Here is a 72,089-nt window from a genome sequence, read left to right on the forward strand (position 1 = left end):
GTACTCTTCCAAACATACTTGCATTTCAGATAAAATTTGAAATTTCAGAGGAAGTTTAATTAATTCCAATGTAATTTTCAGATACTATCAAAATTGAATATTCATTTGTACTGGTTATTTCAGAATGAAGCAACACTTCCACTGCTGATAATGAAGTTCAGCGATCGTTTCCGTGATCTCAAGCACAGTACTGTTAACTAAATGGCGGGAAAACAATACATTTGTGTCTTTACTAGTTTTTGTTACGTCTTCCAAGCAGGTTAATACTTTCACTCAGGTTTGCACTTGGACAAATCTCTGCACCCGGCTCTTTGAAGTCTGGTCTTAAAACCTACCTGTTTCCAGAATAGCCCCTTCATCCTTCCGTATTTATGATTTTGTTTCCTCTTTCATTCCAGTTTTGGTTCAGAATGATGCATGCGTATGAAAGTTGTGTGAAAGGGCTTTGACGTATACCCGCACATGATTCAGCGCTATTATGGCGCTTTTTATTATATGCATTACTTGATTTTTTTTTTTTTAGACAACTGTTCGGCAACGCGCTCTTCTGGGTGCCCGTTTATTATATAGGTTTGGTTTGCTTTTTTTTTTCGTAGGTGTGGAAAGGTGGAAATTCGGAATGGTAGGGGTGAAGGAGTGGAGGTTTGGGATGGTGGGGTGTGTGGTGGATTGGAGGATTGGTATGGTGGGTGTGAGAAGGTGGAGGTCTGTGATAGTGAGGTTTAGGAGTCGGGGGGTTAGATCACTAATATGAGGATGAAGCGAGCAATGAACGATATTGCTTTCTTTGATGTTGTGTTGTAAAGATCTGGATCTTTTTTCTTCTCTGTTTTTTTATCATCTCGAACATACAGCAGCAGAAACACCATGCAATGACAGCTCTGCATAAACCTGTCTCCGTATTTTATCAAATGTGGATACGTGTGTGACATGAATGTGTATGTGTGTATGTGTGAGCGCGCGCGCGTAGTTACAATGCGTGTAGGTGTGCATGTACGTGCGTGTGTGTATTTGTGTGTGTGTGCGCGCAAAAATTGTCAGTTCTCCCTAAATCAATCTCATACATTTCATGCCATGTCCCTGTGAAAGCTTAAAGACGACGATAGCTCTGTGTGCAATTAAAACGACAGGATTCGACACGCACGCACTCACAGGTCACACACACATAACACACATACAAAGAAATAGAACAGGTGAGCTGCTTTCCGAACGATAAACTTTATTCCACTGGCCTGACACATGAAGACGTACGAAGGTTAGTACGTCCCCATCTTCCAGTCACAAAGGTGCAGCCCTGGACGGATCAGACAATGACTGTAGCAATGAAGGTGATATAGTGGTGCAGCACACGCTTTCATCTACGTACGTGCGTACACGATGTGAAGCTTTAAAACTCTTTTGATTGTTCTGGTGCACTCACACAAAACGTGTTCCGTTTGGTTCTCTTTGTGGTTTTTTTCTGTGTGTGTGGGAGGGGGTGGGTGGTTCTTTGTGTGGGTGTGGGTGAGAGGTGGGGATGAGGGTTTGGGGGTGAGTGTAGTGCGGTGGTATTGGTGTGTGTGTGTTGGGAGTTGTGTGTTTGTGTGTGTACGTGTGTGTGTTGTGTGCTGTGGTGTGGTATGTTTGTCAATGTGCGTGTGTGTTGGTGGTATGGTGTTTTGTGTGTATGTGTGTGCATGCGTTGCAGGTATGTGTAGTGTGCGTGTGTCTGTACGTGCATGTGTGTGAGAGCGTGTGGGGGTGGTGCTGGGTTTATATGAGAAAGACAAGTGAGGGACTGAAAGAGACTGTGTGCGAATGCACACGCGAGTATGTGCTAGTGTTTGTGTCTGTCTATCTGTGTATGTGTGTCGATGTCTACATGTGTGCACTAGCATATATATACACACACACACACATGTGAATATATAAGTGTGTGTGTGTGAATATACATTTTCAACAACACAGATATTGCTCATAAAACATGGACATCTTCCAACTGAAAAATCTGTTAATAAGTTCATTTTGTTTCTTCTAACATCACATACATTGCTTGTAATGTAAAGAAAGTATACATTTTCCAACTGAAAATTTTATGAATGTGTTCAGATATGTTAAAGTATTATACAAGCCTTCAAGCCACTGATAACAGGTGCATGACACACACACACATTCATGTGCACACACATAAGTTTAGCATCTGTAAAACAATAAAGCAAAATAATAATGAGTTTCACAGAATATCACCATTAAGATAAATTATACTGTGAATACATAGCAACACAAAGACCACTGGCATCAATCTGAAAGCTGATATTCATGATACAATAATGTATATAATCATTCTGCTGAAGAATATATTTATATGTATATATTCTGATTCAAATCCAGTGGCTTACACAAAGGTATATGATTAAACTAACTCATACCCAGTGACCATTCTTTTCTTGGTCATTTAGTTCACTTCTCCCTTCGAGTGGTGCACACTTTAAGAATCTCAGTTTCCAGATGTCTAAATCTTATATAGGATAAAATACAAATGAGGCCAGGAGCATTAGAAATACAAAATAATAAAGAAAGAAAGTAACTTTTGCTTATTTATGGTCTTCGTCTTATTCAGAAAGGCAGGAAATGATGCCGTACTTGTTCACTGTTCAAATACGCATAAAATGCAAGATTTGTCACCACACGCATGAAAAAATCAAGTCATGCACTGTGTTTTCATTCACCGCATCACACCAACATGCATCTGTATTTCTGAATCATGCATAGTACCTTGAGGTCAAACAGCCAATATTCAAAAGGCTATGTACTAAAGATTGTGTCAGTCTGTGTGAGTTATCGTTGGAACCACACTCATTGACATGTCAAGCAGTCATAAACCCTATAGATAGCTTTCTTCCTGAATTGCACTTAAAATTCTTAACTGAAGTTTTCACTTGAGTAAAACTAATGAAATACACATACAAAATTTATGAACATTCACAAATAAAAAGCTGGACTTTAAGGAAAAATACTGCTTTTCACACACCTAGCCGATTACATACCATACATTAATCATAGAGTCATTGTTGGCAAGAAAGACTGAAATCTGTCTGGAATATACTCAACCTCATTACTGTATCCTTCCTCAAAGAAGCAAAACTGCTTTATATCTGTCCTTTACATATCAACATATCAATAAAAATTAAATAAATTTCATAAATCATTCACTGTTAAATCACAAAGAAAAAACGTTTGGTAACATGGACACTATTCATTATGCATAGTGAAACAAAACAACACACAAGAAAATAAACAAGTAAATTATTTAGCATAATGAAATAGAAAAAAAACCCAGCAACATAAAAGTAAACCAATAGATAATTCAATATTAAAAGAAAAACATCAAAATACAATAAAATGAAAAAACAAAAAACAAACATATTAAACAAACGCATCACTATTAAACTAACAGAAAAGATCCCTAAATACTAAAACAACATAATCCAGTGATACTTACAAACAACATAATCCAGTGATACTCACACTGCTTTTTTCCCCCCAGATGGATAAGATTAAGAAGCAGAAGAAAACCACATCTTAAGAAGTTGTAAGCCAGAGAGACATATTACTCCACAGTTCTCAAAAAGAAGAAAGACTGTTAATATTAGTTTACTCCAGCATAGGGATCAACACTTTTGTACAGAAAAAAAAAAGACACAAAAAGAAAGAATCACAGATGGTGCATTTCCATTCAAAGAATGTAAATAATACAGATAATGAGTAGGGAGCAACGAATCACCTTTTTCTTTTAATAAATAAAAAAAAGAAAAATGCACAGCTGTTGAAGACCAAATACAAAGGCCGCAGAATGCATGCGTTCATCCATGTATCAATATTACGTCTGCAAGGGAGTAACAAAGTGACAGTAAGAAAGAGACGCCGAGAGGGGGAAAAAAAAGCAAAAAAATATTCAGATCACAGAATCATATTATGTCATCACAAAACAAATGCCTTGAACAGACATTTGTAAAACTTAAAACTGTTTATGATTATCAGGCTTAGAGACCTTGAAGAAAAAAACAAAAAAAACGACTACCAAATATACAGAAATAGGACGTCTGAAAACATGTTGCAGCACAATAAGGAGACCAACTCTTAGGAAAACTTGCTGTAAAAAAAAAACACACTCACACACAAAAGAAATCCCCAAAACCAGCCTCAGTGAAAAGAAAATTCAAAACTGCACTGTACATGGTCAACTATAACACAGACAGCCAACATGTGAATGTTTTACAGTGCTTCACATACATCTTGGTATCCTGGTAATCACAGCGACTACTTCACTGTGAAGCAACATCATTTGGTGAATTGACACAGCTCCTACAATGTTACACTGCATTAAGTGCATTCTCTCGTATTTTTGTGACTTCTGACTTTGAATTGCAGGAAATGTACTGTTTACGAAATACTTATTTATTGCGAACTGCATTGTTTTCTTTCCTTCTGGCAAGTCACAGGAAGTTTTCATCATCAACTGAAGTCATGCACAGTCAACTCTTTATTATGAAACATAGGAAAAATGTCAACTTTACAATATAATGAACATTAGTCATAAAACCAATTGCTCAATGAACAGAAAGAATCAGCATGTAGTCTGTGGCGTGTGATGATGGAATCTTTGCTATATCTAGCAAGACGCTAACATTCGGTTTTTAGTCCACACAGTACATAGCTAGAAAATGGCAGACAACACAAATCCTTAAGTAAAACAAAACAAAATGAACACAATTTGCCTGTCACAAAACTCAACCCACTCTACTCCAAACTCAAACCCAAACAAACTAACTGCCACACAGACACACACACACATACACACACTATGCAAACATGTCAAAGATGAAAAACAAAGATCCAACAGTAAAATGAGTAAAAAGACAAAAAAGATTCACTTTTGGTATAATGAAAACATGAACTCTTTAATACCAACTGAGAGAATGCGAGAGATGCACACTTAATGATGCCACACTCAAGTAAAATGCCGACACTCTTGCTAAAGTCTTCTGAATTGACAAATGTGTGACCAGGTTCTCAAGCCTTGACGAAGAAGATGATTTCATTGTGGTCATAACCAGTGAGGCAGAGAGCACGGCCCTGAGGATCCACAAACTTCCCTCCCACCAGCTGTAGGTCAGTCACATTCTCTGAGTGCTGGTACTCCAGCTGCAACACACACACACACACACACAAATGCATACACACACACACACACACACACAACACACACATACATGCACACACAAAAATTCACGCCAACACACACACACACATTCATGTACACACACAAACACACACACACACATTCAGGCACAAACACTTACACAAGCATTTGTGCACACACAGAGACAGACACATATAGAACACATTAGATTTCATAGTCTACCTTTGCTGACGAGACTGAGCGGGACAGAGTGTCACAACACAAGGGAAACAATTCGATTTTAAGCCCTCAGAATACTTTGACAACATTTATTGCCCTTAGACATTTTTGTTGCAAAAAGAACAAGCTTTTTGATTCACTTCTTGTAAAACAAACCAAGGAATAAAAGCTAATACAAATGAAATCCTGACTATCTACAAATGAAATCCTGACTATCTTATGCACTTGGGCCAATACAACTGACCTAAACATTGAACAGAGAGAATGTGTGTACCTTAAATTTCAAACATAACCAGAGTCAACAGATGATAACTATTCTGCCAATTCATGTCAGGAACTAAATATTAATCATCATATCTAAATCCTAGAATATTGACATCTTCATTTCATTTCATAAACATTCCTTGTCAAAAAGGGCTGCCAACTTAAACAAACAATAACAACAACAAAAGTGAGATGACATTTAAACATGTCAATTGCAGACTGTTCTTGTAAGGGAAATAACTCCATCAAGATCAGTTCAACACGAGGAATTATGGAAATAAATACAGCTGATCATTCTGAATGAACCAGTCCTTACCATCCTGATACCAGGCAGACATTCAACTTCTGAGATACTGTAAAGTTCTGGGATGTACACAGAAAGAATGAAATAAATGGAAAAAAAAGAAAAAGAAAAACACTTCAACTGAAGGATGTGACTGGATAAAGTCATGTTAATTTTCTATCAGTGTGATGAAACAAAATCAAAGTCTGGAACATATCAAACACTTAATACTACTATCTTTCAACTCACTTGAGGAACGTTTCCTGGGGTGACTTTCCAAACTCTCATGAAGGAATCGTCACTGATGCTCAGAACCTGAAAATAATCAGTCTGGGTTAGTGCTCACTGCTAACCACCCATACTTTTCCACAAAAGAAACCAAAAGACAAAATTGAGGACGGCTAATCCCAGTATTGCGTAACTACCACTAAGGTATATGTATCCACTTATCATTATGCACTGAAGGGGATCAGTACCATTCATTGACAGTTTATCCGTACACAGAGATCTAAGACCTGGGCAGCAATCTGTTCACACAATCATGATGTACAAGTGGTTAATCTAATGATCGTGTCACATACTTAAAAGTTTTATAAATTTCACTAGGCTCTAGCAAAACCATGTATGTATTGTTACCATAAACCTGTTAATCGTAATAAAACTTTTATCAAACCCATATGACATGAAAATTATGATTATGTTTTGTGCAGTCCCTCCTGCAAAACACCTGTTATTATTCACCTACATCAGGATGGAAAGGAAAAGTCCATCCACACATGCAAAAATATCAATGACATACATAAAACATATCCACTAACAGAAGAGATCAGTGACTGGATACCATCTGTGTACATACATAAAAAGATCACTGGAAGTCCCCATTTTCATTTATGGTGATGTGATAACTAGACATATGACCCATACCTGGCTTTGAAAAATCTCCCAGTAATAAACACCCACATACACATAGTGAATATAAACAATTTTATAAATTTCTCAAAGACAAGCAAACATACACAAACACATACACACAAAATATAATGATAATCATAATAATGATAATAATAACATATATTCATATGGTGCTATGTGTATTTAACAAGCATGTATGAATAAGTATGAATATATAAATATGAATAGTATGAATAAGACACAGGAATACAATAAAAAAAAAAAAAAGAAAGATAAAAACTGGCTAAATATACTATTCAAAAACAATGTAACATCACTCACAACTCACATGCCCCTCTCACCTCGCCCCTACCCCACACAGGCACACATCATCGATATACACATATGCACAAACTCGTGGGGTGAAGGATTATAGTTTAAAATATTGTTTGAACAAATGTGTTTCAAGATTAGATTTTAAAGTTTTAAAATTAGAGCAGTGTCTGACATTTTGTGGTAGAGATTTTCAAAACCAAGGTCTGTGTCATGTACAAATGTTCAGAAATCAAGGCACTTGCGTTTTAACTCAGGATTTTAAATGTGTGTGGTGGAGTGGTCTGCAAATCTTTACTAGGTCAGAAAGATACAAGGGTGCTAAGGTGAACAACCTCACCAAGCCTTTTTCAGGAGCCACATCCACAGCATTGATGGAGCGAGCATGTGCTGTCACCTCTGCCCCAATTTTCCCAGAAACTGCGTTGAACACACGTAAATGACCCGAGCCATAGCCAGCCACCACCGTTCCTTTCCACAGTCGTACACTGTTACATGGAGACCTGAACGAAACATGCATATTTAGCAGCTAAAGTAAACATAGAGACAGTGAATGACCACTGTGTTTATTTGAGGTAGTAGATTTACATTTTCAAGTGTGTATGATCAGTCTGCTTCAGCTGAGATCATACAACAATGTGTAATCATTAAAAGAAAAAGAAATTATATGAAATGATTTTCAAGACATTTCATTTATGTATGTTTTGATGAAGTAAAACCAAACAGCATTAATGGAATAAGAAATCAAACTTACTTGTAAGACCATGCCTACATAGACCCTCAAAGTACTGATGCGCTTATCTGTAAATGCAAGAACAAAATATAATGCACATACACACACACACACATTCTAACTGCCACATAAACATGGGTTTACAAGCAAATGATCAATGTAAACAAAGGGCTGCAGAAACAGGCAACTGCTTTGAAACCAATTTTGCAATTTTGAAATGAACATATTGCACACATGAAAGATGCACACATACTCTCATATGTGTTTGTACAAAAGTATGCACACATACATGCATGTGTACAAGAACACACACACACACACACACACACACACACAGATACATACATACAAATGGACACAAACATACTTCTATATACTGATTCAGTCATGCACAATCATACACATGTACACACAACACACACACAATACCCTGAGCCTGCTATGGAGACCATCTGCTTGGCGTCACTCCCAGAGAAGTTCCAGATGAGGATGTTTCCACTGTTGTCACTGCTGGCCATCACATTACCCTCCACAGACAGGTCACAAATGGGACTGCTGTGACCTGTCAGGAACCAACAACATCAATGTTCTGCTTGTTGTTGCGGTAACTTCTTCTGTGTTTGAGGGCTTCTACGCACACCTTCAGTCGTATACATGCACCAGTGCTATGACCTGTTATGAATAAATATCATTAATAATGGTGCTGCTGTTGTTTTTATAGCTTCTTCATCTGTGTTTGTGGGCTGCTGATCCCATGTTCACTCAAGTGTACTGTTGCATTTTTATGTGTATGATCATTCCTGCCCCATCCCCCTTATGTAGGCAGCCATATTCCATTTTCAGGGGAGTGCATGCTGGGTATGTTCTTGTTCCCATAACCCAAACACTGACATGGATTATGGAATCTTTAGAATGTGTATGTGACCTTCTGCATGTGTATACAAACGCAGGGGGTTAAACCACAAGTAGGTCTACACATTTGTTGACCTGGGAGACTGGAAAAAACAACTCCACCCTTTACCCACTGGATGTGTGTCTTTCGGAAACATCTTTGTGCATGCTCACGTAAAACACTGTGAGCTCTAGGTGAGGAAGGATGCTGTATGAAATGTGCGTTATTACCATATTGTTATCAGTGATGACATTTTCAAAACCTTTAAAAATACACATGACCAAATCTTATCCATCCTTTGTACAATGTTTTTACTGATGACAGTTTACCTTTCAAAGTGTTCTTCAGCGTCACATTTGTCCCTTTCGGGGGAATCCCAAAGACTAGAATTTTGCCGCTCTCCGTACCTGTAAGGGGGAAAAATTTTTTTTTAAAAATCTTCTACTAATAAATACATAGATATATATGAGGCAATCACTTAAAACAAAAATAAAGAGCATTTTTTAGCCAAGTAAACCAAACACAATGCTGACTACAAACGAAGAACACAGCTGACTGGTTTTTGGTTATCATTATTCAAATTTCAAAATGTATCGAAGTATAGTGTGCTATCATTGTTGAATTATTTCAAAGTTCATTTAAATCTGATTTATTAATGTTGACTTCTGGTTGGAAGAGTATTTTTGGTAGCCATTATTCAAAGTCCAAACTATATCAGTATAATGCATTTTCATTATTAAATATTCAAAGTTTGTTTAAAAATCTGATTTCTATTATGTTTACTTGTGGTTGGAAGTGAAAATTTTACCATCAGTCAACAAATCAGCAAGTAACCAGTTTCAGTTTCAATTTCTCAAGGAGGTGTCACAGCGTTTGAACAAATCCATATGGGCTACACCACATCTGCTCGGCAGATGCTTGTCAGCTGCATAACCCAATGCGCTTGTCAGGCCTTGAGTGCATGCTTATATATTTGTGTACCTATGTGTGTGGAGTTCTTTTTCAATAATTTTGCCAGAGGACAACACTCTCATTGCCATGGGTTCTTTTTCAAAGCGCCAAGTGCATGCTGCACACGGGACTTTGGTTTATTGTCTCATCCTAAAAGACTAGAGGCTCAGTTTGATTTTCCAATCAAACATGGGAGAAAGGGTGAGAGTGAGATTTGAACCCACACCCTCACGGACTCTCTGTATTGGCAGCTGAGCATCTTAACCATTCTGCCACACTCCTCCTGACAGTAAGTAACCAATACACACATATACATGGGAACTCACATAATCATGCTCTCACTCTTCTCAAACACACAATCAATCTCTCTCTCTCAGACACACATATACACAAACACAATACACACACACACACATACATACACACACACAGAGACACACAGAACTGATCATAAATTCAATCTAAATCCACTTACCAATACAAACACAGTCTCCTACAGCAACAACTCCCCTGGCAAAGTTACTGCTGGAATTGTCTGTAAAAAGGAACAAAAAGGCAATCAGTTCTCTCACTGTGTCACACTGTGACATACAAACACACACATAGTGACACAGACGAAAGTCATGTCTAATATCACTCAAAGTGAAAAAACATTAAATCAAAGAAAGAACACACAAACCTTTATACACATTAAATTGCATCCACACATGCACACGTAATACAAACACATACTACAGTCACTCATTCACTAACTCACTCACTTGCATACAATCACCCACAGTTTAATGAACCAAAACAACTACCTACACTCACTCACTCACACACACACACATACTCACTCATTCACTCTCTCACATACACGCACACACACACACACATGCATACAGTTTACTGAACCTAAACACATACACATTCAACTACACACACACACACACACACACACACACACATACACTCTACCACTCAAAACAAATCTAATTTTTCACCAGACTGACATCACTGAAAGTCAAACAACTTCACAAAAAGCAAGTCATACCAAAGGATCTCACCTGACCCATCATTCAAGCCATGCCAGTAAATCATTGCTGACCCATCCTGTTCAAACATCTGAAAAACAAGAAGATCCGCTATGCAACAATGATTATGGTTTTTTCTTTCATGAGAGAAAGAATTATCAAAAAAATCAAAAATCAAAATAAAAAAGGAAAAAAGAGAAAAAAGAAAAAGGTTTTCAGGCAATCAAGACAAAGCTACAGTTTCCTACTGAATTGGTCAATGTGTGCATAATTATAACAACACAACAATAACAACAATAATGGTAAAAGTAGTAATAATAAATAATGATAATAATAATAATAAACACTTTTTTTTTAAAGTCATATGAAGCTCAAAGCACTTAACATACAAACAGAAATATTTAAACTGCAAATCACATAGTAAATGTAATCAATTAATTCACATACCATTTGCAAACAAACATCAAGACACCATTCATCAGCCTCACTTGCATCTCTCTTTCACTCCCACCTCCCCCTCTCTCTCTCTCTCACACACATATAGTATACCTAAAATGTCTCACACACATGCGCACAAAACATTCAATTCATGACATGGATTTAAAACAGTTGGGAACTGTGGGGGACAAAGAGATGGTGCTGTTTGAAAAAGTGCCCAGTGTGCAGTGGGTACAGCTGAGCAGACAGGGAAGAGTCATATGCATATCACACATGCATACTTTCAGAAAAAAACAACTTATGTAGAAAAATTGCCATTTAACTTAACATATAAACTATATAAGCAATTTCTACATTCAACATCTCTACAATGAAGGTAAAAAAGCTACCACATTATCACTCAACACCTGTTACCTGAATGCCTCTCTGTGTAGTCAAAACCATGATGCACCTTGAAGCTGCTTGCACCCACTTGGCCTGTGTAAAAGTAATACAGACTATGTTAAATATTTCAGAATTTTCACATCTTTCACCCAATATTAATATCAATCTCAATATACTAATTACTAAATTTACATCAATGCACAGTCTCATTATATAATATTCCATCAAACAACACAAAAAAGACTCTTGTTTCTCTTTCTCTCTCTTTCTGCGCATGTACACACACACACACACACTTTTATGTCAATAAATTTTACTACTACTATTTCTGTATAACTATAATACTGCACACATACATGCAAATTTGCTTTACTAAGATGATATCACCATACCTAAGTGAAAATTAGAATATTCAATCAATATCAGTCGGTCACACTGACAATCACTTTTACTTGACGACTGAGATGATTCCAACTCTTCAACTATCAATCAGTCTGGTAATTGTACTGGCCATAGGTCATGCAACAGTGGACATCCTGGTAGTACCCCTATTGATTACAAATATCAGAGATGAAGATTAGATTAGATCAGAAGCCATCCACTTCAAGTGTACCAAGCCTGGGCCGCCAACAACACATGCTGCCATGATTTCCTTGAAATAATGGTTATCCGGAAGAAACTGTAATTCATGTAAGTTTGTTTTCCTGGAAATTGACACATAGTTTGAGAAAAACAATAAACAAGCCTGCTTGTTATACTGAGTAATGCGATTTGATATTTCGGGCTGGTACGTCGACTTTTCCCGACAAATCTAATCCGACATGTATGCTGTTCCAGTATGGATGTTGTACGTTACAAACACTACTCATGTTTCGGTATCTGTTTGGCATCTGCCTGGTAATTCTGGTTAGTTGTTTAATCTGTTTTTAAGAGACCACCTAACCAAACAGACACAGACAACAAGGCAGACGCACCTCCATAAGAAAGGGGTTGCCCAGTGACGCTGATGGCTCTTTGCAGACCACCTGCCGTGCTGTCACGCTGCTCCCGTCTGTCGAGGCAGTGACCACGTTCACGGCGTATTTATGCACCACGGCATAGCTGATCTGCCGTTTGTCTGCCATTACCAGAACTGCCAGGTTGTTACACAAGGAAGACGAGCTTCCTTTCAGAATGATGGGTTTTTCACGTCGGTACATGATTCTGAACACACAGAGCTACGGTCGTGCACACCCGTCCCTGGATTCTTGTTGCCGAGAACGCTTCTTCGACGCATGCGCTGTCATCAGATCCGCTTTTACCTTTTCTCTTTCCGAAACCAAAGAGCATTTAACCGAAAAAAAAAGAAAAAAACAATACAGAAAAAGAAAAACAAAACAAACAAACAAACAAAAAACACTCACCAATGTGTTGAAAACGTATAAAAGGTATAAAAGAAATGCATTCTTTTCCCATGCAAAGGCTCGGTCTTGCGCGCATTCCACACAAATAAACAAAATGTATTCTCCATGCAGTTTTGTCCCTTTGAGCAAAAGTCAGTCTCCAAATACGGGGTCAGCCCGATACTCCCCCGTGTCGATACTCCCCCGTGTCGATACGATACTCCCCCGTGTCGATACTCCTGGTTCAATAGTCCCTCTCACAAATACCATGTATTACCAGAAATCGGTTGTTTTCCGTTTCTGTGGATTATTTTGGTCCTGTGGGATAAGTCTTAACAGTTGATGTTGTGTTATGAGATTGTTTGAAGATAATAATCCTACCGTTTTCGCTAGATTAAAAAAAAAAGAAAACGAAAGAAAAAAAAAGAATACATTATAGCTCGCCATAGCTGGCAGATTCCGGCGTTTGAAGTTTTGCGAAGAACCGAGGGGGGGGCGGGGGGGGGGGGTGCATTTGCAAAATCCGACGGGTTTTCATTATATTATGATAAGCATTCTTTAAAGTGCTAACCATAAAAAAATAGGCATATACAGAAATATATACATTTTTTTCAGTGACCATAAGAAGCTGCACCATGCTCATTTCATCAGATACGAAACTGTGGTCATTTCTTCTCCTTTCGCCCGTGTTGTTGAATTGCCAATGATGTGTTCGCGATGGTTTAGAATTTACGTGTGAATGATCGTAAGTTCGGACTTGTTAAGTCCTGTTGCCTGCAGATATGATAACGGGCATCTGTACGCATGTGCCGCGAATAACTGATTGTTCAGATGGATGGCACAGGTAATTTGATTTGTCTGTTGTTATTGTTTTGGTAAGACTAAGCGACACGCATATGAATCGACTGCGCGTTCGTCACTAACTTCCTTCTATTGGGAGACAATAATAAACAAGTCTGTTGGTGTAATGACAGAGTTGTTTTCGCGCACATATGACTGAACATTTACCATTGTGATATTGTTCGTTTTCATCGTTTGGCGGTGGATGCATAATGCCTATTTGTGTACCTGGCAGAAACACCCAATGCCAGAATGAGAATTAGTGTATTGCGTGCATTCTCAACTGTGGATTGCTAGTTTTAGTACTTCTGTTACTACTACAACCTTTACTACTGACGTAACTGCCGTTACCATAGCACCGTGTCAGAAATATAGATGTATTCTGACTATTCCATGTCATGTGATCAGCATAGTATTTCAAGAAGTAACCCTCTGTATGGAACTGCAAGGGCCTGCATTATATTTATAATATGAACATTGACGGGGCACACAGGGGCGAGGGTGTAGGGGGGGCGGGGGGGGGGGGTGGGGGGGGGGGGCATATTGAGTTAAGTCTTCTGTCAGTTCTGATCAATCCATTTTATATTAATCCATCAGGGAAATTAGGCAAGTGCATTCACAGCTTCTTGTGTTAAATGAAAATTCTCAGGGATAAAACTAAACATGGAACTGAAAAAGATGCTTGGGTTATAGTGCAGATTGGATAATATATATATTTGTATTTCTCATTTTTTGTCAGAACAGATTTCTCTGTGTAAAATTCTGGCTGCTCTCCCTGGGGAGAGCGCATAGCTACACTGAGAGCATCACCCATTTTTTTGTATTTTTTTGTGCATGCATTTTCATTTGTTTTTCCTATCGAAGTGGATTTTTCTACAGAATTTTGCCAGGAACAACCATTTTGTTGCCATGGGTTCTTTTACTTGTGCTAAGTACATGCTACCTATGGGACCTCGCTTTATCATCTCATCTGAATAACAAGCACCCAGACCACCACTCAAGGTATAGTGGAGGGGGAGAAAATATCGTCGGCTGAGCTGTGATACGAACTTGCATGCTCAGATTTTCTCGCTTTCTAGGCGGATGTGTTAGCTCTAGGCCATCACTTCACTTAACTGTCATAATATGTCAAAATAATGAGTAATAGATTGTCTCAGTGTTTTGCACTTGCAAAATGTTTTCAATGGTTATGATTTACTGGGGGAAAAATGATTATGGTACTGTACCTTTTTTGATTTTTTTAATATCATTTTTGCTTGTAAATTTTGATTTGCTAATATAACAGAACAAATATATATTTTGTTTTGCACAGTATCAGTCAGCAGAAAGTCGCAAGGTTTACTATGGCTAAAAAATTTTAAAATGAATGCTAGTTCAATGAATGAATGACTAAGGAGAAGTACACATACCGTAATCTTGTGATGATGCTCATAGATCATGAAAACGTAAAAAGATGATCACAATGATCTCAGTGATGGGAATGGCATGGGGAGGGGGTATGTGGAAAGGAAGTCAGGAAGACTGGTGAGAGTGAGCAACATAAACAATGAAAACTTCTGAGCAAACCTGAACATCAGTAGGAACCACCAACTTGACTGTGACAGTGCATGTATGATAAAATTTAATGTGTACATGTCGTGAATTATAGTAATGAAAAGGAGAAAAATGCTTTCAATGTGGGGCCAGTGAACTGCCAAAGTTGACATCATTTTCAATCTTCAGTGTGGGGCCAGTGAACTGCCAAAGTTGACATCATTTTCTCATGAAAAGACTGATAGCATCTAAGTGGACTTTTAATTATATCCAAGTTTGGGACCCTGTGACATTCACTGGGGATATTCTTTAGAATATAATAGAAACTGAGACTGAAAGAGGACTTTATTTTTATTTTCATTTTGTTTTATTTTAGATAACAGCCTGTTTTTGTTTTGTTTTTTAAATTCAGTTAAGCAGAAGAAGTTTATTCGTCCTTATTTATTTATTTTTACTCATTTCATGAAAATCAATTTACTACTTTGTGTGTGACTAGCTGTGTCAGAAGACTGCCCTAACGGCGGTCCTGTACTTCTGGTTGGTGTCTGCCTGCTTTCTGATGGCACTGGAGAGCTGTTGTCCTCCCTTGGTGCTGTGGTGGTGTCCCATGGAAGCCCTGACAAACTGTCTGTGTCCAAACTAAGGCAGATCATTGTGGACCAGATACAGTCCTGTCCACCCAACTTCAGGTTTTACACACCTCAGAGGTACATCTGTCATGTTACTAAATTTATATGTGTATATATATATATGTGTGTGTGTGTGTGTGTGTGCATATAAATATGTACACCTGTCATGTTGCTGCATTCAGGAATAAAGCATGTTTTCGAAATCAGGCAAAATGATTAACTGAACATTTTTTCAGTCAGTATTGGAAGGTGCAGTTATGTTTTAGAAAAAAATTCAACTCAGACGTCAGTGTTTATGACATTGAAATACTCTATTTTTAGGTGTGTTTTTTTTTTTTAACTTATAAATATGCAACAGTGATGTAGTGGAAGCATTACAACCACCTCTGACAGCTTATGAGAAATTGTTGTTGGATTTATTTACCAGTGTGATTATCAGTAGTATCAGAGATAGTGGTGAGTTATTTTTGGGATCAAAAACTATTAAAACCACTTGCCTGCATAAACAGCAATACATGTACATACAATGCATTATGCATGCACATTTTGTTTACATGCATCCACATCTCTCTTTCCTTCTATCTTTCACACACACGCACACACACACTCACTGAGTGGCACACTCGTTTATAACTCCATGAACAAACACATTCATATTTATATATATATATATATTTACATATGATATACACATGTCCTTGTCATTATCTAGGCTGTTGATAATGCGCAAAAAAGAAGAAGAAATGCAGGTCTATTTGCTGAGGAATACACATGTCCTTGTCATTATCTAGGCTGTTGATAATGTGCAAAAAAGAAGTAGAAATGCAGGTCTGTTTGCTGAAGAATACACATGTCCTTGTCATTATCTAGGCTGTTGATAATGCGCAAAACAGAAGAAGAAATGCAGGTCTGTTTGCTGAGGAAGAGTGAGTTTGAGATAAAAAAATAAAAATAAAAAAAATGTCACATATTGCAGCACATGAGAATTAACATTGCATGCCCCATGAATTATTTGCTAATCTTGCCCCTTGGCCGTGTTCAGCTGTGAACACAAGACTTGATTAAGCATTTTTATGCTGCAGTTAACCCTTTGTCTGATGAGTTGTCAGTATGCCATTAGTTTGCTGTTTTTAACTTTCTCAGTTCGCTAGTTTTAGCATCCCCATGATTGTTGATATTATCAGTATAAATCTTAATGAAGTATAGTAACAGGAATTGTTTTTTTCCTTGGGCCTTTTTTTTATTAAAGGGCCGCCATCCTCCTTTTTCCCACTTTTTAAAAGATTTTATTTGTGACAGGAGTAAGTTTTACTGTAGTGTAAACCTTGACCACATGCAATCATTGTTTATTCGACTTGCAGATGGATATGGGAGATATTTCTTCATATCATAGATGTAGTGACTAGTATTTCTTTTTTTTTTTTTTTTTTGCTGCCCCATCATGTGTGCCAGTTCTGTGGCACTGCTCCCACGCAACTCATACAGCCATGCCCCATATAGATTCTCTGATAGGACTGGAATCGGCGTAATCCCAGTCCTCGGTCCATGACATCTACCACTTTGCGATGATGACAGGTGTAGTGACCAGTATTAATGATTAGGCAAAAACAATTTGTAATGAAAAGAGCAGAATAGAGGATTTCTCACTTTTGAAACTTTTAGTGGTTTTTGTTGTCATACTCATCCTGTGACAGCAAGGATTGTTATTTTCATCAGATGGCCAATTTCAAGCGAACAGGAAAACTGCCTGACCCTGCAAACTCTCATGACTGCTGATGGAACTGTCTGCATTCAGCAAGTTCATGGTAATGAAAATATATGCAAGAGAAATGTTGCAAATCAGTTCACTGAACAGGTAGCGATTCAGTTTTGTGTTGTTGGTTTGTATATTGTTTTTATGGCAGAATCTTATGGTTATACATATATATATGTATATTAATTTTGGATTAACTTTTTTTGCTGATATATTTTTAATTGAAATAATTCTATATAAGTTACCTGTTACTCTAAGTTGAATATTAGCATGGGTTTTTTTCTGGAAAAAATTCCAGATATGTAAAACTTATTGTGAATGTAAACTTTGATCTAGGAACAAAATTGTAAACACCAAGACATATATAATATCTTTTTTCATGACCCTGCATAGAGATGATCACTTTATCTCATACTGTGTATTGTTTTTTGTTGTTTTGGTTTTAAAACAATTCAAAGAACATAGATGGATAGTTCAGAGGGTTTTTTTTACCCTTGTATAATGATTTTGTATTGATGAAATTTATTTAAAAAAAAATGAGCAGTTTGTGTTTTGCAAGTACCTTCACATGAAACAGATCTTTCTTTGTACATGGAAATTTTCATTTTCTTTCATGCTGGTGTGTGGACAGATATGGAAATGATCACAATAAGAATTGTGGACTGTTCTGGTAGACAGACAGACACTTGGAGACTGATAGACTTATTTAAGGAATGTTGGAAAATGGAAATATTCTTTTTGATCATTGTAAAATGACCATGTCACACATCCATCTTCCATTATAGTTGAAGAAGCCTGTAAAAACCACTGATGTTGCAGAACATGTATGAAAACAAACACCACGATCAGTGACTACTTCAGTGCATTTATATGTAAATTTTAGATTCTAATGTTAATTTTAGATTTTTTTGTTTGTTTTTTTTGGTTGAGTTATGATTCCAGTGCTCAGATTATTTTTGCGAGATTTGTTATCATTTTCTATGTTTTTGCCTCCAGTTTTAGCTCCATTTATCAGTTTTCCTCCAGATAATGTTTTGGTTGTCTGATCACCTTGTAGAACATTAACAACAAAACATATATTTTTTTGCAGAGAGGCCAAAAATTGGTATCAAGGCAAAAACTGGAGTTCCTCTGGGATTTGTGTTTACTGACTCAGGAAAAAATTTGGCTGACTTCAGAGCTCTAATCAATGCAGAAGTAAGAGGCTCTTTGTTTTTACTCAGTAACGTTCCCCTTTATTCATTTGACTGTTTTAGGAAGCGAATACCAGTGTTAGATATAATGGTTGATAAGTTTTTTTATGTTTGATTCCTGTTCAGGATAGCAAAAATAGACATGTGACAAAATACTTTTATCATTGTTAATCAAGAAGAGAAGTATCAAGAACAGAATGCAAGACATTATATACAAACCTTTCCTGAGATAATAATTAATCCTTTGTTACGGGTGCTTTTAATGTAAATATATCACTGTGCTGAAAATAAAGTGTCAGAACTTTGTAGTACTAGTAATAACATGATAACTAACTGGAACATTTAGAGAATCAGCTGTAAGGAACAAATATAGTTCTCCATATCAATCATGTTAACTACCCCCCAAAAACAAGAGTATGGCGGTCTATATGGTGGTGTCAACAACAAAAAAATGTCATACAGTTAAAAACCAACAGTTCATAAGTGGAAGTTTTAACCCATCAACATCAAAGAAAAAGAAGTTGTGTTGACTGTACCTTTTTCCTTTGGCAGGTATCCTTTTTCCAAGGCATACAAGACACGTACCAGTTCCTGGATGGCAATGGGTGGCCAGTGTCCAAACAGTTTGAGAAGGACACCAGAGTCAGGGAGGCCATGGTCAGCTCCTGTGTTGTGGTGTGCACAGACCTCTGCAGCAAGAGCAAGGAGGCAGAGGATGAGGTGGATGGCAGCAAGTGTTCCCCTCCGGCTGCCGAGCCACCCAGGAAAAGGCTGAAAGGGTTGGTGTGCTGTTCCTCTGCCACAGGTCTTCTTCTTTATTTGGAATGTGTTTATCTATTTATTCATTATGTGTTATTCATTTATTCATTTTTGTTTTATTTTGTTTTTGCACTATCTTCCCCTGTTGTTTATTATTCTATTTTAGATGTGTTTTGTTTTTGCTGTGTCTCTTCACATCCTGACTACTGGTGTTCCATGCACTACTTATCACTTTTTGTGTGTGTGCTTTGGACTTTGGGTTTCAAAGGCACATGTGTCCACTGATGGTGTCTGTTGATGATGGCACAAGGCATTGTCATCCTCGGTTCGTGAAAGACAACCATGACATGACGTTAGGTGCATACATTGTTTTCATTGTACACTTATAAGCATGTTTGAGGTTTGTTTGTTTTATATGATGTCTCATGGGTTACTTGTGGTAGAGATGATAAGCAAAAAGATTATTAAAAAAAGGAAACAAAAAAATACATGTCTTGAAGTAGAATGCAAAAGTTGTGTAGCCTGGTTTTATAGCTTGAATTTTGTGCCAGAAATTTCCTGTTTGGTACACCTCTTTTTGTTTTAGCCTTCTTTCTTATGCCATTTCTCCCTTTCTTATTTTGTGCTTTATCAGTCCATATTTGTTCATGTTTATATGTGCCTGTTTGGTCAGATGGCAGAAGACAGTATGAACAAGAAATGCTTTGGTTGGGGAACTACTCAGTATTATGTTTTGGACAGTTAACAACAGACTGTAGACTGTATGTATGTTTTCAGATTGAAGCAGCTGTCCTTCAGAAGTGGCAAGGACATTGATCGTCAGAGGAACTCTGGATCAACACTGTCCACTGCTGGTAGCGTCGTCAGCACTACTTGTGCTCCCACCACCACTGCCAGTGACCAGAACAGTGCGCAGAAGGACAGAAAACAGTTGTTGATCAGCTATGTACGAGCTGAAGCAGCTGATTACGCACTTCAGCTGAAAATTAAACTTGCAGAATTGGGATACAGTGTTTATTTGGTAAGTTTATGTGATTGGAGATTGTGTTGAATTGTTATTAAATCAAAAGTTTGATCAGCAGCAGCAATATGAAAAAAAAAGAGAAAAAAGGAAAGAAATCTTGAGGCTGGACTTTTTATGAGTGGAACATGTTTACTTTTTAAGATTTTCTGTTTGTCATATTTCAGACTTACTAAGAAATCTTGTGACTGGTCCAGTATATATATGTTCACAAATGTTGTTATTGCTAGATTCATGTTTGTTTTTATCATGTTTTTATGTTTGTGATTCTATATTGCATATGTGTGTATGCATTAATTCATACACACATGTATGTTAATATATCAAAATAATAAAAATAGTATAAAAAGTAGATTATGCAAAGGTCATTAGATCACATGATATCATGCATACTACATATTGGTGTCAAGCAGTCAATGATGCTTTTGTTAGTATTGATATTTAAAAAAAAAAAGAAACAAAATTGTATTAATATGTTGTGTGGCTGCGGATGATATATTTGTGCTGTTGTGGTAACAGCTGCTCTTAAAATCTGATGTTGTTTTTCTTGAAGGATGTGCATGAGATCAGTGTTGGGGTGGACTGGCAAGACTCCCTGAACTTTGCCGTCAGTAACTGTGAGGTGTTTATACCCCTGGTCACGGCCAGGTATGGAGAGACCCTTTGGACAAATCGTGAGGTGAGCACTTGAACACCTGTTGACTTCATCAATCATTTTTGGTGTACTGCTTTATGGGAGTTTCCTGCAGTTGTCTCATTCATGTGTCTTTGAACATTTTTATCCTCCTTTTCAAAAGTGACACACTGACATCATTCAATGACAGTGCTTGAAGAAATAAGAATAGTTGCAGAGTGCTTGGGTGTAGGGGGCGTTCAGGCTGCGATAACTTAAGATAAGTGTTCTGAAACTGAAATCAAATCTGATTTTAAGAAAACAGATGGTCATTTTATTTGTCATTTTCATGTGATGTCATTTGACCCTGCTTTTTGTTTTGCCCAGGTCAAACTTGCAGATGTACTGGGGAAGTATATTTTACCGGTGAACTTTCTATCAGACTGGCCTCCCCGCTGTCTGGCCATTCAATTTGCCACCACCCAGTACGTTGTGCCAGGACATCCCCACGTAAAGAGTCTAGTGAATGGCAGTTCAGCAGGTAGGTGTGTGTGGGTTGGTGATTGTGTGCTTGATGGATGGACATCGTGTGTATGTGTTTTTTTCAGGTTTGTTCAGTGCAATTATATTTATTCCATCCATATCAGAAAAAGGAGGATAAGTTCCTATAACACAGAGCCAGCTTATGAAACGCTAAGCTGTAAGCCTACAGGATGTGTTGATAACTTATTATTGTATTATTTACCATTTTTTCTGTATTACTTTTTTTGTTGTTGTTGTCACAGCAGACTTTTCTGTGTGAAATTCGGACCGCTCTCCCTGGGGAGAATGTGTCGCTACACTAAGAGCGCCACCCTTTTTTTTTTTGCATTTTTCCTGCCTTTTTTATGTGTTTTCCTATTCCTATGTATCTGTTAAGGTTGTAAGACATCCAATCAGGCAGCAAACTGGTCGGATGGTGATGTGAAGTTGACGGCTTCTGAGATCAGTCAGCGTTTGAAGGTGCTGAACAAGACCGGCGCCACGCTGCTGTCCATCCCCTCCCTTGTCAGAATGGTCAGTCTGTCCTCAGTCTGTCCTCTCTGTCGTCAGTCTGTCCTCAGTCTGTCCTCTTGTCACACAGCAGGGAATACAGTATTGTTGTCATACCTAAAATTGAAGTGAAGGAAGTTTCTCAGAATTTTCTGCAATTTATTATGTTGCTCTCTGAAGTTTTGAAGTTTTGTTCAAAATATGGTTAGCCCTCTCCCACATGTGCATACACAAGCATGTACATGCGCACGTATGCACATGCAGGCATGCACATGTGCATGCACACACACACACACACACACACACACACACACACACACACACACACACACTTGCATGCTACACAAGCACACATGCGTGTGCATGGTCACTTAAAATTCTTCCTGCACAGGAAAACGCGTAATCAGTGACTGGTAATGGTATAGATATTCTGCACAAAGAAATATACAGATGCATAACCATTTTGCAGGTTGATATTCCTGATCACATTCCACATTGTTGTGAATGTGATAATATTGGTTGGTTGATTTGATCTATAGTCTGTTTACATAAATCAAAATAGAAAATAAGAATTCATGTTTTTCATAATTGAAAAAAAGAGTGCCTTCTCTGTTGAGGGAGTTGATTACAGACTATATGGCCATGAAAAGAGAAAGAATGCAGCCCAAAGGATTTTGTTCTGACAGAAGGGATGCGAAGCAGACAAGTATTGGAAGAAGAATGGAGCTGACAGGATGGGATGTATTTTGGGTGATGTCTGATACATCAGGGCAGTGCTAGAAATAGCTGAAAAGCTGATAGTTGCAAGTTTATAGCTGAGTCTGTGCTGAACAGGTAGCCAGTGAAGAAACTGTTGGAGAGGTGTGACATGTTCCTGTCTAGGTGGCTTGCAGACCAATCTGGTGGCACATGCATACTTGGAGAGATATGGAGAGAGAGAAGCTGGTGTTTTTTTTTACAGTTTCATGAGATGCACTACGTTTGGACAAATCCATGTATGCTACATCTCATCTGACAGCAGCATTTCACAACACATGAGTCAGGACATGAGTGCATGCATGTGATTTTGTGCACTTATCAGAGTGGATTTTTTCTGCAGAATTTTGCCAGAGGACAAAACTTTTGTTGCCATGAGTTCTTTTTCAGTGTGCCAAACGCATCCTGCACATGGGACCTCAGTTTATTGTCTCATCCGAATGACTAGACGTTCACTTTGATTTTCCAGTCAAACTTGGGAGAAAGGGCAAGAGTGGGAATTGAACCTAGACCCTCACAGACATTGTATTGGCAGATAAGCGTCTTAACCATTATGGCACCTTCTTCCATTCAGAAATTTCCTGTCGGACTATTTAACAAGAGCTGGGTAGTTTCAAAAGGGAAGAGACATTTTCAACCACTTCAGGGGGTAAAAAGGGCCAGGAACTGATAATCCTCTGTGTCCTGCTTATACATTCCCCATTTGTTTGTTACAGAAAACCCTGCGCAAAACGTTTGTGGGTAAACTGCCCGCTGTGAAAAGTTTTGCTTCGGAGGCGGAAGGAGACATCCCTCCCTCCAACACCCGGCCGCTGATCGTCATCTGTCTGCACCCCACCCAGGCTGCTTTTGTGAGTTATGCTGCCTGCTTCTGCTCTTCATGTGTGCAGATAACTTGTGCAGAAAGTGTGTGTGTGTGTGAGAGAGAGAGAGATCGCAAATTCATGCAGTACATGAAGCACATCTTTGTAATCTTTTCTTCACATTTCTTGTCTTGGACTGGGTTTTTTTTATTTTATGTTTTTTAACGTTTAAAATTTTTATAATATGGATTCACATGAGACTTCTTCATTGGCTGACAAAACACACACACACACACACACACACACACACACACATGAATGCACACACACAAACATACACACAAAGCCCCCCCAAAACAAACCTACAATCATACACAAAGCCCCCCCAAAACAAACCTACAATCATGCATAATTTCATGTCTTCATGTTTTCATTTTCATGGACTGTGTCAGTTGTAATATTTGATATGTGTTGTATTTGTCTCTCCCCCCAACCCCTCAGTTTTGTGCAGAAATGTAATCTCTTTCATTGGCGTGCTAATTTAATGCATGCATATATGTACATCCATAAATATCTTGCTGATGTGCTGCATGAAAGAAAGCAAAAAGCAAAGTCATTGGAGATGTTTGAGTCTGATACTTGCCACTAGACTGGAGAATGGGGTGGTAAAGAAACAGACACTGCTGCAGAACATCTTGTCTCCTCACTGTAGGAGCAGGGCCACACACAGCTGCACTTAATGCTTAGCATACACACACACTGTTTATATACCTAACGCCAAGGGCCATACCACGTTGAAAACACCGGTTCTTGTCCGATCACCGAAGTTAAGCAACGTCGGGCCCGGTTAGTACTTGGATGGGTGACCGCCTGGGAACACCGGGTGCTGTTGGCATTCCTTTTCTCAAGGCCTGACTAAGCGCGTTGGGTTACGCTGCTGGTCAGGCATCTGCTTGGCAGATGTGGTGTAGCGTATATGGATTTGTCCGAACGCAGTGACGCCTCCTTGAGCTACTGAAACTGAAACTATACCTAACACTGTTGATAGGGCAAACATACTGTTATTCGTTTTCTCAGAAATTATAGCTAAAAAAGCAAACTGACAGACAGAGTAACACTGTAGCCACCAAGCAGTATTTAAAAGAAGAAAAAAGGATGGTGTGTGTAGCACCTCACCAGGGGCAGGTCACTGTGGTGTCTTCTTTTTGTTCACCTATTGTTTATGTGTTTTACACCGCAAAGTAGTCTGTCTTTGGAGACAGTACAGCATTCTGTGGTATGGTGTGATTTATTCAGGGCCAAGAGGTGAAGTTGTGGCTTGAGAACAAGTCCTACACGGTATGGCTGTCCAGTGAGGATGACTACCCTGTCGTTGAAGCTGCTGCTCTGCCCCCTGCTGACCTGTGTAAGTCTTCGGCCTCATCTTCTGTACTGACTTCTTATGTGCAGTCATTTCTGCAAGCAGGATTTTGTGTGTATCGCTGGGTTTTTTTTTATCCCCATGCACCATTTATGCAGCCATTGTGGGGAGTGGATACTTGGCATTTGTTACTTTGTTAATCACTGAACTTGGGATTACATGTTTCATTGTGTTTATTCTGGTGTTTTGTGTGCATGTGCTTGTGAGGAGGTTTAGATAGTATGATGATCTGGGAGATAGGAAGGATTTCCATCCATAATCCTGAAGTCATCTGTGTGTCCTGCCTTGTGACATTCATCTGTTTTCATCTGTGAGACACTGTGCTGTGTCACTCTGCTGTCATCTGTGTGTCCCATCCTGTCAGCTAACTTGCTGTGACAGTTCTTGTGTGTCCCATTCAGTTAGCTAGCATGCTGTGACAGTCATGTGTCCCACTCTGACAGTTAACATGCTGTGACAGTCATGTGTGTCCTACTCTGACAGTTAACATGCTGTGACAGTCATGTGTGTCCTACTCTGACAGTTAACATGCTGTGACAGTCATGTGTGTCCTACTCTGACAGTTAACATGCTGTGACAGTCATGTGTCCTACTCTGACAGTTAACATGCTGTGACAGTCATGTGTGTCCTACTCTGACAGTTAACATGCTGTGACAGTCATGTGTCCTACTCTGACAGTTAACATGCTGCGACAGTCACGTGTGTCCTACTCCCACAGTTAACATGCTGTGACGGTCACGTGTGTCCTACTCTGACAGTTAACATGCTGTGACAGTCATGTGTGTCCTACTCTGACAGTTAACATGCTGTGACAGTCATGTGTCCCACTCTGACAGTTAACATGCTGTGACAGTCATGTGTGTCCTACTCTGACAGTTAACATGCTGTGACGGTCATGTGTGTCCTACTCTGACAGTTAACATGCTGTGACAGTCATGTGTCCTACTCTGACAGTTAACATGCTGTGACGGTCATGTGTGTCCTACTCTGACAGTTAACATGCTGTGACAGTCGTGTGTCCTACTCTGACAGTTAACATGCTGTGACGGTCATGTGTGTCCTACTCTGACAGTTAACATGCTGTGACAGTCGTGTGTCCTACTCTGACAGTTAACATGCTGTGACGGTCATGTGTGTCCTACTCTGACAGTTAACATGCTGTGACAGTCATGTGTGTCCTACTGTGACAGTTAACATGCTGTAACAGTCATGTGTGTCCTACTCTGACAGTTAACATGCTGTGACAGTCATGTGTGTCCTACTCTGACAGTTAACATGCTGTGACAGTCACGTGTGTCCTACTCTGACAGTTAACATGCTGTGACAGTCGTGTGTCCTACTCTGACAGTTAACATGCTGTGACAGTCACGTGTGTCCTACTCTGACAGTTAACATGCTGTGACAGTCACGTGTGTCCTACTCTGACAGTTAACATGCTGTGACAGTCATGTGTGTCCTACTCTGACAGTTAACATGCTGTGACGGTCATGTGTCCTACTCTGACAGTTAACATGCTGTGACAGTCACGTGTGTCCTACTCTGACAGTTAACATGCTGTAACAGTCATGTGTGTCCTACTCTGACAGTTAACATGCTGTGGCAGTCACGTGTGTCCTACTCTGACAGTTAACATGCTGTGACAGTCGTGTGTCCTACTCTGACAGTTAACATGCTGTGACAGTCACGTGTGTCCTACTCTGACAGTTAACATGCTGTGACAGTCACGTGTGTCCTACTGTGACAGTTAACATGCTGTAACAGTCATGTGTGTCCTACTCTGACAGTTAACATGCTGTGACAGTCATGTGTCCCACTCTGACAGTTAACATGCTGTGACAGTCATGTGTGTCCTACTCTGACAGTTAACATGCTGTGACGGTCATGTGTGTCCTACTCTGACAGTTAACATGCTGTGACAGTCATGTGTCCTACTCTGACAGTTAACATGCTGTGACGGTCATGTGTGTCCTACTCTGACAGTTAACATGCTGTGACAGTCGTGTGTCCTACTCTGACAGTTAACATGCTGTGACGGTCATGTGTGTCCTGCTCTGACAGTTAACATGCTGTGGCAGTCACATGTGTTCTACTCTGACAGTTAACATGCTGTGACAGTCATGTGTGTCCTACTCTGACAGTTAACATGCTGTGACAGTCATGTGTGTCCTACTCTGACAGTTGACATGCTGTAACGTGTGTCCTACTCTGACAGTTAACATGCTGTGACAGTCATGTGTTTCCTACTCTGACAGTTAACATGCTGTGACAGTCATGTGTGTCCTACTCTGATAGTTAACATGCTGTGAGAGTCATGTGTGTCCTACTCTGACAGTTAACATGCTGTGAGAGTCATGTGTGTCCTACTTTGACAGTTGACATGCTGTAACATGTGTCCTGTTCTGACAGTTAACATGCTGTGATAGTCATGTGTGTCCTACTCTGACAGTTAACATGCTGTGACGGTCACATGTGTCCTACTCTGACAGTTAACATGCTGTGACAGTCACGTGTCCTACTCTGACAGTTAACATGCTGTGACAGTCATGTGTGTCCTACTCTGACAGTTAACATGCTGTGACAGTCATGTGTCCCACTCTGACAGTTAACATGCTGTGACAGTCACGTGTGTCCTACTCTGACAGTTAACATGCTGTGACAGTCATGTGTGTCCCACTCTGTCAGTTAACACACTGTGAAAGTCATGCATGTCCTACTCTGTCAACTAAATTGCTCTGACAGTCACTTATCTGTCTTACTCTGTCAGCTAACATGCTACGTATGACAGTCATGTGTGTCCTACTCTGTCAGTTCACACTCTCTAACAGAAATCTGTTCATGGTTGCCTGCAAAAGTCTACATGTGTACATCAGTGAAGTCTGTGTGTGTATAGCGGAAGCGGAGCAGCAGGCAAATGGAGAGGACAAGACAGCAGTCAATGGGGCCGAGGGTGGGGATCAGATCGCCCCCTTTCAGAGTGTGGCCGACCGGGCAGCTGTGGTGGTCGTCATCCTTTCTCAGAACTTTGCTCATTCCCATACCTGTAAACAGCAGGTGAGCTAAAGCAAAAAACCCAAAAAACCTGTAATACTTCACACAAAAAATTGTTGTTTGAAAACAATTCAGTACATGTATGAAAGTATGAGGATGTATGTGAGGTGTGTGTGTATGTGTGTGTGTGCAAGCTTTTGTACAATTTTGCATATGTGAGCATGTTTTGATGTGTATTTATATGTGTAAACCTTTGTGTGAGTGTGTGTACTTCAGTTGTCGTAAGCAAAGAAAGCCTTTTATATGTGTTTCATTTGTCCTACTGTGAGCAAAGAAAGCCAGTTACATTGTGAGCAAAGAAAGCCTCATATGTGTTTCATTTGTCCAACTGTGAGCAAAGAAAGCCAGTTACACTGTGAGCAAAGAAAGCCTCTTATATGTGTGTTTCAGTTGTCCTGCTGTGAGCAAAGAAAGCCTCTTATATGTGTATATGTGTATTTCAGTTGTTCCACTGTGAGCAGAGAAAACCTCACAAGTGTGTATGTGTGTTTCAGTTGTTCTACTGTGAGCAAAGAAAGCCTCTTATACCTGTGCACTTTGAAGACTTCACCATGCCAGGATGGCTCAGTATGCTGATCGGCACTGAATCTACAGAGGTAATTTCCACCATTTGTTTCTCACTGTTTTTTTGTTGTTGTTTTTTTTCTTTGAATGCTTTGGAAATGGGAAAAAAATATGTCTCTACAAACACATATTTTTCAGAGAATGTGAAGGTCTGCTTGCAAATTTTGAATGTTTTTGTGAACTGTAAAAACATATAAATGTTTGCTTTGTTATGGGAAATGTTAGAACTCGTTTGAACTCGGGTATGAAGAGTTGAAGCCCTTTCTGGCTGAGGGACAGATTGTTAATCATGGCATGAATTCTTAGAGCTGTGCACCACAGCTACTGGGATATTTTATACATGGTCTCTTGGTCCTTGTGGTAGTCACAGCAGTGAACAAAACTGATTTGCCAAGAATGCCACAAACCAAACGAAAAAGGGTTTTGGTTTGTTACTTTGTACCTTGTTGTGTGCCTCTGTGCAAACTGTTGGACAGTGCTTAGCGTCAGTGGCTTTGGCTGTATGTTTGTTCATTTTAAGAAGCAAATGTTACTGTGCTTGTTTTTGACTGTTTACCGATATCAGACATTTAGACAGAATTAGTGAGTTGTTTCTGAGTTGAAATCATGACAGTAATAAAAAGAATGGATTGTTCTAATCATCAGTAACAGGACAAAGTCATTCAGTGTGGACAGGTTGGGTTCATTCTATCCCTGAAAACAGGAGTATGGCTGCCAACCTGGTGGGGTAAAAACGGTCATACACATAAAAGCTCACTCGTGTACATAAAGTGAATGTGGGAGTTGCAGCCAACGAACACAAGAAGAAAAAGAAGGGTTCATTCTGTGAATGCGTGTCTTTTTAAAAATTATATATGTATAACTGTATGAATTGTTATGTGTTTCAGAGCCGACACATCAAACAGGACAATTACAAGCAGACGATTCTGGCTCGACTGCAGCGGGTGATCCACTCGGCAACCCGCAACAACCTGGAACAGCTCGGCAATGAGGCCAAGCTCAGCCATGCTGTATGTGCTGACCTCTTTCTGCTCTGTCCAACTGTCAGACTCGTCCATCATGCTATTGTCTGTCTGTTCTGTTCAGAAATACCTGTCCACTGACTTAGCATCGAAACTCATCCCTTCTGTCATTCTCTTTCATCTCAACCTTTGTAACTCACTATTGTCTGGTTTGTTTGCCTCATTTATTCACTTCTGTTCAGCTTTTGCAAAACTCTGCTGCTCGACTTGTCTTCAGAAAGGAAAGGTCTGAGCACTTCACTCCTCTTGGAATCTGTCCATGTCTCACACAAAATAAACTACAGGATCAGTGCTCTGTCACCTGTTCTGTCTATGTGACTGCTAACATCTCTACTCTCTATCTTGCTGTCATAAATGCATAAACAAATTTCCCCCTTCCTGTACCTGTGACTGCTTTCATCTCTACTCCCCATCTTGCTCTCTACGATCAGTTTCAAACCCACTGTTTCCACATTCCCAGATTGAGACACTCCACAATCAGCTGCTGTTCTTTCTCAGTCTCTGGGCCTGACACTTGCAAGGAGATCCCTCCTTGGCTTTGTCAAATCCCTGCTATCAGCTTTTTTAGTCAAACCTTGAAATCTGCCTCATTCCAAAATACTTCCTGCCTCTTTCCCTCTACAGTTTCATATATCTACATGTATTTGTATGTTGTCTTTCATCCCATCGATTCAGAGATATGCATGTGGTGTGCATAAGATTCAGCACTATATAAATACATCTACTAATATTGTGGCACACCTAGTAAGGGGCATTCCTGTGGTTCATAGCCATTCACTGTGGGGAAAGCTTCCTTGAGTGTTTCATATTGAACTTCTTAGGGAACAGGAAAAGACCAGTCTGATTTCCAGTGTAATTTTTCAAGTAGTGAAAGAGTACTGAAGTGTAATTTGTATGCACAGTATGAAAATAAGCAGCAGATTTTTTTCATGTTGTGCTTTGGAATATTAGGGTGTAATTTCTTTTGTGTCACATATAAAAAATATCATTATAACAAACGGAAGATGTTTGTCATGTTGGATGCTAAAATGTAACAGCATAATTTGTATGTTGTACACGAAAGAATTATTTTAACAAGCAGCAGAGTTTTGGTTGTTGTTGGTGTTGTGTGTTGTCTGCTTGTTTTTACCATGGTTTCTGTACTGTGCAGGTGGACTACATCAGGAAAACAGTACAAACTGACAGTTGTTTGTACATTGCTGGTAGCACCAACTTCTACAATCCTAAGTCTGAAGAAATCTGCAGGTCAGTACAGTGCAGTTTCATGATATGTACTGTTTTGTGGGTATGCAGGGTTCTTACTTATGAGAAAAAAAGGAGTGGTTGAATTTTAGACACAGAATAGATCTCAGGTCACTTTTCCCAAGCCAGGGACATTTTTTGCTAGATTTTGCATGAATTTTTTTTTTTATTAAAACACCATCTTTCTTTGTGTAAGCTGAACAAGGAAACACAGTTTACATAACTGTGCAATGACTTTGGTTGTAGTCTTTGTTGAACTCCTTGTTATTTTTTTGTATACTTTTTTGTTTCATGTTGTTTCCACATGTTTTGCTGTGTTTTTTGTTGTTGTTGAAATCATGGTCAGATAATTGTTTAATTTTTTGTTGTTACTTTCCTTCAGCCAATTTACGAATTTTGGAATATAATGAAATTAGCAAAGCATATTTTTAGGGGGAGTGGGACAAGCATGGATGGGCACATGTTTGTGTGCATGTGAGAGAGCGTGTGCATTGTACACACATGGGTTATATTTGTGTATGGGTTTGTTCAATGTGGTGCAGTCAGTGTGGTGTGTATGGTATGGCAGGTCGATTGGCAAGCATCTGGCTCAGCTGTACACATACGGGTAATGTTTGTGTGTGGATTTGTTTAACTCACTCCAGACGAAGGGCCCAGATCCGGGCCCTACTGTTTACAACTGTTTTAGACGAAGGACCCTGATTGGGGCCTTCGATAGTTTTGAATTTTTGGAGTGGCACCTAATTTGCAGTATGACGTTATTATCTAAGAATATCTTAACTGACCTTTCCACTCTCCACTGCGACCAATAAATTCTGTGTGTGTCGCTGTGCTTGCGAGCAGGAGAGTTATTTTTGCAGTGACTGGTTCACGTGGGCAGTGCATGTCAACAATGGCGTCTGACTCAGTTTCATCTCAGTCACTAGGCAGACAACAGAATTAGACAAAGGGGCCCTGTCATGGCTATATAACGTTCTGAATTTAATCTGTTTCAAACTCTTCTTGCTTTCCTGGATTCATTTACAAGTCCTGAGTGTGTGCAAATTTTGGAAAAAAGATATGGATACTTTCATCATCTCACTGTATGACAGGAATGTCAGACCCCTGCTGGAGTCTGCATTAGTGGGTCACGGTAAGTATGTTACATAAATGTAATTTTAGGAAGAAAATTTCCTTTTTGTCCCCAGCTAATTCATTATGTTACTGATCAGTGTGGAAGTTTTCAATTCATAAATTCTAACATTTTTTTTTTTGTGGTGATTTTATTTCTTACCCATAACAAATGGGTCGTCTGTGAGGAAAGTCAGGGGAGCTAACTGGCAGTACTGAGTTACTGTGGTGAGGTCAGTGTGGTGTGTATGGTGTGGCAGGTCGATCGGCAAGCATCTGGCTCAGCTGGAAGGGCTGAGCATGGCCACAGGGGGGTTCTATGGCGTGGGGGAGACGGTCAGCCAGGCCTACCATGAGGAGACACAGCGGCTGTGGAAACGCCAGGACGTCTGGCACATTCTGCCCGATCGAGATGCCAAGGTCTCTCATCACTCCCATTTGTTGTGTGTCTGTGTTGTGTGTTTGCAGCATGATGCATTTGTCGCGTCATTCGATCTATATGGCTGTGTTACTTGTATGCAGTATGATGCATATGTTATTAACATTTGATCTGTGTGGCTGTGTTACTTGTATGCAGTATGATGCGTATGTTACAACATTTGATCTGTGTGGCTGTGTTACTTGTATGCAGTATGATGCGTATGTTACAACATTTGATCTGTGTGGCTGTGTTACTTGTATGCAGTATGATGCGTATGTTACAACATTTGATCTGTGTGGCTGTGTTACTTGTATGCAGTAATGATGCATACATCATATCATTTGATCTGTGTGGCTGAGTTATTTGTATACAGTATGATGCATATGTCATTTCGGGGCATACTGTTTTTCAGAGACGTGATCCTATTCGCGCCATTGAATATGCATGCACGCACTCATTTATTTTCCACGGCACAGAGGAACTCGTACAGATCCATATTAACATGTTGTCAGCATCTCTCATACATTACTCTTACATATCACAGTCATGTATTTCCTTGTAACCTTTATAAAAGGTCATGATGCGATATCCATAGAACAATAATTGTCTGGAATTGTGTAAATTTTGTTTTTTGATACTTTATTTTATCATTACTGCAAATCTGATTTGTTTATTCACTACTGCACTTTGTTTTGTAGAAGAAAGAGAGCAGAGATGGAAAGGTGAAATTTCGTTGCAGTCGCGAACTGTATGCCAGACGTGTGTTTTGTTTCCCTCAGGACTGGAGAAAACAGGCCAATCAGAACTCGGACGGGACGTTTGCTGTGGCCTCCTTTGGCAAGACCCTGTTCTGCGGGGACAGCGTACGTCAGAGAGAGTCCATCGTGGGGCGCTGCTTTGAAATCTGCATCCTGATAGAGGGTCAGTGTCCTGGCTGCCTCTATTTATTTATTTGTTTATGAAGACGTCTTGCTATAGTGCATATTCTTTAAGCTCAATGCGCTTTACAATAGCACTAAAAGCAATTCACTTAAACGCCCCTAAATACACTTATCATTTGAGACACAAGTAAAAGAGGACAATTAAAAGAGATCATGCCATAAGATGAATCAAATAATCTATCAGATAAAAGAAAAAGAAGTTAAAAACAAGAAATAAAGATGATAGTAACAACAGAATTATTGACAGTTTAAACACACACATGCACACACACACGCACATACACACACACACACAGGCATGATCACTCGCACGCACGTGCACACACAGATAGCAGACAAATAAAGCAAACAAACTGCACCATTACATGATAAAACAGTTCTTACTAAACGTTCCCTCATAAAAAAAAACATTTGAGCATAACATTTATGGATATTGGCATGCAAAAATATGTAGACAATGCATACACACACACACACACACACACACACACACACAACACACCACACACACACCACACACACGCCTCTCCTTGTGCTTCAGTCCATCCCCTGCACTCAGCTGTCCCGTTCTCCCTCTTTTTGTCTCTGTGTCTGTGTGTGTGTTGCAGCATTTTACCACACATCTTTGCAGATGGTAAATGACATACAATAATTTATGGGCAATAATTGACACATGATGATGATGACTGTCAGTGACTGGTAAATGGCTGTCAGTGACTGGTAAATGGATTGATCCCAACCCTCCTTTGTGGTTTACAGACTGAATGCAGCTAGCTTGCTGGATTTTATAAGTCTGATAGGGTCTGGTACAATTGACAGTTCTCTTTTATTTGAAAAAAAAATTGAGGTTATCGGCCGTAGCTGGCTACTTTCGTTTTCTCCGCATAGGTGGGTAGTAGTTTGCACAGGACAGGAATCAGACACCTGCTGGAGTCTGCACTAGTGGGTCACGGTAAGTATGTTACTTAAACGTAATTTTAATAAGAAAATTTCCTTTTAATGATTTTATAACCTCCTCTCCTTTTATGTACATTTATTACCCTCCAATTGACCAAACCATGTCAAGATGACTTTGCCAGTGACAAAAATCAGTTTGTCCTGGGCATGGATAAAAGAAGTTGAAGAGTTAAGAACGCACATTATTATTATTATTATCATTTTTATTATTACGTGTATAGGAGGACCAGGGGCGGCCCATGAAGCGGAGGAGTTTGTGTGGAACGACCGCACTGTCATTCCTCTGCGCTGCACAGGGGGCGCTGCCAGTGGCAAGTTCTCCGTGCCACAGAAAATGTTTGAGGTGAGCCTTCATGTTATCTGACTGACAGGTCTCTGTTTTTACACATTGACGACACTTCATGCTCTGCTATTCTTTTTGACATGTTTTCACTTTGAGGGATGTTAGACATGTAATGTGATTGTGTTTATGTGTGCATGCTTGCATGTGTGTGTGTGCAGTGTTGTTTGTGTGTGCACGTGCTGTGTACATATAAAGGGAATATTAAAAAAGAAAAAAAAAAGCCTCCCGTCCTCCCGCTTCCTGTTCTCCCTGCACGCTGCGCTGGTTACGGCATATTGCCATTAAAAGAGGGTGCTAGTCAAGTGGGCAGAGGGGAGGTTACCTACTTCCGGGAGGTTATCGGCCGTAGCTACTTTCGTTTTCTCCGCATAGGCGGATAGTAGTTTGCACAGGACAGGAATGTCAGACCCCTGCCGGAGTCTGCACTAGTGGGTCACGGTAAGTATGTTACTTAAACGTAATTTTAGTGTGTATTAGTATGTGTATGAATATGGTGTCTTGCTCTGTGGTTTGGATGTTTCTTTTTCAGTGTTCAGTGTTGGAGAAGATTGCTTGTGTGTCCACCAGCAGTCAGTTTGGTGTGCGTTGGCAGCTTTTTTGGGGGGCAAAAGCAGTGCTAAGACAGGCCTGACCTAGAACTCTGCAATGAAAAAATAATCCCATTGGGGATGAAATTTGTTGTGACTGAAGTATAGCACAACGTCATACAACAAACAGTGTAATACTACACTATATGATACTGTACTGTGTAATGCTATATTGTGTAATACTATACTATGTCATGCAATACTAAATAACACTAAACTATACTAGTCTAGTGTTATACAGTATAATAGTAAACAGTGTTATGTGGTACTTGCACGGTGCTGTAGCATACATTACTGTACTGTACTGCACTGTGCTGTACTGTGCTACACTAAACTACACTACACTATACGATACAACGTGACGATCCGTTCCAGAAGCCACAAGGCGTGTCCAGCCAGGACTGGCAGGCGCTGACCAACCCGGACCTGACCCCAGACAAGGTGGCAGAGTGCGTGGCCCGCATTGTGTCCAGCCTCCTCCTCCACCTGTCCGCCAGCAAACAGCAAGCCGCTGACAGCACCCCTACCCCGACCCCCACCCCCGCCTCTCCACCCCACAGCCCCTCTCACCCCCCTCTGACCACTCAGAAAGCCTCCCCTCCCACTCCGGCCCGAGTGAAGTCCGCTTTGAACAAGATGAAAACGGTGATCCTGGGCTGAGGGGAAGCAGTAGGGTACTGCGATGGACAGTGTTAAAAGGGAATGACGTGAAAGACTTTGGTTCAGTCAGCCAGGGTTTGTGCTGACAAACTCCTGGCTGTGGTGGAACAAGTGGGGGAAAAAGACGGGACCATGCATTCAAATGGATCAGCAACACTTTGTTACATATTTCCCCTGTGACTCTTCAGTATTTTAGGCAAACACTTCCTTCTGGTTTTCTTCCAATTATTTCTTTTGGCTGCTGGTTTGATGGCGGTTTTGTTGACGTTGGTGCATGCCATAAATATATTGTGCACATGGATAGTTACCAGTCTACAGTTATCTGGTTGTCTTCTTTCATCCAAAGCAGGGACATGTTTTTCTTAAAAATTAGGCTTGGGATTTTGAAGATTTCAAGTGTGAATGAGAATGGATGTCAACTGGAAAGTGGCAGTTTCTTTTAGTTTTGATGTTGTGGAGGTGAAGAAAAAGATACCAGACTGAAACCTTAAACTTCAATCTGACCCCTGCGACTGTACATTGTATATCCCAGTTTTTAACTTTCAATATCTTGTTGTATTTTGCTGTAGAAAATGTTCAGATATTTTTATAACAACTTTGTGCTGCTTTTGAGCATGAATTTTGCACACAAAAAAAAAGAAAAAAAAGTTATCTTTCACAGGAGTCAACGAAGTATCTTCCAGAAATAATGTATGCATTGTTTTGGGAAGAAAAGAAAAATACCGCTAAAGCCAGTATTTAGGCAAATGAAGATAAATCTTGGATGGAAGCATGTTGTATGTTTGTTGATAAGTTTTGGATGTGCATGTGACAGTGACTTCACATCAGCAGTTGAAATTCTGTGTGTGTTATTTCTAGTTGTGTCCAAATGCATTCATGGGTAATCATGTATGTACATTTTTTTTTTTTATTGTGTTGGAAACAAGGTTTGAAGATGATAATCTTTTGTATTTATTGATATTTCCATCTTCCTTTTTTTAAAGGATAGGGAATTTTTTTGTTGTAATTGACTCACTCATTTTAAGGATTTGTTTGCCTGTAAGTGAACAAATTATTTCTTCACCAATTTCTTTGTTGTTTATTGATAGGTATTTGATTAAGTTGTAACAGAAATAATTTCAGATATTTTTTTATTGTTACAAATTTAGAAGATGAACATGAGATGTTAAAACCATAAAGACAGTGTTTATGGTTGCAGAACCAGTTATCCATAACAGGACCAATGAGTAGAACCGATTTTTTTTACTTACACGATACACTCCAGTCTTTTTGATGCCATTGATTCATCAGATTTTGATTATTACTGGTGGCATTACTGCTGTTGCTATTTTACTGTTAGTGATAAAGAACAGTAGTGGTGAGAACAGCAGAAGTGATATTGCATTCGTTTGTTGACATCAAGCTAATAGCATTGCATTCATGTGTTGACATCAAGCTAATAGCATTGCATTCATGTGTTGATATGAAGCAAATCTTTAATCAGGATTAAATTTTTTTTTTTTTTTTTTGAAGGTTAATGCTTTCAAATGAAAATTGTTTGTTTCTTTGTTACAAGCGCTTAACTCATAATAGTTGTTGGCAAAATTACTACAGTAGCGTGTTTATATTTGAAATACAACACTCATACACATTGTTTTCACTACTGACAGCTTAGTTTAAGTATTCTTTTAATTGGTTTGGGAAAATGCAGTACATGATAATTTGAAAGAGGACATTGGTAATGTTCCTGTACAAAGGGAAAAAATACAAAGGAAAAGTTTATTACAACTGTGTCCTATACAAAAAGAAAAGAAAAAAAGTTGCTCTAATTCATTTCTATCAGGCTTTTCCAGTCTTCATATTGTTATTGTTAAAGAACAAATGATTCATACCTTCATTACAAGGTTGGTACTCAGAGCTTCTAGATATACCCATGTTGAACTTTTTCTCAAAAAAAAAAAAAATCTTTGTTGGCTTCTCAAAAAAGTTGGCTTCTCAAAAAAGTGTGCATAAATTACAAATCTTCAGCACTATTGCTATATTTTTTTCTGTCTTATGTTCCTCATGAACTAGACCTTCTGCCCATGTACACTGTATAAAGTCATCTTCACTTTTCACTGTTTGGAGATCACTGTATTCCCTATGTCAGAACCAAAGAATGTGAACAACTTTCCTTTTCTTTTGCAGCTGTTGCAGCCTGAAATATGCTACCACATCTTCTTCTTCATTCGTGGGCTGCAACCCCCACGTTCACTCGTATGCACACGAGTGGGCTTTTCTTTTACGTGTATGACCGTTTTTACCCCGCCATGTAGGCAGCCATACTCCGCTTTCGGGGGTGTGCATGCTGGGTATGTTCTTGTTTCCATAACCCACCGAATGCTGACATGGATTACAGGATCTTTAACGTGCGGATTTGATCTTCTGCTTGCATATACACATGAAGGGGGTTCAGGCACTAGCAGGTCTGCACATGTGTTGACCTGGGAGATTGTAAAAATCTCCACCCTTTACCCACCAGGCGCCGTCACCGTGATTCGAACCCGGGACCCTCAGATTGAAAGTCCAACGCTTTAACCACTCGGCTATTGCGCCCGGCTATGCTACCACATGAAACTTGCCACTTATATTTCACTCCTTCCCCTGAGATAAAATACTAGCCAGAATCTTTTTTTTTTTAGGAGATATTGCCATTCCTGAAGTTTATGGAAAAAACAAACGAACACGTTTTCTCTTCTATGTTGGTTGTTGGGGTGCTGTTTGTGATTGTGTTTGTTTTATGTGTGTGTTGACATGAATGACTTGAAATGTGTGTGTTCTGTATGTGTTATGTGTTGCTTGTCAGTGAGCAAGTGACTGGTGTGTGCATGTGTGTAGAAACATGAATATATTTGGTTTGTGTCATTTTCTCTTGTCTGTATTATTACAACTTTGCTTGTGTCATGCATAGAGCTTTCCACCATGCTAGAGGAGTGTGCAGCAGAATTTTTTTTAACAATCAAGGCAGACACTTTTCAGCGCCCATTCTCATGAAGCTTGACAATGACGAATGTAATGATTTGTGACCACCACCACCGTGTTTGATGGGTAAGAGTAGTGTTCAGAACAGTTGAAAGAATCTTCATGTCTATGAGCGTTCAGTCTGCATGCTGCTGGTGTGAATGGTGGGGGAAATTAAGACATTTTACAAACTGATTCCCAAAGGTACATGACAGGAGTGCTTGTCTCATGACTGCTGTGTTTTCATTTTACATTTCCTGTGGATTTCAAAAGGGTTGGAGGAGGTAGACATCCATGACTGGAATGTACAAACCCAGCATTTATCACTCTTCCCCTGTGCCCCCCACCCTAGGGACTGTTGTTGGGTGCTATGCTGAAGACTTAGCTGGCCCTGTTCCTTCTGTCTTTTTGGACAGTGTATGTGTTGTTTTTTCAGGAGCTTTAGTGTGTGTGTGTGTGCCATAAAATCCGCTTGTGTTCAGAATTTTGAGAGTGCTCAAAAGTGTGTGTGACTAAATCTGAACATTTTATTTTTTTTATTTTTTTTATTTTTATTTTTATTTTTTTGCTGCGCTGTTATTTGAAATGAATACCTAATAACTGTTTTGGTTCACTTTTCTTCTGACACAATTTTTTCCCTCCTAAGATTGTATTTCAGAAACTGAGAAAGTCCAGTAGGATTAGACATTTAAAAAAAAAAAATGTGAACACCAGTTTGGGTATTTGTATTTGTCTATTTCAGTTTTGTCAGAACAGTGTATGTTGATTAAATTTAGACACTACATTCTTCTTCATGTGACACCGTTGTTGATAGTTCTGTCATGTAGGTGCATGCTGGATGTTTCAGTGTTTTCTTTACCCACCGACTCTTGATACAGATTGCTGCATTTTTTATCTGCATGACTCATCTCCTGCATGTCTGTATCCAGTGAAAAGCAGTCAGTCAGTAGCGGATCTTCACTTGGGTTGACTTGGGAGATGAGAGAAATCTTCCCTCCACCAGGTGTGACCGGAGATTTGAACCCAGCCTACTCATATTGAAAGCTTAAATGCTGTAACCACTCAGCTGTTTTACAGGTGAACAACAATTACAAATAACAAGGTGTTTGTATTCCACCTTGACTATTACTGTTCAGAAGAAGAGTAGGTACTAGCCGTAGAAGGAAGGGTTGGAGTGAAGATGGCTTGTTGAAAATTTCTTTGAAGAGTGAAAACTGGAAGAAAGATTGACAAGCAGTGGGAAATTATTGACTTGCAGTGGGAAATTACTGAGGGAACATTAGATACAGGTAGCCTGTTGTTTGTGACACTGGTTAGTAGTGGATGCTTGTCGTGCACACCGAAGACTGGTTTGAAGAGAAAAGGAGTTCACCTGTAGCTGCAAAAACTGATTCGAAGAAGAGTTGATTTTGTCTGTTGTTGGCAAATTGAATTGATTTGAACAGGAATGGGTTTTGCCACTGATGGTGAAGAACGATCAGAAGATGGCTTGGGGGGAGAAGGGGGTGGGGGTGAGGGAGAATGCTTTTTCTGTGGAGCTTGAAGTTTTAAATGTTTTTAGGTTCCGATCAAGAAGAAGAAAGTGGTGAAAGTGATCCCGAGGACAATGTGCCATTCGCCGCTCTGCAAATCACGTGGCGACCGGCTACTCAGCCTACCAACGTGGCCACATTCCAGCAGCCGACAGGCCCTGCGCATTCACTGCCAAGCACTGCCACCCCACTGGATTATTTTTTTTTGGTTTATACCCATCACCTTTTTTCAAGTTGCAGCAGAAGAGACCAACAGGTATGCCCGACAAAAACAAGCAGCTCGGGGCACACCTGACCCCCTATAGTTCCACACAACACCTGACGAAATGCGGGCCTATCTCTCTGTGCTGATCATGATGGGGATCAATCGTCTGCCACGTTTGTGGTGCTACTGGTCAACCGACCCTCGCTTCAGGAATAACTGAATCAGCAGTGTCATGCCCAAAACACGGTTTTTCAAAATCAACCAGTGCTTTCATCTGCACGACACATCTAACACACCTGCACATGATCACCCCGACTATGACCCATTGTACAAGGTGACAAATTTCATCAGCATGATTCTTCCTTTGTTCCAGACCAACTACCATCCAGGTCGTGAACTAAGTATTGATCAGGCAATGATCAGGTACAAGGGTCGGATATTTTTCAAGCAATGCATGCCAGCCAAGCCAACCAAATGGGGCATCAAGTTGTGGGAGATGTGTGATGCCAGGACAGGGTACTGCGTTGCATTTGATGTTTACACCGGCCGTGCAAGTCGCAGAGACACCACCATCAGTCATGAAGTCGTTCACATGTTGACATCACCTTTCTACCATCAAAACAGGCACTTGTATTTTGATCGTTTTTTCACCAGTGTCCCCTTGATGACACACCTGGCCCGAAATGAGACATATGCCTGTGCCACTGTCAACGTCAACCGCAGGGGGTTACCAGAGGAGGTCAAGACTGCCAAATTGAAAGAGAAGGGAAAATTGCTGCAGATGCAGAAGGGCTCGCTGATGGCCACAGTCTACAAAGACAACCGTCAGATCTACCTTCTCAGCACCAACCAGCCACCAGGTATGACGACAGTGGAGGACAAAGTGACGCCGACAGTCATCGCCAGCTACAACAAGTACATGGGTGGCGTTGACAAGTCAGACCAGTATCGCGCCTACTACCCTGTTGGTCATCAGAACAAGAAATGGTGGCGCTACATTTTCCATTCTCTGGTCAACTTGTGCATTGTCCAGGCCTACCTCACCTGGGAGGTGTCACCTCTTGACCCAGTGAACAAGACCTATGATCACTTGATGTTTCGCGCTGACATTGCAGAACAACTTCGCGCAGGATTCACCTCCAGGAAGCGCAAAGCAGGGTGCAGCAAAGCAGTGCCAGATGCCCCCATTGCCTTTGCCAGCATCGACCATCACAAGTTAGAAAAGATCAAAGGGAGACGTAGGGTCTGTCGGCAGTGCATCAAAGATGGTCGCAGGACAGCAAAGGGATGAAGGGTAGAAACATTGTATATGTGTTCTTTCTGCCAGGTACCTCTGCTTCCACAGGAATGACTGTTTCCGTGATTACCATGGACAGAATGTGGCTCAACATTAGGACAAGCTAGCTTGTTTTTGTTTATGTGTGTGTATGTGCTTACCTGTAGTTTTGGTGACTCTGTGACACTTAGCAGTGACACTCTACTCACTATCCTTACTGTACAGTAACACATTGTGTGCATATATAAACAGATCTGTACAAAGTGCTTTGAACAGTGACATAAGAGCAACATGGAACTGCGCTTGAAATTATCTTCAGTAACTCTTAAGTTGTGACAACTGACACTAGTTGTGTGACATTCTTTGGATTACCTGTGGGGACTGTACTGGCAGACAGGAGACAGATCATCTCAGGTAGGCCGCAGCTTCATTTCACAACACTAACGTGCATATTCTAATCATCGCATGTGACATATTTGGTGACAGAGACACGAGCTTTCACATCTAGACACACACAATCTCGCTCACATGACAGAACAAAGCCTCATGACCATTCCTGCCGAATTTCATGACTCTAGAGGTTTATTCTTGGTTGTGGTGAAGCGTGAACCATACATACCCATTTTGAGGCAAAACTCACCAAAAGAATCCAAAATCTATTATGTTGTTTTTTTCTTTTTTTCTCTTTGAAAAAAAAACCTTTCAGATTATTTCTCATAACCCTAGCAGGAAACTGTTGGTCATGTGCCCACTTCTGACAGGGTAGAACAATATTTAAAGGGTGTGTGTGTGTTCTTGCCAGTTTTGTATGTGTCATTGCACATCTTAGTGAAAGGGAAATGTGTCAGAAATAGTTGATTTGCAAATGTTGCTTGGGGACTATAAATACATTTTCTGGCAACTAAGTAAAGTAATTTGAGGAGTTGCCAGACTACTTCTACCTCTTTGGATTGCCGCATTGCATGTCCATTTTGGAAAATGTCATCTGTGTCAATGTGGGGCCAATCTTTCAGCTGCAAGAAACAGAGCTGAAACATGACAGCTAGAGCGATCGTGTGCATTGGAATGAGAATATGGAGTTCTAAATCATCATTCTTATCAAATCATTTCAGCAATCTTATGGTCCATAGATGCAGTTTTTGAGGTCACACTTTATATCGCTGGCTTGTCGAGATGTTTTCCATGGGCGTAAGAACTGATTGTTTTCTTTTCATGACCTACTATGTCAGTATTCTTGCTTGCTTTTACCATTGTGTGTTCAATGTTGCTAAGCTTTTGAGCCAATCTTTTTTAGTTTGTAATTATCTTGCATGAGCATTTTGCGTCTGAAGGTTTCATTGCCAGTTGTTTTTTTTTTTTTTTTTCAGTCTTCTGTCCAGATTTCTCAAGTTTCTATACAGCTGCATATTTGTGAAAAAGTAACCCCAGTTTTGATTTTTTTAAAGATTGAGAATATAGTTGGAAAATATTCCAGTTTTTAACATTTAACCTTCGCTGGCTGTCGCTTCTGACTACACACGGAAGCTCATGTGGGTTGTCCACGACCCATACCACTGTCACTTTTGACTACACACGGAAGCTCATGTGGGTCGTCCATGACCCATACCTTTTAAGAGACAAAAACCTGTATATTCCTCCAAAGCTTGTGTGGGTCATGCACGACCCATACTTTGTAAAGAGACAGAAACCTGTATATTCCTCCAAAGCTTATAACAAAATATAGAAAAGGAAAACATATCATAACAACTGATTACACACATATGTGCTTGCACACACACACATACACTCAGAAGAAACACATGCTCATGCATTCACACACGCACACACACACACACACACACACACACACACACTCACACACAAGCACACACAACTGATCACACACACAAACACACAACACCACATGCACATACATACAAACCCTACTTATGTAGTGGGAGAGTAGTGGGGTAGTGTGGCTATTGAAAGTAAAACTTCTTTATTTTCCTTCACTAATTGCAAATTAAACCTTCTGAAATCACTATTAAAAAGGTATGGGTCATGCATGACCCACACGAGCTTTTGAGGGGTGACCACGTTTTTTCCTCTTTAAAAAGCATAAGTCATACACGACCCACACAAGCGTCCGTGTGTAGTTAAAACGCCACCTTTAATTACTCATTAACTAATAAATGAATTTTTTTCATATTTTGGCAAAAGTTGGCCTTTTAGGTGTAGGAAGCATTTCTGAAATTTCGTAGAAAAATATTAAGAATTGGCTGAGATATTTGCGTTTTTGTACCCTTCTGGGTTGTGTACGACCCACGATAGCCAGGGAAGGTTAAAGGTAGAATTCCCCTTTTTAGGATTGACAGTTATGCTCTCCAGTGAAATTAAATTTGAAGATTATTTACTTGTAGTTTCTGTCAGAGAAAAAGGGCAGTGTGGTGGATTGGAGTTGCTTTCTGTTTTTGTTTTTCTTTGATTTTTGTTCTTGACTGTTTTTTTTAAACGGTTCATGTTCTGTGATCTTGATCTTTCAGCATGCAAGGGGTATTCCTTGAAATGTCTTATCAGTCTTAATAAGTTGTTTTGCCAAGTTCATGCCATGATTATAGAACGTTTTATTCATGTTTTTCTCTGGGTTGATTGTGCATACACATGTGCATCTGAGTACACACACCCACACACAAAACATGTACAGACGCATACACACATACACTCAAACACACAAACACTCTCTCGCGCACACACACGCACACATACAATCATATCTGTTTGTATATGCAAACACATGCTTTGTAAACCCGCTTTCCACAATACATTGGGTGAATTTATTCCAAAGGATTTCTGCTTCTGTAAGCCCATGGTGACAAACTGTTCTGAAACAGCATTATACTAGGTTATAACTTCTGCAGTTTGGCAATATTCATGTGTGAAAATAACAGTCATGTGGTTGGAATGTTAGTACTCTGCAAATTGTCCTCCTTGAAAGTTGAGTTATTCCAGGAACACAACAGTATAAATCCAGGATAGGTGGTAAGTGCAATTCTGAACATTTGACTGAGTTACAGACAGCCACAGCTCCTGTTTTTGGGATTGTTTAGTTACCTTAAACCCTTATCCCTGCCCCTCAGTCTGATGCCACCCCTTCCCCTCCAAAGGCCAACTCAGTGGCCTGACACTGTCATGAAAGGTGCTCTTCAACATTTGACTGAGTTGCAAAGAGCCACAGCTCCTGTTATTTTTATTTTTATTTTTTTAAGCTCCCTTAAACCCCTGTCCCTGCCCCTCTCTCTGATGCCACACCATCCCCTTTACCTCTAAAGGCCAACCCAATGACCTGACACTGTCATGACAAAGTGTGTCATGAAAGGTGCTCTTCTACATTTGGCTGAGTTACAAAGAGCCACATCTCCTGTTCTTTAATGGGTGTTTTTTGTGTTTCTTTTTATTTATTTATTTTTTTTATATACATATATATAGTTCCCTTAAACCCCTGTCCCTGATCCTCTCTCTGATGCCACACCATCCCCTTCACCTCCAAAGGCCTACCCAATAACCTGACACTGTCATGAAAGAGTGTGTCATGAAAGGTGCTCTTCTACATTTGGCTGAGTTACAAAGAGCCACATCTCCTGTTCTTTAATGGGTGTTTTTTGTGTTTCTTTTTATTATTATTTTATATATATATATATATATATATATATATATATATATATATATATATATATATATATATATATATAGTTCCCTTAAACCCCTGTCCCTGATCCTCTCTCTGATGCCACACCATCCCCTTCACCTCCAAAGGCCTACCCAATAACCTGACACTGTCATGAAAGAGTGTGTCATGAAAGGTGCTCTTCTGCATTTGACCAAGTTACAAAGAACCACAGCTCCTGTTTTGGGGTGTTTTTTTTGTTGTTTTTTTTTTAGCTCCCTTAAACCCCTATCCCTGCCATTCTCTCAGATGCCACCCCATCCCCTGCACCTCCAAAAAGGTACCCAATGAACCGACACTATCATGAAAGAGTGTAACATGAAAGGTGCTCTTCATGTGAATTGTTTCATAAGTATCCTGCTTCAGAGGAGTCGTCGTTGTGTTTCCTGGTTTCATCATCATGGTTAGCTTTTGTTGAATACACTGCCAAAGCAGGTTTGAAACTTTGGTTGTAGGAAGTGTATTTTAAATATCAGTTGCCTTACGACAATCACATAGTTCATGACCAACTGGTCCGTAGCTTGTAACATTTCCACTGCAGGGCTATTGTCATCTGTGGAATGTTCTATTTGTTTTGAGGAAAACAATCTGAATCATGCTCAAGTGAACAACAGCATTCATTTTTTTGTTTTGTTTTTATTTTGTTCATTTATTTATGTGTTGACAGCATTTATTTCATTGCGTTGTAAAAAAAAAAAAAAAAAGAAAAAAAAAGAAAAAGAAAAAAAAGGGGGAATTTGGAACTTGAAATGTATTAGCCGAGATATTTGTCTGTTTGCTCATGTATTATTCAGTTCATCATATCATATTTTCTAGCTTTTATCTGTTTGCTCATGTATTATTTAGTTCATCATATCATATTTTCTAGCTGTGAAGAACTGGTGATAACCTTGTTTCTAGGAAATGAATTTAGCCAGTGCATAAGCTGTAAGAGAAGTTAAAATGACAGGAATTATGGCCAGTCAGCTTGGTGTAGCTGGCCTATCGACCTCAAATGATGTAATCAGGGGAATTTTGCGTTGACACTCCCTTTGAAAGTATTCATTCCATTAACATGGCAATATGGTTTTGCCGTTGCGAGCTAAATGTTTCAGGGAAAAGATGTGTTGCTGTAATTTGAGAAGTATGTCAAAACACAGTATCTCTCACATGCTGAATAGGAACATTTTTAGTTTGACTTCGCTATGATTTGTGTATATATACATGTCTTTGTGTGGGTGGGAGTGCACATGTATAAATGTGTAATTTGTGTGTGTGTATGTATGTGTGTGTGTGAGAAAGAGAGAGAGAGAGAATGTGTGCATGTTGGTTTCTAGATATGCAAGCTTGAACCTGAATGCACAGATGCGGGTCTCCTGATGCATGATTTGTGCCATTGGAGTTGTGAACACCATGCACATTACATGTTATTGCAGGCTGTTAGAACCTTGTTAATATTTTGTGACTTGTATGTGGTTATTTTACAAGTATTACATTCATTAACATGTTCACAATCCTTTTTTTCTGGGTCATTCGTAAGTCATTCTGATGCCTAATGTATACATATGTATCTGTACATATATATTAGGCATCAGAATAAATTGTGAATATATATATATATATATATATATATATATATATATATATGTCATATTTTTGTTTAAATTTCAGTTTAAGTGTGATATGCATTGCAAATTATAAAAGCATGTGTACTACTCCTGTTAGTTGTAGGTGTGCATGGTTTTCCCTTTCCTTAAAAATATATGTGTATATATATTCATGGTGCTGAAATGTAGCATCCCATGTGCTGTGTGAATGTACTTTTACATCAAGTGTTTTGTGATGTGTGATAGTGGGGATGTGCACAGGAATGAATGAAGTAATTTCCGTTGCTGATGAATCTGTTCAGCTTGATGGAATTGCTGTGTAAATATCTTGCCGGTTGTATTAATTCTATTACTCTAATAAATGTAAACATTTAACATTACCGGTATATATTTACATGCAGTTATGATTTTACGCATGTTCCGTAGCTCGATTTAAAAGCTTTGTTGTTGTTCACTGTAGCTTGGAGACAGAGAATCAGATAAAAACACACATTTTAGAAAAATTAATGTATTAAAAAAATGTTGTAGTCTTTCTGGTTTTACATATGTCTATCTATTTATCTATGTATGTATTTATCTCTATATTTTTTCTGTATATAGGAGAATAAAAACATTTATCTTTTTTGAAAGTCCTGCTTCTTATCCAATTTCATTCCTTTCTTCATTTAAATCTTACTATGATGTGTAATGAAACAAAAATGTATATAAATTTTTTGGCTTCAAGAAAAAAACCACCACCCCTCCTCATGAAAACTGTAGTATATCGTTAGCAGGGATAGATTTTGTCTTTAATTTGAAGAAAATGCTGTCAGAGAGAGGGGGAATCTGTATTTCAGTTTTGTAGCATTTGTTTTTGCAATACAATGATGAATTATTTGATCATTTTCATGCAGTTTATTTCAGTAAGAGAATTAAAAAAAAAAAAAAAAAAAAAAAAAACTGTTGAAAACAGTCTGTCAATTTGACATAACTCTCACCTGGAAGTAACAAGGTAATCAGTTTATGACATTTTTCTTCGTTGGAAGTGACTTGGCAGTCAGTTTGTTTGAAGTGACAAGGCAATCAGTTAGGCATTTTTCTTAGTTAATAGTGACACTGACAGTTTAGGCAGTCAGTTAAACATATTCTTAGTTGGAAGTGACAAGTGAGTCAGTTTGACATTTCTCTTAGTTGGAAGTTTCTGTACTGGCATTTCAGCGATTTTTTTTTTTATATATAATTTTTTTCCCCTACATTTTACTTTGTTTTGGCATTTAGAAATTCACTTCGGTTCAACAGCCCTGAGGCCCTGGCTACAAATTTACAGCATTATAAAAATCACCCACTCTCACCCAGTATTTGGACTGAAATCTACTCCCTTTATTGTACAGTAGGGACCAGGCAGACAATGTTTATGTTTACAACTTAGACCAATAAGAGTTGCAGGAAGACATAATCACACAGCAAAGAACTACAGTTTCACTGGACACGAAAGCTTTATGTATTAGGTTTTTGTTTCCTAATTTCATCGTAAGGGTTGTGGATATTGACGAAAAATCAATGTTTTATTTGTTTCCATTCACCCATGTTTTGTGATGGTGCATGTAAGTACTCCCTCACACTTCCTTCTGTTGGTTGTTGAGCGGTATGTGTTGAAGACAAGTGGCGGTATCAAGTTGTGAACCCACCTCTGTGGTAGTGTTTGTCACTCAGCTGGACATTGACACGAAGGGCACACAGGTGAGTAGGTAACTGGCACTTAACATTTAAAGAACTCTGCACACATAAACGTCTCGACGCACATATCTGTGGTTGTGAGAGAGAGTGTGTCTTTTGCCCACCGGTGAAACAGTTAAGAGAAATAACAACAGACATTTTTTTTTCTTGTACCAAAACATTGCATGTGTTGCCAGGCAACAAGAACAGTTTAGTGAAATGCGTTTAGCCTTGAGCTGATGAGCAGCATTTTTTGGGTTGTCGTTTTGGTTGTTGTTGTCATGTTAAATCTCTGCAATGATGAACTATGATCCTTTGTTAGTCTTCATGTGATATGGTATATACATTAGAATGAAATGTTGATGTACTGCAGAAAGTTTCTTCAGGCTCATTTTTCTTTTTGTTTCAAATTTATCTCCATTCAAAATAAACCAGACTGAGGAATGGTACGGGTCTGTGTATGAGTTTCTGGGTGATGGATGTTTATGTGTATTGGTGTATATATGTATGTGGGTGTAACCTGAAATGTGCATCAAAGGTAAAACCCCACACCCCCAGCATTCAGTTCCAAGGATACCCAGGCAGTTGTTAAAGGCTGTTGGTGCTTAAACAGAATAGAAAATGTCTGCAATACATGCAGTTTTTAGTCAAATATTGTCTGTGCAGAGATTTAGAACTTGGAATTCTGGAAGTGTTAACTACAACACTCTGGTGAAGAATTAAAAAAAAAAAAAAAAAATCCTTTACACACAGACCAAAACCTAATTGATTGGTCCCTGGTCCTTAGCATGGGACTGTACTTTATATATTTCTGAAAGGCACCTCAATGAACTCCATGGAGGAAAATATTTACAAGTAAACTTCTGAAACTGGAATTCATAATGATGTTTCATAAAAACACAACAACACATTGTTACACAAGGTACATAGTCTGAAACACAAGAATGAGCAGGAAAATGACATGAGTCAAGAAGTCTTGATTACAAAGAACAATCCTTGTACACCTTTAGAACTGAACCTAGCAATGTGTTTCAGCTACCCATAACAAAGGGCAAAATTAAAGTACATCCCACCTTATCCTCTGTGCGTATATAATTGAAACGATGAATGTACAGCATTGTTTTTAAGAGGCTGTTGGGCTGTAAAAAAAAAAAAAAAAAAAAAAGTATTTAACTTTTGAAGCAAAAAGAAAAATACAACCCTTCTATTACACGGTTGACATCATCATCACATATCCAAAGTGCAGTGGACATGTGTCACAATGGTAAGACAGCAAAATCAATTATTTAGGACACTATTGTTTACTTGTATTTTTTTCAGTAATATATTATTTTCTATATGTGGTAGGTCTGTCACCTCAGTTCCCTTGACACTTGCATGTTCAGGGCAGTGCATACAAATTTTAATTTGTTTTTGCATAATTTGGATGATGCACATTGCATTATGTACATGGGAAGGTTCATCAGCATTATGAGATGCTGATTTGCAGGCATTCATATAGACTGCAGAAAAAATAAATGAACAGCATGTGCCATTGTTTCTACTACTACTGGTGCTACCACTACTACTACACATTTTAGATGCCAATGAACAATTTATCAGTAAAACACATGCGCGAGTGTGCACGCACATGTCTGAACAGCGGATTCAATAGAAGAAGTTGAACCAGAGCCAGATTTATAAGAAAAAAAAGGAGGGGGGGGGGGGGGGGGGGGGTTGCAACAGGAGCAACTGCCACCAACACCTCAACCACTCGACTGAAGGAGGTCTGCCTAAGGCCTCGACGCGTCTTGAATGCTCTGGAACTGTACGCCTGGTCGTCATACTGCCCCTCTCCCTGAAGCGATAGTCCCCCGTTAGGAAGCGGGCAGAACGGTGTTTGACGCGCTCTTGTCTGTTGATGTCGCCTTAATGGTACTGGTCCCATACAATCGCCTATTTTAAAAAAAAAATTTTTATTGATGGATCTAATGAGGGTGATGTATGCTGTTCTTTTACAGTACGTGGCACAGTGGCATAGGTTCCGTCGCAAGAAGCCTTTGGGGATGTTGACTTTCTTGGTGCCGAGCACATAATACATGGTCTTCTTCTTCTTCTTCCTGTTAGGAGTCCACGGTCATCACGTTGACCATTCTGACACCGTAATGGGGAGGAGCGCAGCAGCGTGGCCCACCTTCCTAGGTGATGGAATGGAGGGGGTAGAATGGTGGGCCCAGTGGTGGGTGGATGGGTGGGTTGGTGGGGGGGGGGGCGGGGGGGGAGCCATCAACTGTTTCAGTCATCAGGACCAGGCCTTTCCGGCTACCGAAGCGGCCCCCGGGATCAAGCCCCGACCGGCAGAGCCCTAGTCGCGCCATTTGAGGTCGTCAGATATCAGGACGCTTAAGAATGGGTTTTTGTCCACTTCCTGCAGAATTTCATTGTTTAGGCTGTACATAAAAGTTGCCTTCTTCATACTGAGGGCATAACACTTTTTACGTTGAACTTCATTCCCCAGGTGTTAGTCCGGGCTTCAAAGTGCTTGATATCTTCTTGCAGTGTGATAGATGGTCTCGAAAGTTCTTGATTACGGGTACAGAAGGCAGTTATCGGCAAATAGTCGTAGACTGGGAACATTAATTTTGTTGTTGGGGTTCCATCTTATTTACAATCCAAACCACGGTCTTCATTGTGAAGACTGTAGTTTCAACGTTTTTCCTTTTATTATCATTATTTCTTCTTTTTTTTTCCTTTTTTTTTTACCGAAATATGTACACAACTGCGATCATGTTCACTACTTTACGGGTTGGGACTAACTCAAGAAGATGAAAGAAAGCGAAAAGACATTACCGCGAAAAGTTTTACGCAATGATAATTACCTTAATTATCTCTTTATTACTATACGCGTCTTTGGATTTTTCTGTTGGCCGACAATGAAGGATAGGACAGGAGGTGTACACCAACGTGAAACCCGAATGAAAGCAACAGAATGGCCTTGATTGTTGGCTCGGCCAACCACCGTTTCGCCCTCTGTAGTAACGATTGTTTTCATTGGTGGGGAGCAGAAACTGTGGGCGGCGCTGCAAATTTGAAGCACCTTGGGTGAGCTATGCCTTCCTGCGGCCGATTTCGAACAGAAGGTGAAGTTGCAAAGTTTATTTATTAACGACAAATACAAATATTTAGTTTTTAAAGTGTTTAAGGGGGTTGCTCTCTGTCGTAATTGTTTTAGGGAACTGTGTGTGAACGAATGCACAAACGTTGGTGTTAAAAAAACAACAAAAAATAATCCTGAAAATTTACTCAGTGTTCAGCTGTTCGGGTCTTAAAAAGAAAAGAAAAAGGGGACTAGATATGTTGTCGGAGATACATCGGAGTTAAGTTTTTTTGTTTTTGTTTTTTATCAATCGTGAATCAAGTATTGTATACATACAGATTACTGCAGCATTTGAATTTCAACATTATAAAAACAAATTAAATCCGGGACACATTTTTGAAATTGTTGCGAGTGCTGCTTCATTCCGTGTCTCGGAAAATGTGCAAATTGCATCATGACCGATTTTGCATATAAATGTGACATTTTTATCACTGTTATTATTAGTGTTCTTGTTATTGTACTTTGCACCGGACCACTGAATTGTTGGCGAGCCCCAAGTACAGCAGATTCACAAACCATGAAAGTTGGCTGCCAATCAATACAAAGAACAATTTCCGGTTCTCTCCCATTGAGTTTGATTTTAGAGAATGATGATGCTGTTTCTGTTGCCTTGTACCCCCCTTTTTTTTTCTCCCATCATCTGCACCGTTTCAGTGGCATTGCTTCCAACCCACACATTCCGAGTCCCTCATACACGCCCACACCCGGGTTCGTCTGTCGAAGTCAAAGCGCCGGCAGTCCACAGGGAACCATCGATGTTAGATCGCTAGAGGAGACCCTGCACTGCTGCTGAGTCACTTTGGTGGTGTTCAGTAGTGCCTGTTCTGATTTATTGTACTTAGGACACTAACTCACTAAGCCCCCTACTGATGACAATAATGGTTTTGCCGAAGAGCCAGACTGAGTGTCTCTCCCAGAGTGGAGACCTCCACCATGTCCCTCCAACAACAGTCCCCCATGCATCTGCTGACACTGAAGACATTGACAAGACTCACCCCAAGCACAGAAGTGGAGGGTTATCAAAACTGAGGTCAGCATGAGGGCATGTCATGAAAGACCACATAATTCTAAATCTGGGACTTTTTTTTTTTTTTTTGTATCAATGATGGAGGAGGAGGAGGATAATGATGATGATGATGCTGGTATGGAGGTCCATTTAAGTTGGGGACTATGTGACAAGGCTGTACTCTACGCATCCTGTTATGATGATATCCTGGCATCAGCCAGGCCAGAGAGATGGAGACATTTGCATTGTTAGTCAGGAAATTTGAGCAACACACCCAAAGACACACATTTAAAGTGGATGGTACTCGACAGTGTGGTCGTAGTCTCCCCATTTAAGACCATAGCACACTTAACTCTGGATAGTAGCCAGCTGCTGGCTGAAAACCCTCACCTCAGCTGGGATTTAAACCCACATCCTCCCAGCCTTCAGTCTGCAAAGGCTAACCACTTCACCATGGCGGCAGATTTACACAAGTTAATAAGACGGGATAGTCTTGACATGAGAAATGAGTCGACTTGATCATCTTGGTGGCTGGATTGTACAATATGCTTATTTAGGCAAATGTTGAGGTTAGTGCTGTCAGTACCCACCCCCCACCCCCGTCAGCCTTCCTCCCCCCACCCCCTCCCCTGCTTCTTCCCAGCACTTGCTGTCACTGAGTGCAAATTTTCAGTATAATTTTGGTTATAGTTTTGTCAGTGGAATTTCGTTAGTTGAAATTTTGAGTCGTAAAGATGCATAGTGTGACCATTTTTGGGAAATAGGCAAAAGGAGGAGATGTAGATTAACTTTCACATACAAAGCACAGTTTGTTTTGCTTACAAAAAAGTGAAGTATTTATAGTGACTGAAAATAAACCTTTGTTTCTCAGCAGTCTAAAAGATGCCATCATGAAGGTGTCCAATAAATACTGCTGAAGTTTAAACATCAGAATTATGCCTAAGAGCTTTTTCAAAATGTTTAACACCTGTTTAATTATCTTAATTCTCAACAGTTATTTTCCGTTTCCCCTATTTTCATTCTTTTTATTTTTAACACAAAAAGACAACAATGAACAAAACTCAGAAATGCAACATGCTCCGAAAGCACTTTGGGGAGAAAAAGATTGCATGTACAAATTATAAGTTACCATCCCTCAGCCCTCAGCTAAAAAGATGACACATATATATATATGTATATTACCATTCCTCAGTTTACAAGCACTACCAGTCCCCTCCCCAGCTGGCCCAAGTCTTCATCTCTAGAGAACAGCCCATCAGCTCAAAAGCCGCTTGACTCTTTGAAACCAGTAGTTTGAGTAATCATTTAATTTTCTATACAGCCCAGTTGCTAAAGAGCTGCTTTAAGTCTTTGAAACCAGTATTGGAATAAGCATTTAATTTTCTGTAAAATCATTTTCAACTGTTCTGTGATTGCCATAAATTTTCAAAGTATACTTAATGTGTGCAGGAGAAACTTGTAATATTGCAATCAGTGTGTGGCATTGTGTTGATCTCTTTCATAAGGGGACAAACTAGAGATTAAAAACCTGACTTACACATGGCCATGGGTGTTCAATTTTACTGGAAGAAACAAAGATCATATTATTGTATTGGGGAAAAGAGCTGCAATGAAAATATCTCAGGAAAGTTTGAATGGACTTGGGCGAAATGGGAAAAAAGAGTAAGGGAAAAGTAACATCTGGTAAGGAACAGATCATTAATATTACTCTGTCTGTGTATGCATGTATGCTTGTATGTGTGTGTATGTGCTGCATTGTTTTGTTTCAGTTTCAGAGTGTAGAATGGCCTGGAAAAATGAGCACTACAGGACACACAGAAATGAGGAGAAAGCAACGCTGTCATGCAAATATGTGAAAGATCTACTCAAGAACAAATTTGTTGTTATATTGGGAGACAGCAGTAAGTTAGCTGGTCCATCTTTTTCTTTATATCCCTCACCACTTTTATTTTTCCCTTTTTGTTGTTGCTCTATCCTCTGCCCTGTTTCATAGGCATTACTCCACATTCCTCATCTTCCATACTCAGCCACACCTAGGTTTTATCTGCCACAATCTGAGCAGTGATGGTCTTCAGGGAACTGTTGTCAGGTCAACAGAGGAAGCACACAAGTGGTGACCCTGCAATGTTGACGAGTCACAAACAGCAGTGTTCAGTAGTGCCTGTTCTGATTCAGCATTCATACTCAGTCATAGGATAGCACCTATTAAGCAACTGACTGATGACAATAACTGCATAGTTGAGGAGCCAGACTTAGTTACAGTGTTCCCTCCTAAGTGAAGACCACATCTTTTTGTTGGGTGTTTTTTGGTGGTGGTTTTGCTTTAAATTCTTTTCGTGTGGTCTGTCTGTCAAGAAACTACTTCCAGAAGTGAAATCCTACAGTAGAGAGGAGTGAAAGTTTGGTTTGGGGGGGGGTGGGGACTTGCTGCAGATAAATTACATACATTTTATTACTGCTCAAACCCTGTGATCTTGGATCATGTTGACCGATAGTCTGTCAGTATTACCACCTTGTTAATGATGTATGTAAAGATGTTCTGTACATTGCAGAGCTTTTCTTTTTCATATGAATGAAAATGACAATAGTCAAATTATGTAGGAAAGCATCCTTGTGATTTACAGTCTCAGATTATTGATAAGCACTTCATGTCACATTTGATCTTTTGGGGGAAATGATTTTCATTTTGGTGTGGAACAGTTCTAGCAGGTATTTGATATTCATTTGGCAGACCACAAAGAAATTAGCCAAGAATATCCTTGAAGTAATTTCTGCCAGCATACTCAAGATTAGACACCCATCCATGCACACATCATCCGATTACACTTGCACAGATACACATGCTTCATCCCCTGATTTCAGCCTGTAGAAGTGCATGAAAAAAAAAAATATATATATATATATATAAATAAAAGAAGAAGAAATTAATTTTGACTGTCACACTTCTTTCAGTTTCATCATTCAATGAGCAAATACAATGCTTGTCTCATAATGTTGCAGCCTTAATCCATTGTGTGTTGCATGTACCATTGCTAGTAAATGCATACATGTGTTAATGTGTGTACATTCATGTGCATGGACAAACACATCTTTTGTACATACATGCCTTTGTGTAAGCAAGCACATGAATTTGTGCTTGTATATAATGATTTATCTTTGTGCTTTTGTGTAATAATACAGATATCTCAGTGTCTTATATGCACATGTGGTACATGTGCCATGTTTTTTGTTTTGAAAAAAGAAAAGGTGAAGAGAATGAAGGAGTTGCAGATGACAAGATTATGTAATACAGTGAATGTCTGATCTTTATTTTTCCAGTCCAGAGAGGCATCTATAAGGATTTGATATCACTGCTGCAAAGAGATGTGGTGCTCACAGACAAGGATCTTAAAGCTAAGGTCTGTATTTTGTACAGTGTCTGTGTGTGCGAGTAGTCAATGTCCTTGTGAGTCTTATAATTGTTTCCTTCCAGTTACTTGGACAGTGTTTTCCAAATCATAGGACACTCAGTTTGAAAATTCAAAGGTATTAACAGTTTTTGTTAGGTCAGAAAATTAATTAATATTTAAAGTTGTATTTGTTCTTAGTTTTAAATGACTAAAGCCTTATGACTTAATTTTTACTTTCTGCACAGAATTGTCATGTTGGATATACTATGTCAGTATGTGTGTTGTGCATGAACTTGACATTGGAGCAGTATAGCCGAATAAGTTTATTTATTGATGGATTTAATAAGAAACTGCAAACGTGATCCAACAACAATAACTGAATAAGTTAGTGAAATAGTGTAATATAATAATTATTTTTCAAATTAAAACAATGTTCAGAGAATCTGTGATTCCAGGGAGAGATGACTTTTCTGTCTGACACGCTGATTGAAGGGGGAGTGAAAGAGGGATTGAACAATGGAGTCACCTATACAGAAGTGAGACAGTACCAAACTTCCACTCACCTTATCCGATTTTACTTTGTGACTCGCTGCTACAATGCTTACGTGGAATCTGTCTTGCGTGACTTGGAGGAAGAGCCCAAGCCAGATTTAGTCATCATGAACTCATGTCTGTGGGATATTACCAGGTAAGTTGCCCAACAAATGAGGTAAAACCATGAACACCAGTGCATCATGCACTTACTTAGCTGTTCTTGTTTAGTCAGTCCTTAATGTATGTTATGGCAGGAACCCTCAGTTCCCAACCACCGTGACAAAGGCCCCCAAGTGGCTGAAAACGTGGTTCAGTGTTAATTCTTTTATATTGGTTTATACAGCGTACATTTCAAATGTTTATTTATTGAGAATAGTTTTCATATTCTTAAACACTGCAACTACGCTTTAAAGGTTTTCTTCAGAAACGAGACATTTTTGTGGAGTTTAATAAAGAAAAAGAAAAGTACATTAATGCAGGACTTTTTTTTTTTCAGACCATATACCAAAGCATGATTTACTGCAAGTTGCTTATATCTGTTGTCACTACTTCTGTCAGTTACTTCTATGGGAAGGCACTTTGAATTTATGGTCAAGAAGGGAATTGAAGGCCGTTATAATGGACAGTAATGCCTATGATTAAAGTAAAAAAAGGAAAAAGAACAAGGAAGAATGAACCTCAATGCAAGAAGTAACAAGGAAACCACTCAAAAGAAGCATTTGAATGCACAGACATGCGCAGTTGATTTTAGCGTATGTAAAAGGACCCATCTCAGCAAAAGGATTGCTCCTGGCAAAATTCTGTAGAAAAATCCACTTTGCTAATGAAATAAATGCACTTGCAGACAGAAAAAAGAAGGGAAAAAAAGAAAATATGGGTGGCCCTGCACTGTGGTGATGCACTCTCCACAGGGAGAGAAGACTAAATTTTGCACAAAGGAATCTGTTGTGACAAAAAGTAATAAAATACAAATCAAGACAATAAAATGTATTACAATTTACATATTGTAACGATGTGGCAGTTCATAAGAATGAAATGGAGGCAGTAAATAATGATTCTATTTTCAAGCTGGCTATCGCAGTTACTGCAGAAAACAAAGTTGTCCATGTGGGCTCCAACTAGCAACTGAGGTTGCCTGATGTCATATGCAAAGTTGTATGTGATCCAGCACAATGCAATATTGTCCGTCATGACTACCACAATATTACATAAGCATATGAAAAAAATGAAGGCACAGTCAAAGTTGAAAGAATCGGTGAGCATACACGTGTGTGCACACACCTGCATGCATGTTCGCACATATTCTGTATGAACATATCTGCACACATAAGCCTATAAAATGCACAAATCCACAATGCAAGTATTTTAGATTGCGTTTTTCAGATTGGAGAATGTTGTCAGAAAAGACGGTGATGGAAGATATTTTGGACAGTGTCAAGTGACTCAGATTTTAGGGCTATGGGGAACGCAGCTTGTTGTTTTGATGCAATTTTCCATCTTTAATAATGCTATGTTATGTTACAGTTGTTGGCTTTGTCAGCGGCATAGTGGAGAATTGGTATCCCTTTTAGATAGGCTGGGAATGCCTTCCTGGCTTGGGTGTTTGAATCATGAAGTGTGACAAATATGTGACATGATATTGAGAGTGCTGGCTGTTGTGTGCAGGTATGGCACCTCAGCCATCATAGACTACAAGGAGAACATGGGCATGCTATTCTACCGCCTCACAAAAGTGTTGCCACCAGACTGTCTGATGGTGTGGAACACCACTTTGCCCATCTCCAGAAATGCCCGCGGAGGGTTCCTGGTGAAGGAGATACAGCACAACAACCAGACGCTGAGGATGGATGTGTTGGAAGCCAACTTCTTTGCCAGGCAGATTGTTGTCAACCACGGGTTTGATATCCTTGATCTGCATTTCTGGTTCCGACATAGGATTGACTGGAGAGTGGCGGACGGCATTCATTGGTTAGTTGTATGGGTGTTTTTTTGTGCATACTTACTTTGAATTTGAAAAGGTGGTTTGTCTTGTAACCCTGTTTTTCCCCCTGCAAATTGTAGATGATTAAGAGATACAGAATACTCTTTGGGATTCTTTTTTATATTATTATTATGAATATTTCACGGGTTGACTTTTAAATTGTAGGATGCTCTGCCAAATTGAAGTCCCCAAAGTTACTTACACCAGATATTACAGACTTGCTACAATATTCATTTTTCACAACAGTCCTCGCAAGTGCATGATACACACTCTTTTATTGTCAATAGTTGGATGAAATTAAATTCATTTTGCTTTATTTGATTTATGCATATATGGCTGACTACCTCAGGGCAGATCCCTACATAAGGCTTTTCGTGTTGAGAAAAGCAAGTCCATGTTTGGGTGGGGTGAAAAGGGTTTGTGTCTTGAAATATAGATCGTAGTCTGTGCTTTCATTGTGGGGCTGTTCTTTCTGGAAAACCTCATTGGTGCATTCCAGGTTTGCTTCAGTTCTTGGTTTTTCAGTTCAAGTCTCTGAGCAGTCTCAAGGCCATTCTCATTGCCTTTTCTGTGTTGCTGAGCAGTTTTTCCTGTCATTTTTTTTTTTTTTCTTTTTGTGCAAAAAAGAAAAAAAAAGGTGTAGACATGAAAAGATAAGATACTTGATTACCAAATTTTAAAAAAAAGGTTTTGTGGCACAAACTCTTATCCACAGGTCAGCACTGGCAGAATCTCATATATATGGTATATATATATATGTATAGATTGCAGTGATGTCAGACTGTTTGATAATGTGCAGTTCATTTTCATGCTTTGCTTTGTTCAGGAACCCCACAGCTCATCGTTACATCAGTGAACTGCTGTTGAGTCATGTGGCCACTGCCTGGGGCTTCCCCTTCCCACCCATCCAGTTTTCTTCCCTCAGCCACCCCTTAATGCAGCGACCAGACCCTGCTCTTCATGGCCCGCTAATAGATGTGGCCACACGTCTGAACGGTGAACCTCCACGCAGATCAAACGGTTATGGTCGATCTGTGACCGTGTACCGTCGCCCTGCACCATACGCAGTCTTGCCGCCACCGCCCTTACCTCAGAGGCCTCCTCGGTATGACCAGGAAAATGACTATCGTCCAGGCTGGTCCTCAAATAATGACTTCCAGAGCTGTAACACTTTCCTCCCACAAAGCAGCAAGTACTTTGTGCCTGACTTGTCTGAGACGGAAAATTTCCGCAACGGCTGGTCTCCATATTGTGGTGACAATTTCAGAGGGCCAGAGCGACGTCCTGGCAGATTTGGTCGTTCCCGTAACGCATACTACTGATTTAGTTCATTGTACTCCGTCCTGATGATATTCCTTATGCATGCTGCTGATGCTTGCACTGTCTCCTCTACCACCAAGCTTGCTGGTCGTTCCTTCAACATCTTTTAAGGGAAAGGGTCCAGTGACACTGACTTGTTTGGGCCTTCAGTTTTCTGCAGCAGTGTCATCTTTGTTACAGACAGATCTCTACATCTATTGGTAAGCTGACTGTTTATATGTATATATGTACAATTGGAATGTTGATGTTGACTTGTATGTTTTTTTATATTCTGTTCAAATCCAGGTATATTCCTAGTCATTTTTTATGGATCTGAACATAGAACTGGAAGTTATATTGACACTTTTTTCATTTGAGAAAAAAAGTTATCAAGAAAATTAGTTAACTTCTGAAGAGTGTGTGTGCATATATGTGTGTGTGTGTGTGAAAGAGAGAGGAATATGTTGTGTCTGTCTGTGCTTATTTGAAAGAGGGAGAGACAGGTGTGTCTCCATTCAGTATTGTTTTCTTTCAGTTTCCTATCAGATGTACATATCTTTTCTGTTTGTTCAAACTTTAAAGAAAGGTTATATGTTTCAGTTTGTTCCTTTGGTCACAGTTCCTGAAATAACAGACTTTTTGTGATATTTTGATCATTTTTTTCCAGTGTTAATCTGGTCATGTTTTGATATTGATCTGTTCCTCTTTGTGTTCTTTCTTTTGTTTCATTTCAAAGGTATGTTTGACAAATCCTAGTAGGTTTAGTTTACTTGCATATGTTTAAGAAATCAGGAATGCTCACTTTCAAAACAGTGGAAACTGGCAGACTAGGAAAAAAGTTGCTATTTGACATTATCTTTAAAAAAAAAACCATGCTAGAAATCAATTCGTTGGAAATATTTTGGTATTTTGTAATCAGTGCACTGGACATCTGAAGTCTGTGACATCAGAGTTAAAAAAAAATGTATTGACAGCTGAAAGTGATTAATTTTTTTTTTTTGAAAGAATTAGTCATTATGATGTTGGTTTGTCATTTGTCCTACAGACATTCAATACAGACGTTGGAGGTTTGTGGCAAAATTTGGTAAAACGGTGTTTTCAGGTTCTTATATATATATATATATAGAATTAATTTAAAAAAAATTTTTAAAGTAACAAGCAGGATCTTTGACATGTGGGTCATTTATTGTGGGTGGTTAGAGATTAGTGTCAGTTGTTCTCAGCAGGAAACTGGAAAGGAAAGAAGAAAGTCATCTTGAAACATTGTTGTGAAACATAATTGGCTGATGTCAACAATTTTCACAATCTTAATGGATTGAATGGAATCACCCCTGAAAATGGCATATGGCTGCTTACATGGTGGGGTAAGAATGGTCATGCATGTAAAAGTCCACTCGTGTACATATAAGTGAACATGGGAGTTGTAGCCCATGAACAAAGAAGAAGAATCAGCTCTGATTTAAACAATTTTAAAAACTCTTTTAAGTCTTTTGGGAACAAAATCAATAAAACTAAAGTGTCTGCCATATGATGTATACCCAACCATTACCATGTTTTGATGAAAACAAAGAGAAATAAAACAATTTCTTGTGTAATTCTAGTAAATCTGACAGGTATCAGCACTGTTTTTTTTTTTTTTAGGGATTTTAGATTTTAAAATAAGATTTTATGGAGAATTAAACTGTAAAAACAGCAATAAACCAAGACGACTGTTAACCTTTTAAAGAAAAGCACATGCGTAGAGCATGCACAAAATCAGTCTTCCTCTGCAGTAAGTGTTGGTACAGAAATTTCAACATGACATACTGCACTTTTTTCAGTAAAGCAATGCCTCAGGGTCTGTCAACCCTGGCAGTGAAAGTAAAATGTTTTCAAAAGCAAAAGGAAATATTAATGTATATGAGTCATTCTCCGAAATTGGTGACTGCTGTGCTGGAATATTGTGAAAAATAAAATGGTACTCTAATACTTTTCACATATTACATGTTACTGTTATGTAGTTTTGGATCAGATGGGTTGGAAAAAAAAAAGTGTAAAAACAACAAATTTCATTCACCTCCAAACCAGGAGGAGGAATTTTGTTGAATGTCCCATCACATATAGTGGTGATTGTAGACATTTTGTGAAAGTATAAATGTTCACATTTGAATGTTATTTAAAAGGTAGGAGAGGAGGGGGGAGTTGAATGGTTGGTTAGGGGAAACAGGGTGGATGCAGGGTGGAATCAAAGGTGATTATTTTAAATAAACAGAAGTGCAATAAAGAAAATTACTTAAAGGACTTCCCAAAAGAGGTTGTTAACCCATTCAATTTTATGCATTTTACAACCTCAGCAGGTTCCACTGCCATTTTAATCTGGAAAAACAAAAAGATACTGAAATTGACCCATTTTCCCTCCAAATTGATAGATGGGGACACAGCCTGAAATACTGTAAAGGTTTGCATGCGGTTTATGTGCATGTAGGAAGGTGTATACCATTCAGAGAAATCTGATTTTTGATTTGATATGGATACTTGTATAGCACCTATCCTTGGTTAAGACCATGCTCTAAGTGCTTTACAGACTTGGGGGTCGTTCACACAACAGGCTGCCTACCTGGGTAGAAATGACTGACAGCTGCCATTGGGCGCTCATCATTAGTTTCCTGTGTCATTCAATTAGAGTTGAGTCACGCACACATACACACTCAGGAAGATATGTAACATTTTACATGTATGACCATTTTGTTTATTTACCCTGCCATGCAGGCAGCTATACTCCATTTTCGGGTGGGTGCATGCCAGGTGTATTCTTGTTTCCATCACCCACTGAAGGCTGACATGGATCACAGGACCTTTAACGTGTGTATTTGATCTTCTGCGTGTGGATGCACACAAAGGGGGTTCAGGTACAAGCAGGTCTGCACATATGTTGCCATGGGAGCTTGGAAAAATCTGTGCTCTTTATCCACCAGGCACCGTTACTGAGATTCGAACCTGGGACCCTCAGACTGAAAGTCCAACGCTTTAACCACTCGGCTGTTGCGCCCGTGGATTTTGATGCCAGGGTAGTGCTGGAGCGCAGGGCTGAATGAGTCAATTAACAAGAGAAACAACTGGTATGAATGTTAGAAGTAAAAAAAAAAACAACAACAAAAAACCCATCAACATTCCTATTAACTGACAGTAACGACACACTATTGTGCAGATAAGGTTTCATTAACTCAGATTCACAAATTATAAGCTGAACTGTCACATCACTGAAAAAATGCTCATGATATTAGGGCAGTAATCTATAGTCCATCATGAATTGGATAATTGTCAAAATGTTAAACTTAAAACAGGTCTGCAAATCAGACCAAGGGATTGCCCACTGATGAGGTTTTAGAGTTGAATGGGATCACAAGATAAAGTTTTTTTTTTCTTGTATATTACTCATTTCCTTGTGTGATGATGGACAATATACACTTATGCTACCTGTAGACCCAATTTAAAATTCTTTGCTCCCCGTTTTGCTGCTCTGGGTCTGTCTGGTCGCTATAAAGAAACCTGGCATGGGATGGCATCCAACAAAAATCAGTATTAGCACCTTTCACAAAAAAGGTAGTGTAAAAAAAAAAAAAAAGTTTCATTTTAAACAAAAAATCTTTTGATTATTCTCAAAAAGCAGCAGACTTTTACAGACTGAAAATAAACACAAAACTTATCATCATTAGCAATGGAACAAGATAAATTTAAACCCAACAGAAAAAGTTTAATGACCCTTTCCAAGAATATGAATTTTTGGTTTTAACTCACTTAAAAATTCCAGTTTGCTCCCCTGGATTTCCCCACAAACTGCCCATTTGTATGGCCTATTAAAAAAGAATCCCCACCCCACCCCCACCCCCCTCCCCCAAAAAAAACAAAACAAAAAAACACACCAAAAAAACTGAAACAAAACAACAACAACAACAACAACAAAAACCCAACTGAAGTTTTGAATTGAATTTTCCATACTATAGAAGAAACACAGTGGTTTGCTTGGACACAAAATATGACTTGTCCTTTCTTTGTATGCAATCTTCCAGTGATCTGATGAAACTATCCATAATTTGTGTTCAAAATTTGCACACACTGATGACTGGATAAATGAATCCAGGAAAGCACAATGAGTTTGAAATCAAATCATAATATTATAACAATGAGTTTGAAACAGTTTGAAATCAAATCATCATAACAATGAGTTTGAAACAGTTTGAAATCAAATCAAATTGTAAAGCCCCAGTTGGGCTTCTTTGTCTGAAACAGTTGTCTGGTTTGTGATTGGAAAGAAACTGGGTCGGACACCTTTGTTGACATGCACTGTTCATGTGAACCAATCGCCTGGAAAATTACTCTCCTACAGGTATGTGAGCGCAGCAACACACTCAGTATTTATTGGCCGTAGTGGAAAGTAGTAAGGTCATTTGAGATAATTTTAGCTTTTAACATCTTTATGTAATTTAGGTGCCACCCACATATTCAAAACTTCATTAAAGCCCCGATCGGGCCTTGATTGGGGCCAATAGTCCAGAGCGAGTTAAGGATGGTTAATTACAAAAGCAGACTCTGCAAAGTGCAATGCTAACATCCAGAATCGAACCATTGGTGTTAATTTTAAAATAATTTTCAAAATTTTCTTCCAAATAAATTCTGACAGATGCTGCTACATGTATTGGTATTGTATATGTGGACACTCCTTTTGTCATGTCTGAAGCACACATATTGACTTTTGCTATTAACTCCCATGGAGGGATAGGTGGCACAAGTACATGTGGTGCCATATCATGTAGATTGATGTTTGAAAGATTTTGAATATCTGAATTATAATATGTGCAAATAGTGTGTAAATTAGCAGCCACCGTGATGAAGTGGTTAGCGTTGCAGACTGACGTCTGGGAGGTGGGTTCTTCGGTTCGCATCCCTCTCCAACCCAGAGTTGAATGTGGTGTGGGCTTAAATGGGGAGACTGGGGCCACACAGTCGAGTATCATCCACTTCACGATTGCGTCTTTGGGTGTGTTGCTCTAATTTCCTGACCAACACTGCAAGTGGGGGTGGGGTGGGGGTGCTGTTGTTGGAAGAATGTGGCAGTGGTCTCCACTCTGGGAGGGACACTCACTCACTCTGGCTCCATGACTAAGCCATTATTGTCGTCAGTGGGGGGTTTAGTAGGTGGTGTCCTTAGTACGCTAAATCAGAACAGGCACCTCTGAAAACGACTGAAGTGACTCAGCAGCAGTGCAGGGTTTCTTCTGGTGTGTGGCCTCCTGGCGACCTAACATCGATGGTTCCTTGTGGATTGCCATTGCTGAGACAGACGAACCCGGTGTAAATTTTTAAAAATAAAAAACAACAACTTGATTTTCTGATTTCATCATGTGGTAAAGTGCCTGTAAGCTGATAGGCTTCAGAGGTCTGAGTATGCAGCGGTACCACTATGGCCAGTTTCACAGCTTTACTGTCATTGATTCAGAGCTTCTTCAGAAGTTGCTGGAGCAGAAAAGATTTCTTATCCATAGGTCAATCTTAACCTTACAAGAGAGGTTGCAAAACAGAATCTTGGAGTCCTGTTCCAAAGGAGAGTGACTTAATTTTTTTTCAGAAATTCAGACTTTTAGCTGCTTTAGTCACCTCTGAGTGACAGTCACTGTGTCTTTTCCAGTTTCATTTTTGAAGTAGGTAGGATATCAAGAAGTATTATTTCAGACTTCAAATATGTTTCATGTCATCCCCAAAGAATCATAGTTTGCATGGATTAATAACTTTTAATAAAGAGAATTGAGTGATTTTTTTTTTCCTATAGAAAATCATGAACCGCTTCAATGCAGATGGTTATTCAATTTATCAAGTTCTCCCCCCCAAAATCATCTTTACATATTTGATGTAATGTAGGTAATGTAGTGTTCTTAATCTGAATCCCTATAGTGATGTCATCAGCACATTGTGCCAGCATGGAAGATAATGAAAAATATGTGTTAATCGTAAAGTGTGATATTGAATAACAGCAGTGAAATAATGGAGCCCTATGGGATTCCCATATTTATAGGCCTAAAGGTTGACAAAGTTACTTCTACTTTTAAAGGATTTCACATGTATACTTAGCCAAAAACATGTCCAGACAGACCAGTTTGTTTTAGCTTCAACAGCAGTCTGCAATGTCAAATTGATCATAGTTACTAAAGATGAAAGGATACTAGATTACTTTTTCACTTGAAAAATTGTTTTTTTGATTTGTGTTGAGAGATGTCAGATGATCAGTCGTAAATCTTTCCTAAACCCTGTTTGATCTGAGGGAATTGCATTATATTTTTCACAGTAATATACACCATTCTAATATTTACAATTGTCTCTATGACTTTCCATACATGGGAGGTAACTGAATAGGTTCTAAAGCTCAAAGCTTCTGTTCATGGCTTGCCCTGCTCTAGTGGTGGTTATTATGGAAGTTTTCCATACATCAGGGATTTGTCCACATTCCCAGCACTTTGTAGTTGTTGAAATATGTGTATATAATATTATCCAATGATCTAGTTAATGGTTTAACACAGTAGATATTCCATCCTTACTAAGAGACACATTTTTGTTACTCAGCGTTATCCAAAAAAGATAATACAGAGGGGACGTTTATAGGCTGCGAGGCCTAAAGGCAAAAAATGCCAGTTCCTACTATTACTGCTACTAACGAATGAATAGCATTCTTTACCTGCTGTAGAGATATTGCCATAAAACCAGTCCAGGATTGTTATGCACTGTAAATGACTGTTGATAATGAGATAAGAAAATTCTGTCTTTCGTAATTGATACAATGACAAGATCTCTATTCCCCAATTTTGATGTCCTGTTTTTTGTTATTATTTTAAAATGACTAGGCTGTTGATGTCAGGTTTTCATACACTGATACAATGACTGGGTCTGTATTTCCCTATGTTGATGTCCAGTTTTTGTGCAGTGTCTAAACTTGTATTCCGACATGCTAATGTCCAGTTTTCATGCAGTGTCTTGGCCTGTATACCGCCCATGTTGATGTCCACGCCTTCGGTCCCCTTTGTACATTATTACTACTAAGATTAAGAAACAGATCTGTGCTGATGTAATAAGCATAAAAAACTGACAGTTCACTTTTGCATAATAATTAAAATTTGCTGTCATTTTCTGAAGACAGCTGGATATACTGCAGGTGCCAACCATGCCAACCTTCCCTAGTCTTAGTACTGCAAAATACTTGGTGAAAACATTTGCTTTGCTGTAGAAGAGTACAGTGACAAGCGTGTGAATAATGTCACTTCAGTGAATCACTAATTTGTATTTTTCTTGAATTGTTTGCTTGTTTCTTTAATGGTCAGAAATATTAGAACTGTACTGTTCTGGACTATTCATGGTTTCCAGGCAATGGGACTGATCTAAATAAGCCTTTGTAGTAGACACAAGGTCATGGTCAGCATTTTGAGAGAAGAAAATGGGTTGTGGCACTTTGCTTGAGAAGAAAATATCAAGAATGGTCAATCTGAAAATAAACTTTTTATACTGTTTGGCATCAGTACTCTGTCCACACATGAAAATTAATTCTTGTACTAAATCTTTACTTTTTGTTGCATATACTTACAGCCCAGCTGACTGCACTGGGCCTTGTACCAAAATTGTCTTCAATGATTTTAATTTCAGATTATTTACATGGTTCTACTTACACTGTCATTGTTGCCTATTGCGATAAAAAAAAAGAGATAAACTGATTCATTGTTAATTCATTAGAAGTGGATTTCATGGTTGGCACCTGAGTACATGCTCTATCTTTGTAAAATGTCTGCTCTGTGTGCAGTATCTTAAATGTGATATGGCTGTGCATTTAAAAGTGGACTGATGGGGTTGGCAGGTCCAGATCTGAACCTTACACCACTAGTTTATCTTTGCCGCTTGTCATTCTTGGCTTGTAGCATTTTGGATGAGTGGCACATTGTCATGGGGCAAAAGCTCACTGACAATGTTTGGCAAAGTAGTGCTTTTGTGAAGGAGAATGTTTTTTGTGGGGTGGGTGGGAGTTAGTTCAACAAATAGTAAAGAGTGGTAATTCTCTCCATACACAAGGTACACAACTTCAAGTCAGTGCTGCTTACGCTACCAATTCAGCTAGCAGACAGGTAGTATAAGAACAAGCCTGGCGCTTCCTTTTTTGGGTAAGTGTCTGGGTTTGTTCCAGTGTACCTTTTATTTGCCTGTGTGCTAGCTGAATTGGTAGCGTAAGCAGCATTGACTTGAAGTTGTGTACCTTGTGTATGGAGAGAATTACCACTCTTTACTATATGTTAATCATTTGATCTCCTGGCCTCATTGTTAATTTTAATGCCAGTTCAGGTTGTTTTTTTTTTCAATACTTCCATGACTAAGTATACTTGCCTGTTGTTGGTGAGCTTTTGTTAGGTACCTACCCATGGCAAAGTGTTTTGTCCAAACAGTTGTCATATGAATCATGTGAGATGTGTAACCACTGCTTTTTCCTTTGAAAATGTGGCGGGAGAAAAATAAATTGAACACTGAATGTGGGTTGTCTTTACTGTAATTTAATTCAGAAAAAAATTTACTAAGGGGAGGAACGGCCAAATCACAAGTTTGGACTTAGTATATATTTGAATTGGCCATTCCTTCCCATTAAAAAAAAAATATATATATATAACAAATTTAAGCCATATTTATTTTTCAATTTTATTGGATCATTTACATTGACAAAAACATAAGTTTGCAAATATTAAGCATAATTATTTTTTTTTTAAAAGGGGGAGGAAGGCACCCCTATATATACACACTAAGTCCAACTTTGTGAATCGGCCGTTCCTCCCCCTGGTAAATCTATTTTAAACCCTACCAATTCTGACACTGAAGTGCCCCCTCCCCCACAATTATGTTTAAAGGTGGATTCAGGTATGGGTGCTAATCTTTCTCTGGGTAGAGTGGTCCAGGTAGAATTGTCAATACTCCGCAACTGAACTTGCTATTAAAAGCGAATGTCTTAGTGGCCTCCTTCCTCCTGTTGTGAAATTTCAACACGAGATGGAGACCACTGAATCGACAAATTTCACTAACAATTTGAAGTTGAATTTTTACTCACTTGTGAAGGACTAGCACCCATACCACAACTGAAAAGAAAATGAAGGGTAGACAGGAGAAAGGCAAATGGGAAGTTCACCAGCTTGAAAATGTGCGCATTTAGGATTGTTCTCTCTCACTCACACCTCTTCAGCCCCCAACCCCCTCTTGAAGTTAAAATTGAGAGAGACACACACACCACATGTACAGTTTTCAAGCTGGTGAACTTTCCACTTGCATCTATTTCCTGCTTCCCCTTTTCCAAACATGGTTAACATTTATAAATACAAACTTTTGATGGGTGGGGAAGAATGTCCCATCACAATCCCAGTGCCAGCAGTACACAAAACTATCGTCCAGCATTGGTGTTGCCAAGTACAGCAGTGCCTCTTCTAATCCACCATACGGACACCACCTGCTCAACCCCCTTATTCTGGATACAATTGCTTTGTCACTGTGTCACCCTGGAGTGGAGACCACCACCACCACAGGACAGTCCCCTGAGAATCTCCCAGCACGAAAGACTGGACAGTAACTCATCACAGGCATGGATGAGGGTGGGGAACATAGAACCTGGGGTCACAATGAGAGCATGGTATAAAAGGCCATATGTTAGGGGGACAAACCCCATCATCCATACCTAGCAATTCTGGTTTGTCCCATCCGATTATGTTTTGCCATTGGATCATTTCCAACCAATCGACAAAATTTGATGGACAGTGTGAAATCTAAGACTGAAAACCGTATAGGGAAAAACATGCTGCTGGCACTGGCAGAACTAATGACTGGAAGCCCACAATCCATTCTTCTGTATTTCCCCTTCAAATAACTGCACTCTCCAGACTACTGACCTTGTTCCAGTTGCATTGCTTGGCTCTAACTTTTTGACAGTTACACGTGACTAAATGCCTACATTGCCCGAACTATGCCATTGGTCAGTTCCATACGACACACACTTAGCAGCGGGTTACAACCATACTAGGCTCTTCCGTCCGAGCAATGCAGCTGGCTCCTTGTCCGCAGAGCAAAGGTCTGTGAGCTGAGGATTAGCGTTGTAACTGTTCACAGCATTGAACACAAAGCACAAATCAAATATTGCTTTTGGCCAAGCCGATCAACACAGAGCACACACACGGAGCAGAGGACCGACAATAACACAGTCTGGAAGAGGTGCCGTGGCATCCTGACACCCAGTCTTTCTTGGGGATCCAGAATGGAATGAACCATTTACTCACTTCATATTTCAGTCCAGTGACACAGCGCCACCTTATGCTACATGATGCTTCATTCAGCAAGGGCACTGTGCTGTGCATGTGCTGTAGAAATATTTCTGGATTAAGAAGACAGTTTCTGATTCCTCTCCCAACACGTCTCCACAGGTTGATAGTCCACTCCTGTGCAACACATGGTCTGTACACACTGGTCCACCAAGCAGACAGCAGCAGTTCCCAGGTTCCAGTCTCACCGGTATCCAAGTTCCATCCCTACAAGGCCTAAATGGTGATCTGGTTAAAGTATTTCTAACAAGATGGTAAACTGGAGTCCCATGTGCAAGTATGCATTTAACTATATACACTATAGGGACAAAATCAAATAATGGATCAGTAAATTTGCAAATGAATGCGTTTTACTGATTTCCCCCACTCCACTCCAGCCAGGTGTGAATGGATACATATGGTTGGGGAAGTTTAAAAATGGAAGGAAAGGATTGGGACCCCGCTTTCCAATGCTGAGCCCTAGACACACTGAACTATGAATTCACTGCCCCGATGATCGTTAAAGGAAATGGGACCTTTAACCCTTTTCTTAACTAAAACTTGATAACAAAATAGAGGATGGTATCGCACATGGTCATGCATTCTCAATTTTGTGCTCCAGTTTCATGTGGGAAAAGTAGGGTATACTGAAAGATTTCACTTCACAAAATCTATGTTTAAAGGAGCCTAGTGATGTCCTTCAAAATGAAAACAGACTGACAGTGAAAATTCCAATGCTTTGAATACTGTCAGGATCTCAATTTTCTCCACATGGTAGCAGATGACAGCCACTGAATCTTCCAGTCTCAATGCCATGTGGTCTTCCCGCACCAAAACTTTTAGTAAAAGACAGCTGCTTCAAGGCATGCAGCGTTAAGCCCCTTACAGCTGTCATTCCGATTTGCCTGTTCCTGTTTCGCCTATCCCAGGTTTGCCTATCAATGAAATAGGTGATCACCATACGCCCATTCAGTTTTCCAATGTGCCCCAAAAGACACAGTTCCTCTGTTATTTGAAAACAAGTTAACCACACACACAAATATATACTTCACACTTTGTATGCACAAACATTCTATTCAGTTTGTGTGAATGTGCATGGCAGTAGATTTTTAAAGCTAAATGCATATGGTGTGTCATTGAAAAGCTGACAGACCACCTGATTCATGTAGTTTTCAACTTCTCTTAACATTCATTTTTGCAGTTGTGTGCCCGCCT

The 72,089-nt window shown here is 39.4% G+C and overlaps 3 protein-coding genes and 1 non-coding gene across 4 annotated transcripts; 3 read left to right on the forward strand and 1 right to left on the reverse strand.

Annotated features, from left to right (window-relative positions):
- Positions 1-2,979: 2,979 nt before the first annotated feature.
- On the reverse strand, positions 2,980-12,860 carry LOC143293747 (WD repeat domain 54-like). The gene is made up of 9 exons (XM_076604958.1): positions 12,561-12,860; positions 11,617-11,679; positions 10,798-10,855; positions 10,224-10,283; positions 9,127-9,204; positions 8,335-8,467; positions 7,513-7,675; positions 6,198-6,263; positions 2,980-5,184 (listed from the first exon to the last, which is right to left on the reverse strand). Exons 1-9 carry the CDS (start codon positions 12,783-12,785, stop codon positions 5,053-5,055), a joined length of 978 nt encoding a protein of 325 aa, XP_076461073.1. The 5' UTR covers positions 12,786-12,860; the 3' UTR covers positions 2,980-5,052.
- Positions 12,861-13,665: 805 nt separating this feature from the next.
- Positions 13,666-36,216, forward strand: LOC143293748 (uncharacterized). Its single transcript, XM_076604959.1, has 19 exons — positions 13,666-13,812; positions 15,838-16,048; positions 17,687-17,775; positions 18,814-18,920; positions 19,469-19,695; positions 20,453-20,696; positions 21,250-21,375; positions 21,697-21,850; positions 22,229-22,365; positions 23,814-23,948; positions 25,197-25,305; positions 28,212-28,372; positions 28,864-28,965; positions 29,821-29,943; positions 31,106-31,200; positions 32,568-32,727; positions 33,508-33,649; positions 34,848-34,969; positions 35,932-36,216. The coding sequence occupies exons 1-19, from the start codon at positions 13,800-13,802 to the stop codon at positions 36,214-36,216; spliced, it is 2,742 nt and encodes a 913-aa protein (XP_076461074.1). The 5' UTR covers positions 13,666-13,799.
- LOC143294423 (5S ribosomal RNA) lies at positions 24,677-24,795 on the forward strand. The gene has a single exon (XR_013056908.1). It is a non-coding gene; the product is annotated as a 5S ribosomal RNA (ribosomal RNA).
- Positions 36,217-55,189: 18,973 nt separating the features above from the next.
- Positions 55,190-60,577, forward strand: LOC143294329 (PC-esterase domain-containing protein 1A-like). The gene is made up of 5 exons (XM_076605780.1): positions 55,190-55,235; positions 56,653-56,732; positions 57,179-57,411; positions 58,923-59,225; positions 60,065-60,577. The coding sequence occupies exons 3-5, from the start codon at positions 57,185-57,187 to the stop codon at positions 60,558-60,560; spliced, it is 1,026 nt and encodes a 341-aa protein (XP_076461895.1). The 5' UTR covers positions 55,190-55,235; positions 56,653-56,732; positions 57,179-57,184; the 3' UTR covers positions 60,561-60,577.
- The last annotated feature ends 11,512 nt before the right edge of the window (positions 60,578-72,089 follow it).

This window comes from Babylonia areolata, chromosome 19 (genome assembly GCF_041734735.1).
Source record: "Babylonia areolata isolate BAREFJ2019XMU chromosome 19, ASM4173473v1, whole genome shotgun sequence".
Classification (NCBI taxonomy): domain Eukaryota; kingdom Metazoa; phylum Mollusca; class Gastropoda; order Neogastropoda; family Buccinidae; genus Babylonia; species Babylonia areolata.

Bases quoted from the DNA above. Each gene is read 5' to 3' on its own strand.
- LOC143293747 (XM_076604958.1), bottom strand. From the start codon at position 12,785: ATGTACCGACGTGAAAAACCCATCATTCTGAAAGGAAGCTCGTCTTCC. The intron at 10,284-10,797 runs GTGAGATCCTTT...TCCTTTTTACAG, and splicing joins TGGCTTGAATGATGGGTCAG to ACAATTCCAGCAGTAACTTT. The intron at 5,185-6,197 runs GTGAGTTGAAAG...TGTGTGTTGCAG, and splicing joins CCCCAGGAAACGTTCCTCAA to CTGGAGTACCAGCACTCAGA.
- LOC143293748 (XM_076604959.1), top strand. The intron at 21,851-22,228 runs GTAGGTGTGTGT...GTATCTGTTAAG, and splicing joins AGTGAATGGCAGTTCAGCAG to GTTGTAAGACATCCAATCAG. The intron at 31,201-32,567 runs GTCAGTACAGTG...ATGGTGTGGCAG, and splicing joins AAGTCTGAAGAAATCTGCAG to GTCGATCGGCAAGCATCTGG.
- LOC143294329 (XM_076605780.1), top strand. From the start codon at position 57,185: ATGACTTTTCTGTCTGACACGCTGATTGAAGGGGGAGTGAAAGAGGGA. The intron at 57,412-58,922 runs GTAAGTTGCCCA...TGTTGTGTGCAG, and splicing joins TGTCTGTGGGATATTACCAG to GTATGGCACCTCAGCCATCA. The intron at 59,226-60,064 runs GTTAGTTGTATG...TGCTTTGTTCAG, and splicing joins GTGGCGGACGGCATTCATTG to GAACCCCACAGCTCATCGTT.